Genomic DNA, 72,089 nt, shown 5'->3' with positions numbered 1-72,089 from the left:
AGCATTAAGTCCACATGCATCAATAATCACCCTCAATGTAAACAGATTGAACTGTCCAATAAAAAGACACAGAGTGGCAAAATGGATTAAAGAACAAGATCCAACAATTTGTTGCCTCCAGGAAACACACCTCATCCCCAAGGACAAACACAGGCTCAGAGGGAAGGGGTAGAAGACAATACGTCAAGCTAATAGCAAGCAAAAGAAAGCAGGTGTTGCAATACTTACATTAGACAAAACGGATTTCAAAATAAGGCAGGTAAAGAGAGACAAAGAGGGACAATATATAATGATCAAGGGGACACTTCATCAAGAAGAAATAATGCTTATAAATATCTGTGCACCCAACACAGGAGCACCAAAGTTCATAAAGAAACTATTAACAGACCTAAAGGAAGATGTTAAAAAGAACACAATAATAGTAGGGGACCTCAACACCCCACTCACATCAATGAACAGATCATCCAGACAGAAAATCAACAAGGAAATAGCAGAGCTAAATGAAAAACTAAAAAATTGGACTTAATAGACATATATAGAACACTTCATCCTAAAACAGCAGAATACACATTCTTCTCAAGTGCACATGGAACATTCTCAAGGATAGACCATATGTTGGGAAACAAGGCAAGCCTCTACAAATTTAAAAAAATTGACATAATAACAAGCATCCTCTCCAATCATAATGCTATAAGGCTAGAAATTAATTACAAGAAAAAAGCTGAGAAAGGCACAAGGTTGTGGAGACTAAACAATATGCTACTGAACAAGCAATGGATCATTGAAGAAATTAGAGAAGAAATCAAAAAATACCTGGAGACAAATGAAAATGATAACATGCCATACCAACTCATATGGGATACAGCAAAAGCTGTATTAAGAGGAAAATTCATCGCAATACAGACACATCTTAACAAACAAGAAAAATCCCAAACAAGCAATCTTAAACTACACCTAACTGAACTAGAGAAATAAGAACAAAGCCCAAAGTCAGCAGAAGGAGAGAAATAAGAAAAATCAGTGCAGAAATAAATGCTATTGAAACGAAAAATGTGGTAGAAAGGATCAATAAAACAAAGAGCTAGTTCTTTGAGAAGATAAATAAAATTGACAAACCCCTAGCCAAACTTACAAAGAAAAAAAGGGAGAAAGCTCAAATCGACAAAATCAGAAATGAAAGAGGAGAAATAACAACAGACTCTGCAAAAATACAACAGATTATAAGAGAATACTACGAAAAATTATATGCCAACAAAATGGATAACCTAGAGGAAATGGGTAAATTCTTGGACTCCTACAATCTCCCAAAGCTCACTCAAGAAGAAGCAGACAATTTGAACAGACCAATCACAAGGAAAGAGATTGAAACAGCAATCAAAAACATCCCAAAGAATAAAACCCCAGGACCAGATGGCTTTCCTGGGGAATTCTACCAAACTTTCAGAGAGGACTTAATACTTATCCTTTTCAAGCTATTCCAAAACATTAGGGAGGATGGAACACTTCCTAACATGTTCTACAAGGCCAACATCACGCTGATACTAAAGCCTGACAAGGACACCATGAAAAAGAGAACTACAGGCCAATATCACTGATGAACATAGATGCAAAAATTCTAAACAAAATTTTGGCAACCAGAATTCAGCAATTCATCAAAAGGATCATACATCATGATCAAGTGGGATTCATACCAGGGACACAGGGATGGTTCAACATCCACAAATCAATCAACGTGATACACCACATCAACAAACTGAGGAATGAAAACCACAAGATCATCTCAATAGATGCAGAGAAAGCATTTGACAAGATCCAACAGCCATTTATGATAAAAACTCTGAACAAAATGGGCATAGAAGGGAACTACCTTAACATAATAAAGGCCATATATGACAAACCCACAGCCAACATCATACTCAATGGGCGAAAACTGAACGCCATCCCCCTGAAAACAGGAATGAGACAAGGATGCCCTCTATCACCACTTTTATTTAACATAATACTGGAGGTCCTGGCCAGAGCAATTAGGCAAGAAAAAGGAATAAAAGGAATCCACATAGGGAGGAAAGAAGTGAAACTCTCGCTGTTTGCAGACGACATTATCTTATATATAGAAAACCCCAAAGAATCCATTGGAAAACTCTTAGAAGGAATCAACAACTACAGCAAAGTTTCAGGGTATAAAATCAGTTTGCATAAATGAGTAGCATTTCTATAGTCTAATAATGAGCTAACAGAAAAAGAACTCAAGAACACCATACCATTCACAGTCACAACAAAAAGAATAAAATACCTCAGGGTGAATTTAACTAAGGAAGTGAAGGATCTGTACAATGAAAATTACAAGGCTTTTCTGAGAGAATTGGATGACGAGATAAGGAGATGGAAAGACATTCTATGTACATGGATTGGAAGAATAAACATAGTTAAAATGTCCGTTCTACCGAAAGCAATCTACAGATTCAATGCTATCCCAATCAGAATCCCAATGACATTCTTTACAGAATTAGAACAAAGAATCCTAAAATTCATATGGGGCAACAAAAGACCCCGAATTGCTAAAGGAATCCTGAGAAAAAAGAACAAAACGGGAGGCATCACAATCCCTGACTTCAAAACATACTACAAAGCTACAGTAATCAAAACAGCATGGTACTGGTACAAAAACAGGTGCACAGATCAATGGAACAGAATGGAAAGCCCAGAAATAAAACCACACATCTATGGACAGCTTATCTTCGACAAAGGAGCTGAGGGCATACAATGGAGAAAAGAAAGTCTTTTCAACAAATGGTGCTGGGAAAACTGGAAAGCCATATGTAAAAGAATGAAAATTGACCATTCTTTCTCACCATTCACCAAAATAAACTCAAAATTGATCAAAGACCTAAAGGTGAGACCTGAAACCATAAGGCTTCTGGAAGAAAACGTAGGCAGTACACTCTTTGACATAAGTATTAAAAGGATCTTTTCGGGCACCATGTCTTCTCAGAGAAGGGAAACAATAGAAAGAATAAACAAATGGGACTTCATCAGACTAAAGAGCTTCTTTAGGGCAAATGAAAACAGGATTGAAACAAAAAAATAACCCACTAACCGGGAAAAAATATTTGCAGGTCATATGTCTGACAAAGGCATAATATCCATAATCTATAAAGAACTCACACAACTCAACAAGAAAAAATCAAACAACCCAATCAAAAAATGGGCTGGAGACATGAACAGACATTTCTCCAAAGAAGACATATGGATGGCCCTTAGGCACATGAAAAGATGTTCATCATCGCTGATCAGGGAAATGCAAATCAAAACTACACTAAGATATCACCTTACACCCATTAGAATGACAAAAATATCTAAATCTAATAGTAACAAATGTTGGCGAGGTTGTGGAGAAAGAGGAACCCTCATACACTGCTGGTGGGAATGCAAACTGGTGCAGCCGCTATGGAAAACAGTATGGAGAGTCCTAAAAAATTAAAAATAGAACTACCATATGACCCAGCTATCCCACTACTGGGTATCTATCCAAAGAGCTTGAAGTCAGCAATCCCAAAAGTCCTATGCACACCAATGTTTATTGTAGCATTATTTACAATAGCCAAGACATAGAAGCAACCTAAGTGCCCATCAACAGATGAATGGATAAAGAAAACGTGGTATATATATGCAATGGAATACTACTCAGCTGCAAAACAGAACAAAATCATTCCTTTTGCAATAACATGGATGGACGTTGAGGGAATTATGTTAAGTGAAATAAGCCAGTTAGAGAAGGATAATCTCTGTATGACTCCACTCATATGAGGAATTTAAAAATTTAGACAAAGAGAACAGATTAGTGGCTACCAGGGGAAAGGTGGGGTGGAGGGTGGGCACAAAGGGTGAAGTAGTGCACTTACAACACGAATGACAAACAATAATGTACAACTGAAATCACACAAGATTGTAACCTATCATTAACTCAATAAAACAAACAAACAAACAAAAATGTCCTAAATTTACATGGTCCAGTATGGAACTAGACATATGTCTGTTGAGCACATAAACTGTGGCTTATAAAATCAAGGAACTAAACTTTTAATTTATTTTATTTCAATTAATTTAAAGTTTACTTTAAAAATTGAAACATTGTAAAATATGTTTTATGTTAAATAGAAATTTATTGTTTTGGTAGGTGCACATTTCTCTTTAACCATTGCATCACAAAGGACATCATTACAGTATTATTGTATGTGAGTTAGACACTTGTGTCATATATAGTCTTCACATAAATATCACTGATCTAGTCAATGTTAATGGATTGATTTCAATGAATGAATTTCCTTATACACTGATGTAACATTGTAAAGTGTTCATTTAAATAATTTATGCAGAGTCTGAGTTATAATTATATTTATGTAAATCGTAATTGGCATTTAAATTAAAACACTAGTTTTAATTATAGTTAAATTATTTTTCCAATAATAGATTATCAAAATATATGAAGCAAAAATTGACAGAATTGAAGGGAGAAATAGACAGTTCTATCAAAATAGTTGGAGAGGCTGGCCCAGTGGCACAGCCGTTAATGCTCATGTTCCGCTTCAGCGGCCCAGGGTTTGCCGGTTTGGATCCGGGTGCGGACACGGCACAGCTGATCAAGCCATGCTGTGGTAGGCGTCCCACATATAAATTAGAGGAAGATGGGCATGGATGTTAGTTCAGGGCTAGTCTTCCTCAGCAGAAAGAGGAGGATTGGCAGATATTAGCTCAGGGCTGATCTTCCTCAAAAAAAAAAAAAGTTGGAGAGTCGAGACTTCAATACTCCACTATCAATAATAGATAGAAGACCCAGACAGAAGATAAATAAGGAAATAGTGGACTTGAACAACACAAAAAACCAACTAGACCTATCAGACATATACAGAACACTCCAACCAACAACAGAATAAACATTCTTCTCAAGTGTACATGGGACATTTTCCAGGATAAACCATATGTTAGGTCACAAATTAGGTCTCTATGTATTTGAAAAAGTAGATATCATACCAAGTATCTTCTTTAACCACAGCAAGATGAAGTTAGAAATCAATAATGGAAGAAAAATGGAAAAACTCACAAAATTGTGGATACTAAATAATATATTCTTAACCAATGGATCGAAAGAACTCACAAAGAAAATTAGAAAATACTTAGAGGTGAATGAAAACAAAAACACAGCATACTGAAACTTATGGGACACAGTGAAGGCAGTGCAAAGTGGAAATTTATAGCTATAAACAGTTACATTAAAAAACAAGAAAGGTCCCCAATCAACAACCTAATTTTACAACTTAAGGCACTAGAGAAAGAAGAAAAAACCAAACCCAAAGCTGGCAGTAGATATTACTGCTCGAATATTAGAGGAGAGGTAAACAAATAGAGACTAGAAAAATGATAGAAAAGATCAATGAAATTAAGAGTTGGTTCTTTGCAAAGATCAACAAAATTGACAAGCTTTTAGTGAGGTGGACTAAAAAGAAAAAAGATAACACTCCAATAAACAAAATCAAAAATTAAAGTGGGGATATTACAACCAATTCTATAGAGTAAAAACGATTATAAGAGAGTGCTATGAATAATTGTTTGCCAACAAATTGGATAATTTAGATGAAATGGACAAATTCCTAGAAACACAAAACTTACCAAAACTAAATCACAAATAAAAAACTGAATAGACTTATAACTAGTAAGGAGATAGAATAACTAGTAAAAAAAATCATCCAACAAAGAAAAGCTTTGGACTTGATGTCCTTACTGGTGAATTCTACCAAGTATTTAAAAAAAGAACTAATACCAGTTATTCTCAAACTTTGTAAAATATTGAAGAGGAGAGAACACTTCTTAACTCATTCTTTGAGGCCAACATTACCTGCTACAAAAGTCAGACAAAGACATTGCAAGAAAACTACAGACCAATAGACCCTGTCAACATTGATGCAAAAACCTAAACAAATGACTAAGCAAACCAAATTCTATAGCAGATTAAAAAGAATTATACACCATGACCAAGTGGGATTTATTCCTAGAATGCAATATTTCAACACAAAAAAATTGATCAGTGTAGTACACCGTATTAACCTAATGAAGCAAAACACACACATACACACACAAACACATGATCACCTCAATTCATGCAGAAAAAGAATTTGACAAAATTCAACACCCTTTCGTGATAAACACGCTCAAAACAAGCTAGGAATAGAAGGAAGCTACGTCAGTGTAATAGAAGCCATATATGGAAAATCCACTGCAAACATCTTACACAATGTAAAAGATTGAAAACTTTTCCTCTAAGATGAGGAACAAGGCAAGGATTCCCACTTGCATACTTCTATTCAACATAGTACTTGAAGTTCCAGCCAGAGCAATTAGGTAAGGAAAAGAAATGAAAGACCTCCAAATTAGAAACAGAGAAGTAAAATTACTTCTGTTCACAGATGATATGATAGCATATATACAAAATCCTAAAGAATACACAAAAAATTGTTAGAACTAATAAATGATAGATATTTTTGATTGTTTATATCTTTCAAAGAAGGGTTTCAGGTAGATATGATAAAAGTAGTTTCTATCACAATGTACTGAAGTCTATCTGATTGCTTTATTTCACGGCATATGCATATTGAGAATATTTTTCCTCGGTTTTCTGAAACAAATTGTAAGAAAACTATTACGGGTATAATTATTAAACTGTTTAGTAGTCAGGTGAAAATGCTAGAATGCTATAGAGCTTTTGAAAGAAATAGAAGAAAATAAATTAAGATCTGCTCTGTAACAATACTTATTCAGTGAGTCACAGAAGTGTTTTACAAAGATTTACTCTACCATGAATTACAATTTAAATCTTTCTTGAAACAAAAAGAATATTTTCCCATTATTCAATAATAGTGGTAAAAAAATGGTAATGTGAGTTATATTTTGTCACTGATTTCAGGCAACAAACAAGTGAGCTCAATTTGAAGCTCCAAGAAAAGGAAAATCTCCTTTATGAACTAACTAAACAGGTAAATGAATTTATCTTGATATTGAAACTTTTCAAGATACAAATCAATAATAATGATTTACATATCTTCTCATAAGAGTCAATATATAGAAGTTTTAATTTTAACTAACATTGTTCTGTAAATTGGCTGCAAAGTTATAAGAAAAATTTACTGATATTGATAATTTTAGAGTTTCTTTTTAATTTGTGCAATGTTTTTTGAAGTCAGTCTTAATATTATTGAGTTGACACTAGAGTTAGTACGTTTGCGTATCTCGGATAGATAAAGTTTGAAACTAATATGGGGTTGATTCAAAATTAAATCTATTCTTCTAAAAGAGATGAACTAGTTTTATCAATGTGGATACAAATACTAAAGTAAAATTATTTTTTGGAGTATGTTTCAGTTCCTGGAATAGTTTTAAAAGTGTTTAGAACAACTTGAATAGGTGAATATAATTTTTCAACTATAATTTGAAGAAATCTAAATATTAATGAAGCAGAACCAGTTGTAAACATCAATAAGAATTCCATAAATGAGAATGATACCATGAGTGGAAAGTAGAACAAGATTCCATCTTACTATGTCAATGCCTTTTTAGAAATGTTAGAAACAATAGAATTTTCTTCTTCCAAAGTCATACCATTAAAACAATCATATAGATTGTTTTAGAAAAAGCCATCAAAACTTTCCCCAAGGTGAGTTCATTTCAAGCATAAAGTAATTTTTTGTTCTTCTACGTAGTGTGAAAGAAAAAGAAAGGAGAAAGGAAATCTTTTTGAGAAAGAAAAAGCCTGAGATCTATCAAATAGTAAGCACTAAGTGAAAATAATGCTGTTGACGGTAAATTGATCAAAAAAAATTAATGCACAGCAAAGTTTCTCCTATCAGAGAACCTAGCACATACAACCCACTTGGTACCTACTTGTGGAATGAACTAATGTTCCAGTCAAATATTTGAAGTAGAAATAAATTCTCCTGATAATGTCTTGAACTTTCTCAGCCCTACAGATTGGATTTAATAGACACTTCTAGCTACAGAATTTAAAATATTCTGAAATTCAATGTTAAGACAGGGATGGCCAATTAGAAATGTTATGTAGGCTGAAGATTAACCCCAAGCTCTATGTTTATTGCTGTTAGATAGTTTGTCAAGTGGACAATTAGTGTGCCTAATTTCCTCAAATATAAAATGAGGAAAATAATGACTCATTTCCTAGGGTTGTTGTTGTAGGAATTAAATTAATAAATGGATAAAGAATAATATCAAAGTGCCCAGTACAGAGTAAGCATTCAGTAGATGACATGAGGCATCATTAAGCAAATTTAACCCATCGTTCAAGGTCTGGCACAAGTCTCACCTCCTCCATGAAATTGTCCCTCATTCATCATTGCCTTCTCATACAAATGTTGACATTTTTATTATGTTTCCCCTTCTAGATTTTAAGTTCCTCTAGAGTAGGTTTACATTTTATATTTTGGGGGTGGTGGGTTCAGCTCTAGGATCTACAACTTAATACCTGATTTCTTATTTGAGCCTCAGTTTCCTTTGTATGTAAAATGGGGATAATAACAAGTTAAATAATTTCTTGGGGGAAATTAAACATGAACAGAGGCAAAGCCCCTGAAACAGCACAGAAGCTCAATAAATGTGCAGCAGTTTCCACAAATAACCCTTCAGGCAGGGCTTCACAAGTTATGTTCTTCTACGGATGTGATAGACTTCTACAGTTTTTCCTGAAACCAGTCACATGTCTACTACTCTTTAATATATACATTAATAACCTGCCAAAATGCTGTTTTTCTTGAGCCTTCAATTTATACTTGACTGTTTGAATTTTTGCTGTCCTTGCTCCACAGTTTTTTGTTTTCCCCTGCCAATTTCCCAAATTAAATTGGATAGCATTCCCTCACCCACTGGAATATATAAAAGAATATTTGTGCAGAAATTCTGGCTTCAAACCTAAGGAATTGCCAAACTAATTAAAGTTTAGCATTTATGGCAGAGGAGCGGAGAAGGTAATAAACTACCTTTGTGGATGACTAAATGGTGAAAGAAAGCTGAGACATTTGATTAGGACAGAAGTTATTTACATTGAACAAATTCCAATGCCACACATATTTCTCTGATTGTACCAGAAGCAACTAAAGAGAAAAGGAGGCACTGTGTTAAAAGAAAAAAAAAAAGGAAGGAATTATTTTCCTAGCTGGTGGAAAATAAAAAATACAATGGAAATTCACAGGTACCATCAGGAGGCAAAAGTATGAGGAGGCAATCATATTAGGAGAACAGGGTGGTATTTAAGTAAAACGCGTTTATGCTGTCAATATTTATTTACTAGGACAATTGTTTCTTCCCAGTCCACCATTAACACTGGTGTAAATACACAAGAAATATAACTGGGACTCCTATAACTGATGTGAACGTTACAGATATCTGCCTTGTAAGATAAGTGGCTATACTAAATGGTATTTTTGAATATAGTGTTTCTTTGTCCATGTGCATTCAGAGACAGACTACTGGCAAAATGACTGGGCAGAAAAGAATGCTACATATACTTAAGCATTAAGTGTGATTTCATCAATTGATAGATTTTTTCCTTCTACACGTATGTATTGACTGATTATTACATCAAGCACTGTTCTGCAGCTAGGGGTACAGAGGAATAAAACAGCAAGGATTCTTCTCTTGTCTAAGAGACATAGGCAATCAATAAGAAAACAAATGAGTACGTATTATAGTTTCAAATCTCAATATACGTATCAAAACACAGACGGCATAGTAAAGTACTAGGAGTGTTTTGAGAAGGGATGTGCTATTTTAAATCGGGTGGATTAGATATTTGAGAAAGTTGTGTAGGAAATGAGAGAATGAGCCTTGAAAATATCAGGGAGGAGAACATTCCACCAAAGGAAGAGAAATTTCCGAGCTCCTAAGCTTGAAATGAGCTTGGTTTGCCTGAAGACCAGCAAGGAGGCCATGAAGTTTGAAACAGAGATGCTGGGAGATGAAGTCTAAGTGGCAGGCAGGGCCAGTCCGGGGAAGAGTGGTTTAATGTCATTCTAAATGTGAAGGGAAAACCTTATGACACATCCACAGTATATATGTATATATCCACAAATTCCCGAAAACAATTCCTATTACACAAGAGATATAAACTGTTTTTAAGCCATTAAAATCTGCATCGTACCAACAGTATTCTTGTATATCATCTCCTTTGATCCTGGGAACCACCGTGTCAAGTAGTTATTAATTCTGTTTTACAGTTGAAGAAACTACGATGCAAAGAGATTGGTCAACTTTCAAAATTCAGTGGGGGAGCTTCTGTTGGAAGCTGAATTTGTGTGACTCCAATCTCTGCCTTTTATTCGTTTGTCTATCGCACACTGCCCTCCAAAGTTACACTGTGTTCCCTGCATCTACCAGAACTTTTAAACCTATGAAATCCAGTTAAAATGGAAAAGTGCTTTTGTAAGGGAGTGAATATTATGACGCGTATTATGATGGCAGGGTTTCCATATCCATTATTAGTTTAATTCTCACTGCAATTCTGTAAGATGAGGACATAATTATTTCTGCGTCATTGACAGGGGAAACCAAGGATTGTAGACTGTGTATAATCTAACCAAGGTCACATAACCAGTAAAACGGACTCAGAAGAGGACTGTTGGTCTGCTTGACTTCCAGGCTAATGCTGTCTTCACAGGGATCAAGAAACCAATGGAATATACAGGAAACATACACTCTATCTATCAGTTACGCCTCTAGTGGTATTTGCTCCATGTGAAACACCTTGTGGCAACACAGAAAACGTTAAGTATCTTTCTAGAATAGGAAGTTTTCAGATCTGTGTTAGCCTCTAAACTTCATTGAAGTGAAAAGCCTTCTGTGCTCTCTGAGTTACCTGGTCTCTCAGAACTCCCTCAAAAGGCACAAAGACATTTTGTCTTACTCAGCAATAAAGGTATGGTAGGTTGGAAAGACACAATGAAAAAAGGAAGGACACATGGAAGCTCTTTTAAGAAACTCAACATCATAAATATTTGCCTGAAGTAGTAGTTTGACCCTTAGAGAAATCAAAGATTGGACAAAGCTCTTGCTAGATTGATAACCAGGAAAGAATGATCTTATTTTGTCCTCGGTAAATCAGAGGGAATGAATTATTTTTATAAGATAATCTCTGGTTCTGTGTGAAAAGTTTCATTACATCTGAATAAAGCTCAAATTCTGAGTGATTTCTAATATTCCATAAATTTTAGTGCGGAGTGCTCATTTTACATGTAAGTGTGGGTAGGATTTTATTGCCTCTATCAGCAGCATCAAAGATTACTTTCCTGCTTCAGAGTTTGTTCTTGTTTATCATATGCTTCATTCTGTCTCTGATATTTATCACTTGCATTTCCCAGAAAGGACAAAGAAACACTATTATCTGGCATCTTAACACTAAAAGCCCTGTTTTTTTCTTTTATTTCAAATTCTGCTGAAGCATTCTTCAGTTCTCTTGTTTTCCTTCCAAAAACGTTACAGCTAAAATAAAACATGAGACTTCATTGCAGAAGTCACTAAAGCAGTTTCTGCAGCAAATCAGAGAATTACAAAGACATAAATCCTGTTATTTTGAAAGCATGAAGGAAGGGAAGGTCACTGAGAAGTCTGAATATTTTGCTTAGCCACCAGGAATTAGACTCAAAGGATTGAGGCTAGAAATCTAAGACATGTGCTTTAGGACACAATCGCAAGTTTAATTTTGATGTCCTCGCTCCCCAAGAACAAGAACAATAAAAAACCTTGGAAAGATAGTCATGCATACAACGTATACAAGGAGCATTTACTTAGCAAAGAGGCAAGCTAATCAATTTACACAATTAAGTAAGTTACAATCATAGTCAGGTACTTCAGTTAAAGGGGTCAGAAATAAATGGTAAAAGGGTACACAGATCAAATTCCAAAAGAAGAAATTTCCAAACAAGTGCTGAATTTTTGGTGGCATATGTCAGTGATTTGTAGTACTTCAAAATGTTCTTGTAAAGTAGAAAGGAAAATAACCTCCAACAATTAGACTAAGGAAAAGTACAACTCTCTTTGTATTAATAGATTTATTAATTGTTCAAGATTAGTTGCCTAGTTAAAGAGACATGGTGACTGCAGAAGAAGAATAATCATGAAAAATAATATAATGTGGTAATATGAATGTAAGACTCAAGAAGGGCTGTTCAATGGTTAAAAGAAGTAGGAAGAGAGAAAAGAGGAAATATGGAAAAATCAAAATCTGAAAAGCCATGGGATCCTATGATACAACAATTTCCACTCTAGGTATATACATACACAAGAGAAATGAACATATCTGTCCACCAAAAGATGTATATCATATAGGAATGTTTATACACTGTTGCCTCAGATTAGGAACACCCCAAATGTCCATCAACAGGAGACTGGAAAAAATAAATTGTAGTGTATTTTTACAACGGGATATTATGTAGCAGTAAAAAGAAACAAACTACCGACTACCCACACACAAAACATCTTGGATACATTTCACAGATATTGTGTGGCATAAAAGAAGCTAGACATAAAAGGTACATATTTAGGGGGCCCGCCCAGTGGTGCAGTGGCTAAGTTTGCACGTTCCTCTTCTCAGTGGCCCGGCGTTCGCAGGTTCGGATCCTGGGTGCAGACATGGCACTGCTTGGCAAGCCATGCTGTGGTAGGCGTCCCACACGTAAAGCAGAGGAAGATGGGCACAGATGTTAGCTCAGGGCCAGCCTTCCTCAGAAAAAAGAGGAGGATTGGCAGTAGTTAGCTCAGGGCTAATCTTCCTCAAAAAAAAAAAAAAAAGAATACATATTTGGAAGAGTCAAAATTGACTAATGTTGGAAGAAGTCAGAATGGCAAAGTAACCTGTGGAGCATGGCTGGGTATTGACTTGGAAGTAGAGGCACAAGGAAATATTTGTGAGCGCTTACCATATTTATCTTAATCTAGATGGTGAATACATGAGTGTAGACAAATGCAAAAACCCCACAAGCTGTAGATTTGAGTTCATTTTTTGCATGTATTTATACTTCAATTTCAAAAAGTAGGAAAAATATCAGAATGACTATATTAAGAAGGAATGCCATAGAGGTCAAAAACTGCCCAAGGCAGAACATCTACAAACAAATGCAAGGAAACCCTGTGAGGAGAAAGGACACAGCTTTTAGCCTCATTAACTTTCCCTTTTAATGATCCTTGGGATCATTGGTTCTTAAAAGATGATAGAAGCATTTGATTATTCTTCTGCCAACACATTTCAGAGATGCAACTTCCTCCTCTGATCCTGCCTAGGTCATAGATTGGGTCTTTGTCTCAGACATCAGATCTAGAAAGGATATCACTATATAGTGTCCAGTGGGTATGCTATACCATGATCCAATGTGCAATCAAACATTTGTTCGCCCGTTCATTCACTATTGTTTAGCACTTTCTGCAAGTTAGGAGATAAGGGCACACTTGGTCTTATGGCATTAGAGGATAAAGAAGAGATTTAAACACGTAGAGCCTTATGCATGCTGAAAGCTATCAAATGCCATTGAAGTTTCAAGCTAGTGAGTGAACTGACCAGATTCACAGTTTAAAAAGACTAAACCAGCAAGACCGTGGGGAATACCTTAGATTGGGAGAAACCATGTGGCAGGAAGAGCACATAAGAGAAAATTACAGAAATTCAACCAATAAGTGATGAGGGCCTGGATTATAGTATTGACAGAGGAAATTTAGGAAATAGTTATGAGTCCACAAACTTGAAAAACTATATCAGGATCTAGTAGTACATGGTAGGAGATGCATGAAGTACAAAGCTAGGTTACCTTTTGGACTCTAGTTAATCAGCAACTGTCTTAGTGTTTCCCATAGATTAAATATTTCAACCTGCAAGCAAGTCTTTGAGGAAAGTACTGTTACCAGCCTCATATCATGAATGAGGGCAGTGAGGCACAGAAAACTTAAATAACGTACCACAAATTACACAGCTGGAAGTAGTAGAATGACATTTTTACCTAGACCCACGACCCCACCTTGTGCTCATAATCACTTAAAGAAAATAGAAGTTATCCAGGCAGAGAGGAATTGTGTTAGATCATGGAAGGGACAGAACAACACAAGTAAGGGCCTGTCAGAGACAGGGCATCCTTAAGAACTAAATGATAATTTGCTGTGCCTGGAAAACATGGTGGAAGGGTGAGGGCTACCGTAAAATAGAGCTGGCAGAGGAGACATAGACTGATCATGGAAAAGCCTTGAATGTCAACTCTAAAACTGTTGGCCTTTCCCACAAAGACTGAAAATAGCTGAACTATCAAAATGATAAAAGATCATCAAATAGACTTTAATTTCTAGAAAACTGCAGTTTAGTTTCTAAACTGCCAAATACGATATTGACAAGTTATATAATCTCTCTGAATTTCACTAACTTTGTTTTAAGTGGAGACAGTTGGCAGGATTAAACATAAAGGTCTTTGTAAATTCCAAAATTATCAAAACTTTATTTACATGTTTATATTCTGCCTTATTCTAGAAAGGAGCTGTGGTGTGAGATTGTTTATGATATACATACAGTACAAGAAGAAAAGTAAGTGAAAAAGGCAAAAACTTGTTATCATTGCTTATGTTAAGAAAAAACAGGAGCATTCCTTGATAGCAGGTACAAATTGTAGCTCTCCCTTGCTGCATATTTTACCTGTTCTTTAGTTCCAACTCCAGAAGGACTTTGCTTGGCATTCCCTTCCGGATATGATGCAAGAATGATTCACAGAGGAAAGTTTTTTCTTTGGACAAATAGCTGGAATTCACGACCAGCTAGAGATGTAATAAAAGCACATGCAGAAAGTATAAAGACAGGAGACTTGCAGAACAAAGGGTGGGAGGTAAGCAAACTGTACCAAAAAAACGCATTTTTGACATTGAATTTCCTCCAAGCAGATGAAAATAACTGAACCGTTGAAATCTGGCAAAGCCTATCTGATCCGACAGGGAGAATATGTTGCTCTTGTTCTCTCTGTACCTCCTTAACCAGAACATATTGAAGTTATGATGTGAGGCAGCCTTATAGTGAGGCTTCTCCAGCAAAGTTCCAGTGGAGCAGGCATGAGTAGTGAAGTTAAGAGCAAGCGAGGAGAGGATAACGCACCATTTGCACAATATTGGTAAGTAACTTGCATCACTCTAGGGCTTATTTACCATGTGAGCTTTATGATAATATAAATTTGATATAGCCTAGATCATGAAATTGCATTAGCAACTTATTTGTCATACAAAAGGTTTTTGTTTTGTCTTAATGAACTGAAACCTTCCATAACTTTTTTCAATTTTAAGTAGGCCCTGTTTATAACACAGGAGGTGAGCAAATGAACTGGGCCCTGGTACAGCCAATCATCTGTTTTCTGATCGATACTGACTACTGCAGCTGAATTGATTGTGCAGGAATTCTTTAGACAACCAAAATTAACAGACTGCGAGGCGTATTTTTTCGAATATATGCATAACTGCTACTTAATGTGTGAAATTGATCAATAGACCTGTATCTTCGATGAGTAGACCACTTAAAACCCTTATGTTGTGTTTTCCTCTCTTCTTCCCTCCCTCTCTCCCTCCCTCCTTTGCTCAGTCTCCTTAGTTTTTCCTTCTTTTCTCATTGCTTACATCCCCTCGTGCATGTATGCATGCACATTTAGTGCAGCTAAGCATTACAGTTGTTGGTCCACTCCCACTCTCTGAGACAGGGAGTTGGCAAACTATGCATCAACAAAACAGAAAAATTATTTGCTTAAAGTGCATAGGGACAGAGAATAGTGCTCCTTTAGCCAGTCTTGGGGTGGAGCAGAGTTTGTGTGATAGAGGGGGGAATGGTGGTAGTGGGGGTGCAATGTTACAGGAAGATGTATTCCATGTAGTTTCTTTAGCAATATCCAAATCATTGCTGGATTATTTTTCTTTATTTAATTTCATCATAATATTTTGCTCAATATAGACCTAGGCAATTTTGCAGTATTTCTTCTATGTAGATCCATAATATTATACCTTTAAGCAGAATCCTGGTAGTGGTGATATGTAAAATATAAATTTTTTAGTAATATATAACTATAAATTATATATTTCAGAGACTGTGAGGAAGAACTCTCTTTTGTAAAAGTGAAACCAAACAAAAATCAAGTTTGCGTCTCTCTCCTCATATTCCTTTTGATGCAGGCTTCAGCTGCCATTTTGAACAAGGTAGAGCCATAGAGGAGGAACTCTGTCTCAGCAGTCTGATTATTGAACCCTGGATGAATTCTACCTCTTATCTCTCCAGCTGGAGTCCTGGATATTGGCAGGTGGGGACATGGGAGAGATTTTGTTTGCAGTAGCTAATCTTACAGTTCATTAGCGCCTTAGCGACTAGTAATCTCACTTCATTAAATGTGTTTATTTGGTAGTGTCAGCTTTCCTTGTGAAATGTCCTTAAATAATAACCCCGGTTCCTTTAAGGCTAGCGCTTCACAAAAGTGAAGAATGGAGCTGTGCTGCAACAGGTGATGATACTATTAGGGCTTTAATCTAAAATGAGCAACCTAGGGTCATTTGGATATTTCAGATCAAGAGATTAAAGCTCTTATCTCATGCTGTGAAATGTAATGTAAAACTTACAGTCTAGTTTTTGAGAGCTCATTTCAGAAGAATTTTTATGACTTGCTAAAGCTAGGAAAAGGTCCCTTAATATTTTTTCTCTTAAATTTAGTAATAATCCAATGATGTCAATGGTTAGAGTAAGGTGAGAATAAACACATTAAGTGAAAATAAAAGCAATGATTGGGGATCTCTCCCAAGCATGATATAAAAATTTATGTAAAAAAATAGACATCACTCACATGTATGCAAGCACATACCTCCCAGAAGCTCAGAATATGTGAAATGATCAAATCTTAACACTAAAGTATAAGTTTAGAGCTCATTGTGATATGATTCCTATGCCCACTAGGGTATTCTTCATCTGATAGTGGAAATTCACTGTTTCATGATAATTATTAATTCTTTAGCTATCTGCTTAGTCAAATAAAAGATAATATAACAAATTCAAAAGTGCTTGCTTACCCCAGAGACTCAAAATGAAGTTCAATTCTTTGGATTTGTGTCAGGGCCTAGTAATAAACATTGCATAAGAAGATCTTTTTATTCATTTAGCGAACAATATTCCTAGTCGATCTCTACCCTTGATTTCAGTCACCTCCAGGGGAATCAATTTAACTGGTACTTTTCAAATAAAAGCATTTCAGGAGGCAATTTTCTCTTCTGTTTTCTGCTGCAGTAGTTTATGGAGGGAAAATCTATCAAGACATTTTAATAGAAATCAGGAACAACTAAACGATTTGTGTATTACAATATATTATATAAGAGAATATTTACTTGTATTCTGATTTTACCTTCTTACCTCTTATTTACTCAAACATTTTTCAGGGATGTCACCAATTCATTCTAGAGATATATGTGTATCTCTCTATAGATAGATAGATAGATAGATAGATAGATAGATAGATAGATGGATGTACACACACACACACAATTTCAGAAAACCTCTGGTAAGTACATCTATGTTTATAGCAGACTTTTGTCTTCTTTTGCATTCTCTCTTTTTTAATATCAATAATAAGGTAAGATAGGATAGTCACAGAATATCTCCCTATTACTATAACAAAAAAAAATTGTAAAGAAACTAGACCCACGATTACCCACAAATGTTAGGACACAATAGTTAAATAAAATAGAATTATCTAGAGTTAAATTGACACATTGAAAATAAGATGACTTATAGGTTGATGGACTTGTCTGTTTTGCTGGAAATATGTTATTTATTCATTCACTTAGCAGATATTTAATGTGGTTCCACTATTTTTGAAACATTGTTTATGATCTGGGAATCAGAGAAAGTGTTAAAGAAGACAAATAAAATCCCTGATCTCAGGGTGATACAAATTTATTGAGGGAAAACTTCTTGTGCATGATATGTAGTATCTAGTGACAGACCAATGCTCCTGTTGAGAGCAAACACAATAAAAAAACAAAACAAAATAAAACAAATTACTACATAGAATACAAAAATATCCATTTGAGGACAGCAGAAAGCTATAGATATGATGAGAACTGGGAACTGGATGGGCTAAGATTCCAGAAAAGGGAGAACCTCAAAAAGGTGATCTGATCATGTACAGCCACTTTTCTCCTTTGGGCATTTTCTAATTATGGGTATGGGCAGAAAGCTGAAAATGCATCCACTGAAGGTTGCTGCCAGTGTTCAGAACAAAATAGCAAAATTTTGGACAGAGACTCGGAAGAGTGAGCTTAAGAATATAGATAGCTGTCCTAATAATAATTGGCCATATTCTGGAGCAGCATAGGTTGTAAGGCTAAAACCCTAAGAAAGATTCTAAAAAGAAGAATGGAGCTTTAAACAGTGTCCTGAGACAAAGATTAGCGTTTCATACTTATCAAATATTAGAGGCTCTGAAGAAAACAGGCTCTCTGGTGAAAATCAGGAGGGCCAGGGGATAACATGGGGGATACTGAAGCTCACCACAAGAACAAGCTGGCCACTGTTCAACACTGTCTGTGGCTGGATTAATCTAACGTAAGCAATTGTCACTCTCTAAGTGTAGCAAAGGGAAGGCAAACTTCTCTCTGGGAGAAGACTGCCTTGCCATATATTTTTCATAAATGATTTCAGATTTAATCAGAAATTACTTCACATGTCACAACATAGGCAACATGCCTAAAATCTAAGAGAAACATCAGACAACAGAGGCAAACCCATACATGTTCCAGATATTGGATTTAATCATAAGGGATGGTATACTTATGGTTAAGATGTTTAAGAATACGGAAAAAACATGAAGATAAAGATGAAATATGGGGAATTTAACCAAATAATGGTAATCTTCAAAACAGTCAAATGGGAATTCTGGAATGGAAGTATGGTTCAATATTTTTAAATTAATCAATGTAATTTGGCATATCAACAGACTAAAAAGAACAAGCAAAGATCGCCTCAAAAGATGTAGAATAAGCATTTGGCATTATTCAACATCTATTGATAAAAATGTTCAGGAAAACCAAAATAAATCTGATCAAAGGAATCTATACAAACTTGCAATTAACATTATGTGTGAGAGTAACAAGGTAACAATGGCTCCTCTCAACACTCCTATAAAATATTGTGCTGGAAGGCTTATGCAATGCAATAAGCCATGAAAAAGAAACAGTATGCAGACAGATTAGGAAAACAACAATATTTTCCTCATTCTCATGATGCTATGTCTACATAAAAAATTCTGAAGAATCTACCCAAAAGGGTACACCATTAACAAGGAATTTTATTTTTATGTTTTTGGTCAGGAAGACTGGCTCTGAGCTTACATTTGTTGCCAATCTTCCTCTTTTTTGCTTGAGGAAGACTGTCACTGAGCTAACATCTGTGGCAATCTTCCTCTGTTTTTTATATGTGGGACACCACCACAGCATGGCTTGTTAAGTGGTGTGTAGGACCATACCTGGGATCTGAAGCCTAGAACCCTGGGCCACTGAAGAGGAGCACACAAACTTAACTACTACTCCACTGGGCCAGCCCCAACAAGGAATTTTTTTGTGATCACAGGATACAAATTAATTATTCAAAAATCAATTGTATATCTATTTTGGTAATCAACAATTGGAAACTGATTTTTTTTTTAAAACATCATTTACAATAGCTCCAAAAAACCCATGAAATATTTACATGAAATCTAACAAAATGCATGCAGGATTTGTATGATAAAATCTACAAAACACTAATGAAAGTAATCAAAGAAGAGCTAAGTAAATGGTGAGAGATGCGTTGTTCCTAAATTGGGAGACTTAAGATTATTAGGATGTTAATTCTTCCCAAATTAACCTAGAGATTTAATGCAATCTCAATCAAACACCAGCTAAAATGTCTGTCTTAAAAATGTATTTTATTCTAAGTCTTATATGGAAAGGCAATAGACTGAAATAGCCAGAACAATCCTGAAAAAGAAGATCAAATTTGAAAAGCTCACTAAACCTAATTTTAAGACTTAGTATAAAGTGACAATGATTAAGACAGTATTGTATTGCACTATATAAAAAATTAATCGTTCCAAATATAAGATGAAAAATTATTTTTAAAAAGTTTTTTTTTTCTGCTTTATCTCCCCAAATTCCCCCTGATACACAGTTGTATATCCCAATTGCAGGACCTACTAGTTGTGGCATATGGGACGCCACCTCAACATGGCCTGACGAGCAGTGCCATGTCCGCGCCCAGGACCCGAACCAGCGAAACCCTGGGCTGCCACAGTGGAGCACGCGAACTTAACCACTCAGCCACGAGGCCGGCCCCTAAAAAAGTTTTAAAGACAACCTAATAGAAAACCCTTACAATGTTAGATTAGGAGTATGCATATTTCTTAGATGCTATACTAAATCATGGTATACACCAAACAATGATAAATTTGAATTCATCAAAATTGAGAACTTCTGCTCTTTGAAAGATGCCATTAAGAAAATTAAAAGAATACACAGACTGTGAGAAAATATTTGCAAATTACATATCTGATAAAGGACTGTATCTAGAATGTATAAAGAAATCTCAAAACTCAGTAATAAGAAAATAAACAACCCACAAAAATAATGGGCATACAGTTTGAAAAGATGCATCATCAAATCCATATATGGATAGCAAACAAGCTCATGAAAATTTTCTTAACATCGTTAGGGAAATGCGAAGTAAACCCCCCGTGTGATACTAATACACACCTGTTAGAATGGCTGAAAAACAACAACAAAAGCAACACACATTGACCATATCAATTGCTGAACAAAGTTGCAAAACAAGTAGAACTCTTGTATATTTCTGGAATGAATGCAAAATGGTTAAAACTACTCTGGGAAATCATTTGATAATATCTAAATAAAGTTAAACCTATTCTTATCACATGACCCAGAAATCCCACTACTAATTATTTACTCAAGTGAAATGAAAATGTATGCTCACGAAAAAAGTATGTGAATTTCTATACAGACTTTATTCATTATTAACAGAAATGGGTAACAACCCACATATCCCTCAATGTTGGAAGAAGCAACCTGTGATACATCCACACCATGAATTGCTACTCAGTAGCAACATGCAACATCATTTCTTGATTTCACATGCGTTGTGCTACGTGAAGGAAGGTGGACTCAAAAAACTATATACTGTATAATGCCCTTTACATGGAATCTGTAAAAACAAAATTATTCAGACAGTAAAAAGATTAGTGTTTGCCAGAGATGTAGAGGGATCTTCGACTCTGATCAGACATAGAAAAATATTTTGATGTTATATAAATGTACTATATCTTGATTGTGGTGGTGTTTACATAACTATTTGATTTAGCAAAATTTGCAGAAGTGTGCATGAAAAATGATGGAACCCATTGTATGTAAATTATGTCTTAATTTATAAAACCAAAACAAATAAACCAGTGTAATTTACCATGTTTATTGACAAAATGGCTATCTTAATAAATACAATAAAAGCATTTGATAAAGTTCAACGATTATGAAAGATTAAAAAACAAAACCTCTCAACATACCATAATTAGAAAAGCCAACCTTGAAAAGCAGTAAACCTTGAAGAATTACATATAAGACAATCTGTATTTTAAACGACATCAATCAAACTAGTAAAAATACAGCAAAGTGAACAATTTAATATAATAGACTCCACAGACACTGTTCCCCACACATATGATAAACCAAAGTGCGGTGGAGAATGAATGGCCTTTTTATAAAACGATGCTGGGAAAACTGAATTTCTAACCCAACTGCACATCTTACATAAAAGTCTATTTCAGGTAGATTATAAATGTTAATGTGCAAGCAGAACAATAGAGCTTTTAGACTAAAACATAAGAAAATATTTTTATGACCTGAGGTTGTCACAGACTCCCTGTAATAAACATGAAATGCTAACAGAGGAAAAAAATGTAAAAGATCAATGAAACCTTATTAAAACTAAGAATATCTTCTCATCAAAAGACAAGATTAAAAAAAAAACTAAAAGTAAGCCATGGATTGAGAGAATATATTTTTATGACATAAGGTTGACACAGAACTTGCATTTAGAATATAAAAAGAAATCCTAAGAATCAATATTTAAAAGACAGACTGATAGATAAATGGGGGACAATTTAACAAGCACTTCATAAAATAGGATTCATAAATAGCCAAAGGACATGTTTAAAAAGAGGTTCTCAATATAAATAATCATCATGAAAATAGAAATTCAAAATAAAATGAGGTACCTCAAATTCCAGCCAGGATGAAACAATGAGACAGCTTTGCAGTCCCACTATAACTAACTAGAAACCTGGAAAAATATTTGAAACGACTATTTTCAACCATTCTGCAACACATAGCACAAGAATGTGATCCCTGAGAGGAGGAGAATATTGGGAGAGAAAACTAAGATCCCTTCAGCTTTCCGTTGGAAGGCAAATTCCAGACCACGACAAAAGGCAGGGGATAGCCAAAGACACAACATAAAGAAACCTAAAAGCAGCCGCCCAGTGGTCCAGCAGTGAAGTGTGCACGTTCCACTTCTCGGAGGGCGGGGGTTCGCGGGTTCAGTCCCGGGTGCGGACATGGCACCGCTTGGCACGCCATGCTGTGGTAGGCGTCCCACATAGAAAGTAGAGGAAGATGGGCGGGGATGTTAGCTCAGGGCCAGGCTTCCTCAGCAAAAAGAGGAGGACTGGCAGTAGTTAGCTCAGGGCTAATCTTCCTCAAAAAGAAATAAAAAGAAAAGAAAAGAAACCTAAAAGAGGATGAGACATCTGGGATTTGTGGACAGATTAATAGAAAAGAAGACACTATGCAGAGAAAGAACTCCAGAAATCTTTACAATGTTCCCTTGACTCTAGCAGAATACTACATGTTGCATGTTTAGGGTGAAATTGCATAAGGTTGAGCAGAAAGCTGAACTACTCCAAGACCTAACACAAGCTTGGAAGATACACAAATTACCCAAGTACAGAGACCTCATGGAACCCCTGGAACATTCAGTATAAATCATAGAAACGTCATAGCTTAGTAACAGGGCAAACTTAGCCTTGGAGCAGCATTTCTCAATCATGTCACTATTGACACACAAGCCCAAATAATTCCTTATTCTTGGGGGATGCGCAACATATTATAGGGTGTTTAGCATGATCCCTGTCCTCTTCCACTAGACACCAGTAACACTCCTCAGTTGTGACAAGCAGCACTGTCTCTAGACATTGCCAAATGTACCTTGTAGGGCACAATCACTCCTGGTTGAGAACCATTGCCCTAGAGTAAAGCTTATCCCAGACCTAAAAAATAAAACTTTATGCCTCAACAAGATCAAGTTCATCCACAAGAAACTTAACTGCCTTCCATTAAAACAAAATTAAAATTAAAGGGAGTTAGTAATGCACAACAAGGAACAATGGAACATTCATAGGGTCTAGCATTCTGTCAAATTACTAAAAATGTGAAGAAGTACAAAATTTTGACCAATAATCAGAGGATAAGAGGTCAATAGAAACAGAGCAAGAAACGACAGCTACCTTTAAGAAATCAAATGTTATGACTATTTCACATTTCACATTGTGGTAAACTACATATAACATAAAATGTACCATTCTAACAATTTTCAAGTGTTCAGTTCAGTGGCGTTAAGTACATTCACATCGTTGTACAACCAATACCTCTCCAGAACTGTTTCAACATCCCAGACTGAAACTCTGTGCCTGTAAACAATAACTTCTCATTCCATTATTGCCCCAGCACATGGCAACCACCATACTACTTTCTGTCTCTGTGGATTTGACGACTCTAGCTACCTCATATAAGTGGAATCATACTGTATTTGTAATTTTGTGCCTGGCTTATTAAAAAAGCTTATAATTGCATGAATCACAAACTGACAGAACTGAAAAAAGAAACAGACAAATCCTCAGTTATAGTTGGAAATTTCAAACTACTATCTTAGCAATTGATAGAGCAGAAGTAAAAAAAACAGTGGACTATCCAAGACCCACACAAAATTGTTATGACTTGATTGACATCTTAGTAACACACAACCTCAAACACTGCAGAAATATATTTTTCAACACATTCCTTTTTCAAAACACATGCAACATTCATCAATAAAGTCAGTATGCTAGTCCAAAGAAAATAATTCTCAATACAGAGTATTGATTATATATAGAATATACACTCTGTCTTTTAAAATAGTTATTTTGAACCGTAATGGAATTATATTAAATCAGCAACATAAAAAGATCTCCAAATAAATAGAAATTAAACACATTTCTAAATATTACATTACAAGATATATGAGAAAATATGTTAACACAATTAAAATTAAACCACCATATCATTATTTATGGGGCTCAGCTAAGGCAGTGATTAGAGACAAATTGATAGCTTTAAATGACTATATTGGAAAAGAAGAAAATCTAACATCAAATCTAATGTTCCATCTAAAATAGCTAGGAAAGGAAAACTTGCAGCAAACGAAATAGAAAATGGACAAAAAATAGAATGAGTCATTGAAACCAAAGATGACTTTTTTAAACAATGATGAAATTGATGAATTTCTATATACTTGATACGAGAGCCAGAAAGAGAGAGAAAGAGAGAAAGAAAAGAGTGAGACTAATGAATTAACAATGTCAAGAATAAAAGAGAAGACATCATTACACATCCAACAGATATTAAAAGGATAGGGGAATATTATGAATGACTTTTTCTAGCTAATTTGATAACTAAGACAAACGGAAAATTCTTCAGACACAAAATACCAAAACTGAATCAAGAAGAAATAGAAAATCTGAACAGCCCTATATGTATTAAATATAACCTTCTCACAAAGAAAACACCAGTCCCAGAGAATTTTCTGAAGAATTCTATCAAAGATTTAAGGAAAGAAATAGTATCAACCCCCATAGGCACATTCACAAAATAGTAGTGAGAGAATAGGTGACAGCAAACTGGACAAGGACATAATGATAAGACCCCTGACGAATTTTCTTCATGTACATATAGGAAATAATCCTTTTAAAAAATAACAAAGCAAATACTTTAATCTGTAAGAAGTTAATACATAATAGTCAAGTGAGGTTTATCACAGGAGGGCAATAAACGGAATTCACCTCGTCAACAAATAGAGGAGAAAAAATGTTTTCTGATAAATATAAAAAACGCGTTATATAAAATTCAGTGCCCATTTATGATAAAGAGTATGAATGGCTAAAAAATATCTACAAAATCCTATAGCTAACTTAATGGTTAAAAAAATGAATGTTTACTCCATGGGATTGGGGACAAGCAAACACTGTCTACTCTCACTATTTCGATCCACTATTATTCCGGAAGTCCTAGTGAAATAAGGCAAGGAAAAGAAGTAAAAGAAAAATGAATTGGAAAGAAAGAAAAACAACCATCTTTATTTGTAAGCAACATGGTCACGTGGACCCTCCTAATATATCTATATAAAAGCCACTGGAATTGACTATTTAATATAGCATTTGCTCAGAATACAAGGTCAATATCCAAAAATCAAATACATTTCTATATACTAGCAACAATGTACAGTGAAATAAAAGTGTGTAAAAATTCCTTTTATAATAGCATCAAAAATGTGAAATCAGGAAAACTTTAATAGCACATACACAAGACCTGAACCATAAAAGTATAAATTGAAAAATAAGTTTTAAAAGAATTAATTAAATAGACTAATATAACTTATAAGATTGAAAAATTCAATTTTTTGATTCCAATTTTCCCCAAATTTATTAATTTATTATACCAAATCTCAATTCAAATAACAGCAGTTCTTTTTTTATTGTTTTTAAACTGATTCTTAATGTTATATGAGATTGCAAAAGAATTATAATAGCAAAAATTTAAAACAAAATTGAAGGACTTGTAGTGTCTGAGCAATGCAGTAACCAGTGCAGTGTGGTAAGAGTAAAGAGATTTATATCAGTACAAAAGAAAAGGGACCCCAGAAATAGATTCCCTCATCCATATGTTCGTTTGAGTTTTGATCAAAGTGCCAAGGCAGCTGATTAGGGAAATGAATCACATTTCCACAACTGGTGCCCAAAACAGTTGGATATCTACATGAGAAGAAAATGAAACTTGATCGCTACCTTACACGATAAGCAAAAGGGGGAAAAAAAAAACAACAAATGAATCTAAAATGATCTAAAAGTAAGAGCTAAAACTATAAAATTTCTAGAGGAAAATGTAGAAACAGCCTCACAAATTGGAGGTAGGTAAATATTTCTTAAATAGACACAAAATACACATTTCATCAGAGCAAAAAATTAATAAATTAAAGTTCACCAAAATTAAAAAGTTGTGCTCTTTGAAAAATACTGTTAAAGTAATGAAAAGCCAGCGCACAGAGTGGAAGAAAAATATTCTCAATTCATTTGTTTGATCAAGGACATTTGTCCAGAATGTATAAAGAACAATTACAAATCAATATTTAGAAAACGGTCCAATAGAAAATACCTGGAGAGGTAAAATACAGCATGGTGACTACAGTTAATAATTGTTTTGTATATTTGAAAGTTGCTAAGAGAGTAGATCTTAAAAGTTCTCATCACAAGAAAAAATAGTGTAACTATGTGTGATGATGGATAAAAAACTAACTCATTTTCTATGTTCTCTGGTTTAAATGAGAAACACTGGATCTCAGGACATTAGGATGCATAAAGGAAAAGAGTTACAGATGTTATCATGGCAAAAAGTCATACCTGTAATAGTGAACTCATGGAATGCAAACTCTGTGCCAGGCACATTTCTAATGCTTCATGTATATTAACATACTACAATCTCACAAGGACCCTAATATCACTAAAACTTTTCACATGAGGAAAATGAAGCACAAAGAGCTTAAACTACCTATTTAAGGAAACAGAACTTAAGTCGAAGAGCCAGGATTTAAACCCAGGAAGTCTGGGCCGTTAACCACCATACTTTCGACTCGTGCACATACCCAAGTCCCAGAGGATTGATTTGCCTAATGTAATTGTCCGAGGTTACATTTGATCAAGACTATATTTCCCAAGCAATTCCTGTTTAAGTCTAGCCTAACAGTTCTATCTGTGTTGAATACATTTTCAAAACAAGATAAAGCTACTGCTGCTTCCGGGGTATCCTGAGAATACAACACCATTTCAACATTTCCCAAGCATCTGTCCAAGTTTTTTGACTGGACTCATTCTCGCTCTGTTAAATATGACTTGAAACGAGCCAACATTTGGTTGGAGTTTTGAATTACTTTTTACTTTTACAAAGATTTTATCTTCCCAATGTTAGTGTACAGGAAAGGGATTTTACTGTAATGGTAGTTTATTATTACATTTATTTAAATTTCAACTGGGTTTAAGTAACTGGAAATTTAATTTTCACTATAGATAGTATAATTGGTGAATGATATTACTTTATACTGACGTCTGTATGACGGAATGGCCAACTCCTATGGTTTGGATAGGAATGAACTGCTAAGTATATTTGTACAAAGAAGTCTAATGTTTAAAGCAAAAGGATTACTTTTAAAGATTCTAAGAATGTAAAAAAAGCCCCATAGAGATTGATTCAGGACAATTCTGCTTCGCCAAAACCAGAAACAGAAGTAAAATTATCATTATTCAATGGAAATTCTAGACCAGACCACAAACCAGATACATTTTTAGTCGTGCAAATAATATTGTAATGCATTTGGGAGTTATCATTTAAACAGCTAAGCTTTTATCCTCTGATTCACTCTTCACATCTGTTTTAACAATTTCAAATGTATGATAACGAAACAGCTTCAGGATTATGCTATTGTCACTTTAATTCAGGTTTATTTTAAGTATAGTTGTTTGTTCTAATTTAATGCATAATTTTTGCGATTAGAATTTGAGTAGGGTTAATTTTTATTCTCTACAGAGTTTTATTGCTTTGTTATGTCTAGACATGCCACACATCTTCCACAATAAACATTTGAGTTTGACTTCTTAATGCTATGGAGATGTCTACATCATTTACAATGTCTTAGTAATCCACCCATCATAATAATGTCAAGTAAAATTTATGATCCTGGTGCTACTTCTGGTGACAACATTATGAAAACAAGATTAACCACAAGAAATCCATTCATGGCAAAGGAGGTAAGACCATCTTCTGTCCAGAAAGTAGTCTGACATATTTGCATTTGTATTGAGAGCTTTTCTGCAATTGGTATCATATGCAAATTTCTTGTCTTAAAGCTATCCAAATATGAGAATGGTAATGTCTTGATCTCTATTTTTCCAGTAAGATTGTGTGTTTTAAAGGAGAGCTGAAGAACATGAAAGACAGTTTGTAATTAATAGCTGATTAAATATAACTCCTGAAGCTTTAAGGGAAATTCGAATTGAATATTGGCATTTGTTATATGAAAGTTGTGATAAACTTAGGTATTAAATTTTTAAATCATTCACAACGAAAGATCTCATATCAGTTGGAAGATTTTCAAGGTTGCTTGAAGGCTTTGTTTTTAATCTAGTGATATTTCTGTAACAGTATATTCTGCTTAGAAAGGTGTCACTTGTACTCATCCACACGAGGACTGAATTCCCTCTCAAGAGACAAGTGAAAAAGCTACCTACTGTGTTTATGTAAGAATAGGACTATCTCCTTCTATCCCTGTGACTCTGCTTTAAAAATTAAAAAGAAAAAATCACAGAGTTATTGAAGCAGTTTCCAGAGACTAGGTTTTTATTTGCCTGTAAATCTCACAATTGTATTTACAAAAGATAGTCCATTATTTTAAATATCAATATTTGCATTTTAACAGGATTATTTATTGGTTTGGCAATGGGAGGGGGTGATGGCATGAAATAGATTGGAAAGCTGACAGGAGAGGGAATACAACAGAGAATAGGAGGCTTCTGGGAGGCTTGAGTATGAAATACAATTTCTGGTTTCATAAGTTCCTCATTAAAAAAAAAAAAAAACCATAATGGCAAGAATGAAATGGCCTGGATTGATTTTTTTGGAAAAGAGTGCTCACTTGTAAAAGATAAGAAGTTTTTGAAATAAAATAATATTGAGAAACTTTTCTCATTTGAGCCAGTTTGCTACCTGATCCACACCCAGGTATTGGAAAGCATGGGTTGAACAGAAAAACACAAGGTTATGGACTACGTGATATTGGGTAAAATTTGCAATTAGAACAAGAACAGATGTTGAAGCAATGGTACAAAAGAACCTTAAAATTACCTTCATGTCTAGCACATCACACAAACAGCAGGTGTATTTTATTCTTAGTATTTGCATATTGGTTCTCCACAAGAAATTTCCTGAAAGTTTAAAAAACATGGACTATATTGAAGTGGAACATGTAAGCTGTTTAAATGAGCAATTTGTTTATTGTAAGGCCTTAATTGGCATCTGGGTATTGCACATAAGTATCAGCAAATAAGCATTCATCTTGCTGTACGTGAGATCTTGTGCCAGACGCTGTGGGAGATTCAAAGATAAGTGACATTTGGCCTCTCCTCTTGCTGAATCTGCACTCTGCTTTGGGCCAAGAGTCATTTGTGGTTAGTACCTTCAAGTCAATTCCGACTCCTACCGACTCTGTGTACAGCAGAGCAGAAGCCTGCCCAGTCTTTTTGCACCGTCGTCTCTTCTGCTGCTGCATCATACAATGGTCCACAGCTATTCATATGGTTTTCATAGCCAATTTTTTCAGAAGTGGGTGGCCAGGTATTCTTCCTAGTCTGTCTTAGTCTGAAAGCTCTACTGAAACCTGTCCACCATGGTTGACCCTGCTGATATTTGAAACACTGGTGGCATAGCTTTCAGTATCATAACAACACACAGCCACCACAGTATGACAACCAATGGATGACAGACGAATGGTTTGGTTGCTTGACCGGGAAATGAACCCCACCGCAGCAGTGGGAGTGCCAAATCTTAACCACTAGACCACCAGGGCTGGCTGCATGAGTCATACTAACACACAAGTAAGAAGTACCATATCTCCTACGGGATGTTAGAAAAAAGATCACTGTGACCTCTGCTGGTGAGGAAAGGCTTTGTGGAGGAAATCAGACTTGACCTATATCGTAAAAAATTGGGCAGTAAATAATAATAAGTCATATGCTATAAAATGTATTATTGGTTTGAAAGCACTTTACTTAGGCATTACCTCATTTATCGCTCACAACTGAGGAACAGAGAGCAAGCAAATTTGTCACGGTCAGGATGTAATTGCTGTTAGGAGAACAATGGAGTGCTCTCATTAGAAGGGAAAGCTGGGGTCAGATAGAAAAGGGCCTTAAATCTCAGAAGCTATAAGTTTGGACTGTGTGTTTTAAGCTATTGAAGGATTTTTGTCCTGTATGTGTGTATATGTACATAAAAGTATCTTTGTCTTTCCCAATAGATAGATAGATAGACAGATAGTAATTTGAAATTGGGGTTGTTTTTCCTTAGATTGATTGGCTGATTGAGTTCTGCAGGTTTCTCTTTAAAGCTCAGTATAATATAGAATACTCAGAGTGTATCCTTGCACAATTGCCTGATCTGGAAAAGCATCTAGGACTCTTCTCGTAACCGGCATTCTCAAGCTGGAAGCAGCACTTAACCCATATAATTTTACAGTTATTAGAAATTCTCTCCCCATAGGGATCACGTATGTATGAAGTGTTTAGCTGTGGAAAAGAAAATATCAAAAATCCTCTTGGGCAAATCAAGTGTGTGCAATAAGGAAATACTCAGGTAAAAGCGGTCTAGAGGATTGAGGTTGCTCCATGAAATGAGAAAATTGCACAGCCTTAATTCAAACTCTCTCCTTTAGAATTTATTTTACTCCAGGATATACAGTGAAAAATCTGCCATTGAAGCTAGCAGAGGCAGTGAGAAATTAATGAAATGACCTCCAGTTAGAATAAAATGAAGAAAAATAAGTGGCATCTGTTAAGAGCACAGATAATTACCTGAACTTTGCAACACTTGACAAGTATGTATGACCCATAATAACTATGTCTAGTGACGTAAGGGAAAGCTTTTGTCTTCCATGAGACACAATGAGTCTGTGCCTTTCTTAGTCTACAATTTTCATATTTTTTTTCCTATATGGTATCACATTACATTGAATAGATTATAAATACTATTTTGGGCTGACATGATACAATACCTTTCAGAGTCTATAAGACATCAACCCTAATCTTCGACCATGATGGAAATGCTAATTACATCATCTAAATAATGTCTATGTGATATCAATATCATTTATCATGCAAACATTTATGAAAGATTAAAGTACATGAAACTTAGTTATAGGAAAGTTTAGTCATAAAAACCCATGGCAAAAATAAAGTTGCTTTTACGTAATTGAAAACATCTGGATGATTTCCAAGTAAATTCACCAACAGGGGGTTAATCTTAATATGCCCATACTTTGTATTGGGGAAAGGAGAATCAAACTTTATTATGTATTGTGTTCCAGGCTACAGAAAATATTTTAGTTTTAGAAAGCACTTTAGAAAATTTATTTCATTTACTAGTCAACTTCTTTTTTGGAAATATATGTTCATATTACTGTTTTAAAGATGGGACATTTAAAATTCAGAGAGATTCAAAGACTTACTGAGGTTCATGCATCGAGTTAATACCAAGTCAGTGTTCTTTTCAGACTTCATGTTACTTTCTTGTCCTTACTTTATAATCCTCCTTTGTTTTACTACTCCGATCTACCACAGAAATAAAATATCACACGTATAATCAGATCCCCAGGACTCTCATGCTGTCCCCATGACCTTTCATTTCCAAAACTTATCTAGAGTAAAATTCTATTAGTTTTCATTTCAGTAAGTTATAAAAGCTGCCCACACCTAGTCACATGTGCCTGTATAGACAAATGGAGGCCTTAACAGTTGACCCAAGGACATAAACAGGTAGTGGAGAAATAAATATCTTCTGGTAGAATTTGAGATTGGGTGATATGCCTTCAAAGAGGTGATTCTGATTTGCGGAAAGATATTGCTTATGACTCCTCAAATTATACTGAGTAAAGAGCTTTGATTATTGAAGGATACTGGTGTGATTTTACTTACTATATGCAACCACAGAAATTGGAGGGCTCTTTTATGGAATGTGCAATACTAAAAGAAAAGACAATGGTTTATGTAGTGTTTTAAAATTTACTGAGGTTTTTCACTTACACTTTCAGAGTTGAAACTAAGTATAGTCAGGCAGGTATTCCTATTTTCTCCATTTTAGAGAAAACAAGCAAACAACCCACCCAACTCCAGATGGTGAAGGACCCAGCCCGGTGCCCGAGTGGAGAGCAACATAGCCAGGCCTTACTCCATTTTTGGTTCTTTCTAACTAAGGCACTACTTAACCCCACCAGTCCTTTCCCCACAACTGAAATGAAAATGCAGAAAACACTACTCTTGCTTCTGTCTTTGGAACCATCACTGCCATTCATGCTTTTTCATGGTTACAGGGAATTGTTCTGATTTAATTTCTATCTAAGATGCCAAGGAAACCACTGTAAAAAGCATTCAAGATGATGACATCAGGGTTATAGAGAGCAGTTATTATTGTCTTTGTCTTCTATTGAATGGCCAATGAGAGGGGGATTCAGTCCATGTGTGGTAATTTAGATGAGGTGTATATATAAAATTCCAGACTGAAAATCTTGGGAGATTCAAGAGTTAAATTTTGAACAAAATTGTAGTACCTTTTCCAGATTTCAGAATAGGGTAGTATACAAAATAAATGACCTTCCCGGGTCATTTCACTACCTTTGATAATAGGAGTGATGATAATTTATGATGTAGAATTTAGAATATTTTTTAAATCTTACTTTCTGTGCCCAGCACTTTGGGTCACTGTTTTAGTACCAATAATAATATGTTTCATTTTTAGAGGGAATTATTAACAGATAGATATTCTCATCTCTAATTTGAATGGCTAGAAAGGAACCACCTGTTTTATAAGGTATAATGAGGCTATTTTGTCCATATGAAACTATGACAGGTCAATGGCTCCTTTTCCTACCTATTTTAACTCATTTTAATCACTGCCATGACTGCAAAGTCATTAAAAGCAGCTAACAGCATTGCCCACGGTAAAATTTCTCCAATTCAATAGCAGGATGTGTAGGTTTGATTTGTGAAAAAGTAAAGATATTAGAGATTGAAATAAAAAAACCTTAACTTTCTTTTAAAAGAAAAAGCAACTGCACTGACTCTGGGAAAGGAAAAAGAAACTAAGAAAAATGAACTCTTGTGTATAGATTTGTTCTAAGACTCAGACTTTCCCATAATCCTTTTCTGTGGAAATTTCATGGAGAAGAGACTGCAAAATTATTGCCTTTAGAAAAGTTATGTGTGTTGAATAAAGCAATATGAGCAGTAAAGCAACAAAGCAAACCAGCATTTTCAGCTATAGGTAGCTATAATTCTAGAAGATTCTTAGTTATTTTGAGATTCAATTAGTTTTACATCATGACTTTAATAATTCTGACATTTTCTGACTATAAAAACAATATATAATAGCTTGAAAAATTACAAAATAAAAATAAGGATAACAAACAAAACAAATCCATTATCCTACTATTAGTATACATTCACCCCTTGGTATCTGAGGGGAATTGGTTCCAGGAGGCACTGTGGACACCAAAACCCACAGATACTCACATCCCTTAGTGGGCGGTCATATGCATGGATGTGGAACCCATGGGTACAGAGGGCCGACTGTATACACATTAATGGATTACATGGTCTATAAAGATTTTATTTTATTGCTTAACATTGTATTACTAAATGTCTTGATAGAGCATTTTTCAAAGTTTGAATCGTGTTTTCCTTTAACATAAATTAATGATTACTATATTTTTTGAGAACTTTTATTTACTTTACACTATTTTTTAAATAATAAAGCAATATGCAATCACTGCTAAAGTCATTCAAATATAGGAGAAAACAGCTCATGTTTTTTTCAAACCAGTAAATAAAACTATTAGCAGTGTGTATGCTTGTGTGTTTGTGTGTGTGTGTGTGTGTGTGTATATATGTGTGTTACAGGGTATTAAAATGAAATTTTTATCTAAGGTACCAAGACAGGAGTTAACATTCCAAAAAGAGGTAAGAGATCATGACGCCGGATTTACAAAGGAGATGTTCAAAAACCTGTTATATGTCTCTTAACCTCTCATCCACATCAAAAGGAAACAAAGGCCAGAGGTTGAAGATTAGACTAGGATTATTAGATTGTTAGGATTATTAAAGAAATTATTATGATTATTAAAGAAAGCTACTGCTGTGCCATGAGTCCTAAGACACTTGTTTTCTCTTTCCCTTTCTTCCCTTTTGACCTCAAGTCCAAAATAGAAGTTATTTAAGAGTTCCCTTGGCAATCTTAATGTGTCCCTTGTAGTCTTTCTGGCATTTGACTCCTATCTAGAAAATCTAATGCAGAAAGATAGGCGGGTTAAGTGCTATGGTGAAGCAAAAAGAGAGGTATTTGTTTCAGGCCTATGCTGCAAAGACTGTGTGAATGTATATCCTGGACTGAGAGTTGTCAGACTTAACACATAAATTTATAGATGTGAATCAAATCTGAATTTCAGATAAACAAGGATTATGTGTTTAATATACATAAGTCACATGTGATATTTAGAACATACTTAAAAATTATTTCTTGGTTTTCTGAAATTCAGATTTAGCAGATTATCGTGTATTATATCTATCATTCCTACTTGGACTAGGTAAGAGCCATTGGTGACAGAGACCCAAAGAGAGGTGGTCTTGGAGCCTAACCAAGAGGCCGCTGAGAAGGGTGAACACATTCAACAGAAACCCTTTGAAAGCACTGCGGGATGCCTGGGGACTGACCTAAGAGTAAACAGCTCATGAGAATTGACCTGCCTTCCCATGAACCAAGCATCTATAAGCCAAGGACACACAATAATAGGGACAGGAATGATTGCCTCTCTGGAAAATCCATGAAGATGCTTAGGGCAAAGTAAACTTCAAACATCTGAAACACCTGTCAAGATCAGAGAGAAAGTTAGGCTTCTTATGTGCAGATAAAATCTCTACCAAATGCTTGCAGTGCTCTCAAGTTCCAACTCATGAGGCCCAAGATATATTTCCCCTTGGTTCAGCAACCTGCAAAACTTTAGTATTCACAGTATGACTTTTGTTTGAGAAAGTATTGATCTCATGACTCCTGTTCTTAGAGGTCCTCCAGGCTGATGTCATCTATACTCCCATTTGTTTGGACATTATGGAAACACTGAATGGTTATTACACATGCAAGAAAGCACCAAAGCAACTTGGATGCTAATAACTGTATTAGTTTTCTATGGCTGCCTAGCAAATTACCACAGATTCAGCAGCTTAATGCAACACAGACTGATTATCTCAAGGTTTCTGTGCATCAGGAGTCTGGGTATGGGGTAGCTAGATCATCTGCTCAGGGTCTTACTAGGCTGCAATGAAGATATAAATCAGCAAAAATGTGAGACTTGGAGTCCTCTTCCTAGTTCCTTGCTTGTTGGAATTCATTTCCTCGCACTTGTATGATTGAGGTCCCTGTTTTCTTGCTAGCTGCCGATCAGAGACCACTCTCAGCTCCTAGGGAATCCAGGGATGGTTCACAACATGGATGTTTACTTCCTTCCAGACCAGCAGAAGTGTTTTTCTCTGACTTCCTCATCTGCAACCAGCCAGAGAAAGGTCTCTGCTTTTAAAGGGCTCACTTGAATACGCCAGGCTGCACCATGATAATCTTTCTCCTGCCCTATAACATAACATCATCATAAAGGTAATGGCTCATCATATTCACAGGTTCTGCTCTCCCACAAGAAGTTCATACAGACAGTATACACCAGGGCGCAGGAATCTTTGGGAACACCTAAGTATTCTGGCTTCCACAGTGACTAGGATAATTTAAGGGATGATTAAACAAAAATATAAAAACATTCTCAAATGAAAGTAGTATCAATTGTTAGAGATAATATTTTGTATTTATGGAGACTGTCAATAAGTTAAGTAGTAACTTTCAGTTTCTGGAAACATTGAGTATTGCTATTTAGTAATCAAGCTATCAGGCTTGTCTCTGTGAACTTAGATCACTTGATCTTCCTTAGTCTTAATTCCCTCAACTATCAACTTGGGATTTAATAATGCCTCTCCCACAGAGTTGTCCCCAGCATCAAATATAAGATTTCTTTAAAGGCTTTTGCAAACCATAAGGAATAAAGCAAATATGAGTCATTGTTATTATAATTATTTACAATTATTTCTTGTTGGAGCCCAAAACAGCTGTATATTTTGGCTTGTTTTAGTCAATCTATTTATGGAAGTAGATAGCTTTAATTTTTAATTTAAGGAAAGTTATGACATTTGGTTTTGGGTAGGCTTTTTTCTTTTCTTTTCTTCTTCCTTTTTTTTTAAAAAATTTAGAAGTTACAAAGATACTTCTGTGCTTCCAATGCCAGAGTTAGAACACAAATTTCCAGAAGCAGCATTTGTACATCAAAGGATGTGCTTCTTAAATAATTCAGCTAATTAAATTAAAGCTGCTTCAGAGCACCTTTTGGAGCCTGGAATTTTTTTGAGACCGTGTTAATGTATTATAATTGAGTCTCCGAAAGGACATCTCCAAAATACACAGGGAATGGGTGAAGTATAGAGTTAGAGTTTGTGTGCATATTAATTTTTATGACATTAGGAAAATAAATAAGGCAGACTAAACATAGGAATAAAGACCTTTTATAAACTATAAAGGAAAGTGCCATCTTTATTATTGAAAAACATTTGATTATGAACATGAAAAGCAAAAGCCAAACAAACCCTACAGCCTCTTTTATCTGCTGTGCTTGTGTTAGAGGTGGGACTGATATGCATGTAACACCTCTCCAAAGAAGAAAGAGGGAGGAGTAGGTGCAGAACACCACAGACCAAGTAATAATTAGTAAACTGGAGGAATCACTGAACCAGGATTCCCTGAGGATAAAATATAACATCAGGAAGGTCCATAAATCTAATTCAAGAAGGTTTATTCATTAGAATAGCAAAAGTACATAATTGTTAGATTTTACTAACTAATGGTACTCCCAAATATATTTTCTGAAATCTCACTTTTGAAAAAATCTATTTCCATTAATTACAATGGCAATATTTTAGTTTAGATGTGATGCCCCATCAACTTAGCAAAACCCTGGCCTACTATTTTCCCTAAGCTCTTTCTAGAAACCTAACCTGAAAAACTCCCTACAATTAAATTATTCCTTGGGCTTTCAAAATCTGTAATTGCAATGACTTCTCACAAGAGATAAATTAAAAATATAATTATTCATTGTCTTGTCAACCACATCAGTTCAACTGCATTGTCCTATAAAAGTAGGTGATAAGGAAAGTTAGATAAAATTTTTGACCTTGCAGACTAATTTATTTCTTTTAATTATGTAAATATTTTTCAACAAAGAACATTAAATTTTATACCTGGAACAAGTATAAAACTTGAAGCATTTATGTCTTTAGTCCCCATTGAATAATAACTTTGCCACTAAAAGGATTTAAAACTCACTAAAATACAACGAAGAGCTCAATGATACAAAAGGAGGAGTTTTCTATTAATTTGTTCTGTCAATTGGCCTAGTATTAATAAATAGAGAGAGAAAAAGAGAAAGAGACAGAGAGAGAGAGAGAGAGAGAGACTGAGGAAAGAGAGACTAAGTGGGCATGAAATGACAGTAGAGTCTGACAAAAAGCACACATTGAATTTATGTTGTCTTAATTTTAAAAGTCAAGCACTTCTGTAGTAATTTATAAATAAAAAGGACATTATAGAAGATAATGCCCAGAAGTGGGGCAAAATTAGAGGCAGAGAGAAGGGTCAGCAAGATAGGCAAATGTCTCAGAGAAAATATGGTATAATTAGTTTAAGAGGAATAGCATTTTTAATATTGTCCTGCTTACCAGGTTCTCCTACATTTTTGAAGGTCATGATCAATGTGATATTGTCATAATGGCTTTTACAATTACGAGCAGAACAATCTGTTGTTAATGTCTCATCAAACGTACCTCCATAGTCTTTTTACGCTAGTTGGTGTGCTCGATAAATGAGCTAGAAATTGTAGACATCAAGAGTAATTATCGTGATTCTTCATTCTAAAAAATCCACAAGCTAGTCAAGAATTGTTTGCCCAAGGATCCACATTTTAAGGAAATTTCCATAGTGGGTCACAAGATGCTGCTTTATGAGCAATTTGCTTATTTTGTTCAATGGATTGAATATGATTCAGAATTTATCAATCCATAGATAGACCATGATGAACACATAATCTGCTCATATATTAAAGCAGTCACTGTGTGTCAATAAATTTGTATACTATATGAAGCCGTTAGCATTTCCATATTTGACTTACCATTTATCATGCAAGCCATATATCCTCATTGTCCATCTGTGCTCATGATTTTCTCTAGAGAAAAATGGAATTAGTCCATTAAGTCAAGCTAAGTAAAGTTGTCCTGACTATAATAACTCACCTCTGTCTATAAAATCTTCTATACAAACCAAACTACAAACAATATAAAACCCTAAATTATGTTCTCGTGTTTCATTCCTGTCCACGAAATCTCTGCACAGGTCTAGGGAAAGGATTTAGCAATGCCAGGCAGTGGTGGAGGCTTTTACTCAAAGAGATTTCTTAATTAAATGGCTTCTAGGCTTTCCTCCAGCCCAGACATTCTTTTGATGCCCATGAGCCCAAGCTGGAAATCGTAAGCTATAAAGTAAGGAAAGGTAGTTTCAGACCACATTCTTTCTATCAGGTCTTTGTGCTCGAAACTTGCTGGGACTGATTTGATGAGGTAAGGGGTCAGGGTTGGGAAAATAAGTAACCAAGCAATCCTTCTTAACATATGGAGGCAGTCAACCTACAAAGTGGCAAAGGATATGGATACTTATTTATGTTGGGGAAATAACATTATTCAGACAGGTTTCGTTATTGAATTGGAAGATTGAAAGTTCCTTGGATCATGTCCCTCCCCTGACACCTATAAAAACAGGGACAAAAAAAGCCCCATCAGTAATGAATTGAGAAAAGGAGCACAACCTCCCACAATACACTTGAAGATGATGACCAGGAAAATAACAATGCATACAAACACAAAAGAAGAATCATTCCACAGAAGACTTCCTTAAGAGTTGACAAAACTCTGGCAATTCACTGTGTCTATTTTCTATATATTTGTCCTTATAATTGTATGTACATATATTATATCTAGAAAGATCTTAACAATATTCTAACAACAGTAATTTCTAGAATTAAAGTGATTTTTTACATTTACCATTTTCTGCATTCTTTGATGTCTTTATAATGGGCATGTAATCAATAAAGTGATTATTTTTCAAGAAATATTGAAGCAAACATACATAGATGACAGATGATAGTAGTTAACTTTTGTGGTAAAACTATGAATGGTTATTGTTTTCTTCATTATGAGGACAGAAAGGAAGCGAGAGAGAGACAGAAAGACAGAAGAAAAGAAAAGGAGGTGCAAGGAAGGAAGGAAGAAAGAAAGAGAGAAAATGAGAGAGAGAAAGGAAGAAAAGAAAGGGGCTGGCCTTGTGCCATAGTGGTTAAGCTCATGCACTCCACTTTGGTGGCCTGGGGTTTGCAGGTTCGGATCCCAGGCTTGGACCTAGCACCACTCATCAAGCCATGCTGTGGCGGCATCCCACATACAAAATAGAAGAAGATTGGCACAGATGATAGCTCAGCAACAATCTTCCTCAAGCAAAAAGAGGAAGATTGGCAACAGATGTTAACTCAGGGCCAATCTTGCTCACACACACAAAAGAAAGAAACAAAGAAAGAAAATGAAAAGAAAAATCCCTGAGACATAGAACTAAAAGATGTGAAATAAAAAGACAACCAATGTGTCTAGAGAGTAGGAAACAACAGAGCCAGGTCATTGTAAAGGTAAAAAATTTTTTTTTTGTTTTTTTTTTGGAGGAAGATTAGCCCTCAGCTAACTACTGCCAGTCCTCCTCTTTTTGCTGAGGAAACCTGGCTCTGAGCTAACATCCGTGCCCATCTTCCTCTAGTTTATACGTGGGACGCCTACCACAGCATGGCTGCCAAGCACTGCCATGTCCGCACCCGGGATCTGAACCAGCGAACCCTGGGCCACCGAGAAGCGGAACGTGCGAACTTAACCGCTGCGCCACCGGGCCGGAGCCGTAAGGTAAAAAATTTTGAGTTTTAAACTTTTAATTTAGATATAATGGAAAGCCATTGGAAGTAGGGAAGTTATATGATCAAATTTTTCTTTAGAAAGATTATTATGCACAACTAGAAGGACCCACAACTAAAATGTGTAACTATGTACTGGGGGGATTTGGGGAGAAAAAAGCAGGAAAAAAGCGAAAAAAGAAAAGAAAGATTATTATGGCTGATGTATGGATGATGAACTCTGATGGTGGGAAGTACCAGGTGCAAAAGTTAAGATATTAAAACCAGTTAGATATTATTTTGTGGGTAATATATGTCTATCAGTGGGAAATGATAAGATTTAAGATATCTTTTGAGGCACAGTCAAGGGGATATGGTATGAAAAGCAAAAATAAAGAATGAATAAGGAATGAATTACTATATTTTTGGTCTGAGGCAACTGATGATGTCATTTATTTTGCAAGGAAAATTTTGTGGTGAGTGCATTGGATGGGAAGAAGGTTTAGAACATGTTTTGGACTCAATAAATTTGGTAGTATTTAACTCCTAAGTAGAGATACCAAAAAGATATTTGAGTATGTGTCTGGATTGTAAGGAAGAGGTAAGGGTTAGAGATATAAATTTGAAATTCATCAACCTAGAGATTGGTCTTAGATCTAGATAAAATTTCCTAGATAGAGGGTATAAAATGAGAAAAGAATTCAGAACAAAGACCAAGATCACAGCAAAATTTAGAGACCTAGTCGAGGAAAAGGAACCTGAAGGAGGACAACGTGAGAATGTAGAGCCATGGAAGGCTAGAGGACACCATGTTTCGTGAAGTGGAAGTGGGGAGTGTTCAACAGCGTAAAGTTTTGCTGAGAGTTCAGTAAAATAAGGGACAAGTTTTTTTCACAACCTTTAATCCTAGTGACCTCGAATGCTCCCCATAGTGCAGTGGGATAAAAGCCCAGCTGGAGAAGGTTGAAAGAGAATGGGAGGAGACAAAATAGAGACAGCCTGCATTGATCACTCAAAGGGAGAGTTTTAATATGAATGGGAAGCAAATAATTACTGTGGATGATTGGAGGAAAATGTAGAGTCAAGATATTATGACGAGGGTAAACGTGACAGAGTTTTAAGTCAATGCGATTAACTCAGTAGGGAGGGAGAAAATGTTGATGCAGGAGATATAGGAGCCAATTTCATGAATAACATTGTTGGCAATTTGAAAGGACACCACAAACAGAGCAGCACAAATGAAGGATTCCATTTAGAGGGCAAAAGGGACATATCCACTGTAGCAAGAGGGGAGTCAAAATATATGGTACAGGTTTATAAAGCTGGCAAAATAGTGGCAGTTCTCATGTGATTTTTCCTAATGAAACATGTTGCAGTGCCATCAGCTCAAAGTTATGACAGAGGGTCGGGAAAGAATGAGAGAGATTCGAGAAGAAGGAAGTTGCCAAGAGTCCTCTTTGAGAATAAGAGAATGAACCTACCAGGCAAGTATTATAGGATTGTCTGTCAGTGTTTAATATCCATTTGAGGTTTGTGGTTATAAATTTGAAATGAATCCACTCATCAGAGTTTTTCTTTTTTTCACTCAGCAATGTTCTGATGCTGTACGTGGTTGCGACATGGGTTTGTCAACCAGAACTTCTTGGGAAAAAAGAGAAAAAAGGTTAAATAAATTTTCAAGCAAGCGTCTTTAAAATATGGACTCTGATCTGAGTAAGAATATGAAGACCTGAGGACAAGGCATGATGGATACCAAGTCTTAGGGTTAATGGATTGAAAGTCTCAATGAGTTTAGGCTCTGAGTGGGCAGTAAGTGAGCTGGAGGAAAAAGAGAAAATATTTAAAGAGTAGAGTGTTTGAAGCAGATTTCACAGGCATTGCAGGTCTAGTGATGATTTACGTTAGAATCTCCTTGAGAGTGTGATTGTAGTTGTGTGTAAAGAATATTACTGACGCAAAATAAAAATCAAGGGGTACAGAAGCCATGCCATAAGAAGCCACATACTAAGTGATAAAGTTATTTTTTATGAAAAAAAAGATGCTTTTTAAATTAATGATTGCTTACCTACTTTCTACCTCAATACAACTAAGGGATATAACACAACATCATCATTCATACTATACTGATTCTCAGAGAAGAGATGCATAGGGGCCACGGCCTCTCAGAAGGTTACTTTTACAATGTTGTAAGAAACGTAAGACATTTAACATTTGGGCAAGTCCTTCCTCTGAACCATTCCTAGGTAAACAGTACTAACTCCTGCTTTTGTTATAGGAAATTCCTTAGTGTTATTCTAAAATGCATGAAATGATATTCCTCTATTATGGAAATTTAAGATTGTGAGATCTCTCCATAGGTTAGAAAAATACAGGATTTACTGTCTTCCAAATAGGCTGTCATCAAGGTGAATATCACTCCAAGCATGGACAACGATGTTGGTGAAATTCCAAAATGATATCCAGAGTATTTCCATGGCTGATTTCACATTGAAAATACCATACAGAATATCGATTGCTATATATGTAAGCATTTGAGCCTAAGCTTATTTGTATAAAGTTTAGATTAGATTTGATGAGGGAGGAGAAAGGTGATTTGCTTTAAATAAATGAATAACTATGTTTTGATGCCAAACTATCATGCCATTTTATCCTCATGCTTTGAAATACCATTCTCATATATCATCCCAATTTTAGAGCTGAAGAAGCTGAGACTTTACATAGACAAATGATTGCTTGACATGACAGTGATTAAGTGATAGACCTAGAATTTGGACTCATGCTTTCCGACTCTCAAACTCACTGTGCTCACCATTATATGACAGATGCCTTGCTGGCCACAAAGACTATGGTTTCACTGTTTTAGGGTTTGGTTTGGACACTTGTAATACTAACTGAGAATACAGATAATAGAGTAGAAATCTCATTTTTTGTAACAGCAGAATTTTCAGATGTCTTAATAAGGCTACCGATGAGCTGGTAAGCAGGAAAAACACTGCAATAGTATAACTATGCCATAATATTAATCTAAACACAATAGAAATGCATTTCTGTTTTTCTTGGTTAGCTCATAAAGAACATGTCTAGATTGTTGTTTTCTTTATCCAGTCCTAGAAAGAGAAAACATCAGCATCCCCAGTGTACAGATGAAATATCAGACTCACAGATATACAGTTACTAGTCTTGGAGCCAAGTTCCAGCAAGCTCCTTCCTCTGACCACCACCCTCACAATTGCCACCACCACACATATACTGTGACATCTCTGAACTCTTCAGATGCCTCTGGTAGTGGATAATACATGCATTCTGACCACAACAAATGCCCAGATCTCTTCAATTTCCTCTGTATGGTTTCTTATTTCTGGTGATGTGCACTCCTTTATTCTGTAAACTCCCAAATGTCAGAGGCTGTGCCTTCTACTTCCTATAAAATTCTTGACACCTTACAGTGGATTGACCAACATATGCTCCTAACAGTCAGATAAGAAGATGAATATTAACACAAATGTTCTTTATCTTTGAACATATGGATCAAACTTTCTGCAGCCTCATTTTCACATTCCATCTGAGTGCACAAGTCATTAGAAACAACGCATTGACATAATGTGGAATGTCTGTTCATTTGTGTGGACAGACGGAGAGCCCCATCCAGACAACTGTGTAAACATTAAATGGTAACATAAAATAAACTCTTAACGTTATATATGAACACTGAAATCAGTATATTTTGTGAAGTGGTGAGTGAAAGGGAAGTTCAAAGATGTGAATATTTAGGTATTTAGGCAGAGGAATAAAGGTGTGGTACAGATGTGGGACGTTGCTGTATGTTTTAATTAGTCATTGACTAGTTGGGGGATAGAATGGGATTCTAGAAGCTGTTTGAGTGAAGGAGAATGGATTGTGTGGTGACCTGGTCATGGTATGGTTTGAGAGTAGGCTAACAAAGGAGGAAAGGGAATGATGGTTTAACAACAACCAAAAAAAGTGTATAAAATATAGAGTGGGAATCTGGGGGGGAAAGCGAGAGGTGCTTTAGTACCTTCTGGGGTCTACAACATAGAATGTAGACTGTGTGAGGTTCAGAAGTAAAAAGGAGAATGTTAGCAAAACTGGAAATACTGACACAGTTCTCTCACTCTGTCTCTGCAACAAGGACCATTTATTCATCCTGTAACCAACATTAGTTAGCACCTTGGCCAGATGAATGGAAAAAGTGAATTGTGGTACATGGAAACAAACATGTAAATGTATCTTTTCTCTGTTGTATTGGCCCCCATGGAAGATGTTCTCAACTTGTCTAGTACTGAAAGTTCCAGTATTGCATCTAGAAAATCCTTGACCCTGGACTTTGACATATGTAGAGACATGTATGGAGAAACTCATAATTAAATGTGGGTAAAATGTAAAACAGTTTTCACTAGTTGTAAGTGTCCATTGCAGTTTGAATAAAATTAACACTTTTTTCCTATGGCCTCCAAGACGCTGTATTATCTGGTCTCTGTTTACCTCTATAAACTCATCTTGTACCATTCACTTTCTTTTTTACTATGTTTTCTGTCAATGTGTAAAATATATCAAATGAGTTCACGAAAGTGAGAGGTTCTACTTAAAAACAAGAAAGGAAGTAGTCAAAGAAAAATAATGTGCCCATAGTCTGTGCATCCTTGACACTATTCAGTGCAGAGGCAGCGAGTACCTTGAAAAATGGCCACGGACATTTTAGTTCTCAAGCAAATGGTGCCTTTAGTGGGTGGAATAGTGACCTGAAATAATGTTTATGTCCCTGGAAATTGAATGTGATTTTGTTTGGAATAAAGGTCTTTGCAGATATAATTAAGAATCTTGAAATGAGATCCTCCTGAATTACCAAGGTAGGCCCTAAATCCAAGCATCCTTATAACACAGAAGAGGAGAAGACAGAAACAGAGGAGAAAGTGTTGTGAAGACAGAGGAAAAAATGGGAGTGATGTGGCCACAAGCCAAGGAACCCAGGGAATGCTAGCAGCCACCAGAAGCTGGAAGAAACAAGGATTGATTCTCCCTAAAGCTTCCAGAGGGAGTGTGGTCATGCCAATACCAGGATTTCAGACTTCTGTCCTCTAGAGCTGTGAGAGAACAAACTCCGGTTCTTGTAAGCCACCCAGTTTGTGGTCATTATTTTTATAGCAGCCCTAGGAAAATAATATGGTACCTGAAGATAGAGATAGATGTATCAGGCATTTAGGACTTTAGCCATCAAGATTATTTAATTAACTCTCTCTGCTCTAAAATTATGCTCAAAAAACATTTCATTGCATATTAAGTAGTTTTCTCAGAGGTCTATAAGACTCCACTATTGATGGCTTTCCCCTCCCCACTTTTTGATGGGGGAGGAAAGACAATCAGTTTAATAATCCATGAATTAAAAGTAGGTAGTTGCTTATGTGACAGGATTATTTTCTTGCTCCAAATTGCCCCCTTTTGCCTGTCCCCCAAATATATATTCCTAGGTATATTCTTTACCTTTCTTGCTCCAAATTGCCCCTTGCTCCAAATTACCCACTATGCCTGTCTGCCAAATACTCATTTATAGGTATATTCTTTTGAATTACAGAACAATTTTCCAAACTTTCCTACTAAAATATGAATAATTTACTCCAAAAAATTTTATTTTTAACATATATTCTAATCGTTGTTTCATTAAGAGGCAAGAAATGCAGAGCAGTTTAATTGATAGTGTGGAGATCAGAAAGAAGATGAGTAAATAAAAAATCATTGGCAACTCAAGTTCACACTCTAGAAAATGAACCACTTTGTAGCCCTTGAATACAAATGAGATCTCATTGATAGAAAACAGATTTTTCCTAATGGTCTATCATTAGAAACATTCCAGTCTTTCTTAAGAGATTTAAAAAAAATAGACTGATTCGGTGAAACAGAAGAGAAGTAGGTAATGCAACTATACTCTGGGTAGGAAAAGACAATGGAGAAATCCTATCTTTTTTGTGTAAGACCTACCTCATAATAGCAATAGACTGGAAATGTTGCTTTGTTAAAATGTCTTCCTGAGGAATTGGAGAAGACACACTTTTGCCAATAGCATTCTTCTCTCTTGGAATACAACCAAACCTTGGAGAGAGTAAACAGGCGGCATCAACTGGCTATATGATATACACAGTACCACAGGGCATTATATCTAAGAGGTTGAGATCCTGATGTTTGGAGTCAACTGGTTGTATTAACTCCTAGTTATATCTCTTTATAACTTATGTCATTATGAATTACTTTCTTTCACAAACATTTTCTTCATCTGTGAAACAGAGACATTCATAGCACTGCTGTATGGTTTAATTCATCAGTATCTGTATATCACATCACAGAATCAGGTACATATTGTATACATTTCATTAAACGGTGGGCTTTATTATCATCTTCATCATAATCACCATCACCCATTTTTCCTTACAAGATTTTGCAAATCAATATGGAAAGATATGAAGTTGACTGTCTTTAATGAAAGACCTTGGAGGTTAACTACATGAGATATGTACTTAGTGAGTGAAGTCCTAGAGATTTGCAGGTTTCAGGAGAGGAGGTTCCTTTCTCCAGGTTTCCCCAAAAAGATCAACTGCACAGCATTCAATGATCCTGAATGGTTGGCCTTAATGGCATACACTGATGTTGTACATGTTATATTGATTGGAAATGCCAGCTCAATAAAGCACTCTGACTACATTTTTTGCTCCTATGTCAATTTCTATACAGTCTCAAATTCAGAGCTCCGATTCTTGCTAACTTGTTCGCTTTTAATCTGTTCTATGACCCCATCTCTTTAGAGCCAGAATATAATACATGTTTTTTTTCAAGTGAACACATTTATCCCTTAGCTGAGAGGCCAATTAACTTAAAATGTATTATAATCAAAGTATTTACTGTTTCCTTTTTGATAAATTGGGAATGCGGCTTTTTCAAGCTAGTTTTGTACACAAGGTTGAATAGCTTTAGGCCCAATAATCATTAATATTGCATACTACTATACTTTACATCCACAATAAAAATTTTTCAACAACAACTTAAAATTGTACATGTCAGTGCTCTATCCAAAATTCTCTCCTTCAATTTCTGGTAATCAATCTATTTGGGCCTAGAAGTGTGACAGCTATACTGCTGCTAGTCTGAATTCCTGCAATATCTGTTCGTCCTGTTAGCTAGGTTGTTTTTTATTGTGAATGATCATTTCCTTTTTGTCCATTCTTTCTTTTCTAGAGGAGCAACCCTCCCTCTGCTTATGTCAATGTTATTTTACACCATTTTCAATGAGCAACTATCTAATTTTCCTAATGGTTCAGGGTCTGAACTTTTGTGTCAGTCAGACATGGATGGAGGTACATAATGTTTCCAGCTTCCTTTGCCCCTAGAAATCTGATTCCTGGGTTACATCTGTGGCAGCGAGATTATACTTATAGTTAATAAAAATTCCTCAAATATTCTAGAATCCATTTGTCTGGCAAGGATTGTTTTTAGTTTTTATATATATTTTAGTAGGTAACTAAAGAAGTTCCAGTAAAAGATTTAGCCAAATACTATTTTGAACCAGAAGACCTAATAGAGTTTCAGTACTGACTTTGAAATTAGATAAAAATGGATCTAATCAAAATAACCATTCTACTAATGGTGAAATTTCTTACAGAGACAAAAGAGAGAGAGAGAGAAAAAAAGCAGAGATTCGTTATATTTAGAAAAATTAAGAGGATAGGAAGAAATAGTAAAGGATATAGCATCAAGGCAAAAAAGATGACATATTCAAGAGCAAATATATTAATTAAAGCAATAAATATGAATGGATTAAATTCCACTATTAGAAGATAGATCGGACCAAAAACAAAGTCCAAGTGTATGGTATTTTCGAGAGGTGGTCTAAAACAGATGATACAGAGAAACTAAAATCATTTCATGATTATATGACCACAATATATCAGGAAAGCACGTAAATGAAGAAAACAATATTAATATTAAAAAGTAGACACAAGCAAAAAGTATAAATGAGACAGATAATTTCCACTCTTGACATTCAAATATAAACCCAAAAAACTGGATAGCTCTTTGCAATAAATACGAAAAAGTTAAATATTATCACCTATAGAATATTAAAACTATTTTTAAAAAGCCTAAAAGAAGAAAATTCAAAAAGGAAAAATATAATTAGGTAATTTTCAAAAGAGAAATATAAATTACCAATAAAATAAATAAATATTTAATTTTACTACCACTAAAATGCATTCTACTTAATTATGGAGCCTCTCAATGCTTATCAAGTAGTCTCTCCAAAGCTGACAGATGGTAGCGTAAATTTTATTACTTTTCTGGAAAGCAATTTTGCAGTATATATAAAAATCACAAATCATTTGGCTGTGATATTCTTAGAAAGATTTATATTTAAATTTGTTAAGTATGTAATTATTCAAAAGTCCATAAAGTTGGAAACAAGCAAAACATCTAACAATATAGGGTTTTAAAAATAAATGATAGTAATGATATCTGTTATTTATATAGTGTGTATCATGTTCCAGGCATTATTTAAATTGCTCTACATATATAAAACTATTTAATTAGAAGAACACCCCATGAAGTAGACATTGTTTTTATGCCTAGTTTTCATATGTGGAACCCAAGGCAGTGAAAGATTCAGGAATTTGCTCAAGCTCACATGTCAAGAGTGGTGAAGCGATGACTAAGGCTCAGGTAATCTACTCTGGAGCCCAGGTTCATAACCTCTATGATACAAAGTTTTTAAAATGAAAGCATCCATTATTATGGAATAATTTGCATCTCCATGGAAAGTATGCTCTTAAGAGATTTGCCTTATAGTATGAGAAAATGTCTAGATATAGGTAAAATTTTACTTTGTAAGATATACATAAAGCTAAGATAGGAATGATTTATAGAAAATGTGTTGCCAGAGAGAAAGGAATAGATTACTCACAATATTTTTATATCTTATGAGTTTCCCAACATTTTTAAAATAAAATTATTTTAATAAAAAAATAATTATGGCAATAAATGATCAGTATATTGTACCATAATCTATTATATCATATCTTTATCATCTAATAATACTGACATATTGAACAGCCAAGTAAACAGCACGAGAGGTTCCCAGAACAGTGCCTATAAAGTATATATTCATTTATTCTTATTCATGATCCTGTCTATTATCCAAAACCACTCTGAAAAAAATTGGTGGCAACAAATCAAGGTCTAAATATAAATAACAGTCTAGTTACAGCTGAAGAGAAAGAGAAACTAGAAAAAATCTTGCTGAACGTGTAGGTAACAAAGAAAACTTTCCCGGGACTTTTAGGCATACCACAAGATTAACCCACATAGGAAATAATATATCTCAGTTTTTCTACTTCAATACACTTTGTCAGATTTCACAGGTCCAAGATACTCTTCTAAGATGTTGAACCATCAATCTCCGTGTTCTCCTTCTCCCTTCTCCCCTCCATCTCTCATCTAGCTCCCTTTGTCTCTCTCTCCATTTTTCTTTTTGTTTGTCTTTTTGCTAAGGAAGATTCACCCTGGGCTAACATCCGTGCCAATCTTCCTCTACTTTATATGTGGGTTGCCAGCTCAGCATGACTGACAAGTGGTATAGGTCAGAGTCTGAGATCTGAACCTGTGGATCCGGGCTACCAAAGTGAAGCATGGGAACTTAACCACTGCGCTACGGGGCCGGCCCCTCTGTTTATTTTCTAATGCAGAAGTGCAGAAATTAGTTGAAGAGGAATAAAACCCATTTACCAGAGAGCCACAGGCCTCTCACATTTTTCTTGCCATCCTCAGGAGAAAAGGGTTTTGTACAACAAACACAAGAACCTAATTCTTGATTGGACTTTTTCAAAACCAATACAAAAATATCATATAAATGAATGGTAAGCAGAAACAAGCTCTACAGTAGATATAACAGAAGAACAGAGAAATAAACCTCATATTGAGCTAGGGAGGTTTGGTAAATATTTAGGATTTGAGATATGTCCCTGAGACATGAGTAGATTTCAAAATACACATTTTAAAAGGAATGTGTTAATGAGTATTTGAGGTGAGTAGGGGAATAATAGGGGTACATTCTTTTTCTCTAGAGATGAAATGCACTTATTATTTGGCCCTCTGCCCATATTTATGTTAAACCCTAATTCTATTTACCTAATTTAGAAAGGGTTCATTGCCAGTGTTACTGTTCAAAATGCAAAGTGGACTATGTCACTCTCTGCTTAAAACCTGAGATATTTCCTCCATTTTCTTCGAGTGAAGTTTAGATCCATGATGATGACATGCAAAGCCATTTATAACCCAGTCTTAGCTGTACTAACTACATCCCTTTTCCGACTCCATTCTAATTGCTCATCTCTCTTGCTAGAAAAAGTTCTCAACATTCCATAAACAAGGCAAACTCTTTTAAACTTCTGTTTTCGCACATGGTGTTCTATCTGCCTAGTCCCTTCACCTCACCTGGAACTAAGATTTCCTTGTTTTATTTTTTTTCTATTTATAATTTCAGCTCTAATTGTTGTGCATGAAAAATATTTATATTTGTGAGTTCCTCAAGGAAAGAGACCACAACTTTTCATAGTCATCTTCTTAGCATCCAAACCAGTGTCAGGCCCAAACAATTAATAAAGGATGACAGAATTAAAGATTAAAGGATGCATGCATTTGTTGACAGACAACACTGAAATGAAACAGGTACAGTTGTACAAAATCTACATTTCATTTCTAAATTGCTTAGAAGTGAATACATTATTTTTCCTAAATTTCTAGAAAAGAAAGTTAAAAAGAAAACAACTCTTCATAAAATCTGTCTCTTTCTGCAAAGATCTAAGGGCTATTATTGATAATCCGGCTGTGAATGAGTCACCAGCTTAATCAAGATGATGCACAACCTGAAACGATCTCAGAGGGAACCTGCAAACAGCCGGGAACCCCCTTGCTCACTCATCCATAGATAATCAGTTTGGATGATGGCTGAAATTAATCAGGTAAGATGATCTGTGGCTCTTTTTCACTGTTTTGTCTTTTTTCGGTGTTTTTGCTTTCAGAAAAATGTGCCTTCCCATCACATTCCTGCAGGATTTTGCGTACAGTAGTAACTCCCTACCTGTCTCTTGTATAGGCTCTGGGATTGTGCCTTCCTGTGCAGCCTGTCTTCAGAGCTCCTAATAAGGACATTCCTAGCACCCATTCTCTGACCACATCTCCTTTTATTAGAGTCTTGGAGTAATTTGCCATTTGCTAAGACATGGCAGAATAAATCCTTTCAGTTTATATGCATTTGTTTTTGGTCTTCATGTGTAAGTCTGAATTACTACAGATCCTTAGTCAATGAAACACTCTCATCACTAGCTGCATTAGGTCTCTCATTCCACTAATTAACTTTTTTCTTTTAAATTCATTCCTACTCTTGTTCTCTCTTATATGCAACCATTCTTATGTGTTTAGTGTGCTTGATTTTATTTATATGCAGTCTTATAAAATGCACATTATATAGTGGTGTATGTTTTCTTTTAATTCATTCTGTTTAATTTTATTTCACTCAGCACTATGACTTTCTGTGTTGCTGTGTGCACATTCAGTATATTCCTCCTATTGCTATGCAGTAGTCCACAATGAATATCTACTATCTTTTACTTTATCATTCCCTGAGTGACGGCTACCTAAACTGCCTCCATCTCTTGGCTATGTAAACAGCACCTTAACGAACATCCTGCTATGAGTATGTTCTTGTGTAAACGTTTCCCTGGGTTATATTCCCAGAAACGAGACTGGCGCATCAGAGGGTGTCTACACATACACTAATTTTGGCTAAGCACTGCCAGAATGGCTGCACCAGTCTACACTCAATATCAGTAGTATATGAGAGTATCTACACATCCACAAATACTTGGCAGATACACTTTCTAATGTTTGTCAGATTGTTAGGTGAGAGGGATGTCCTATTGTTTTAAGGTTTTTTTCTTGACAAAATTGAGCATCTATTAACATGCTTCCTTGTCTCTGAGCTTTTCATATCTATAAATTGCCTCTTCATGTTGCTCATTTTTCTAGTTGGATTCTTGTCATTTTATTTTTGATAACCTGGAAAATTTTAGGTTTTATCCATTACCATATTTTTAAAATTAGAAATTTCGAGTATCTTCTCTCTCTTTCTTTTTTTTTTTTTTCCAGTCAGGAAGATTTGCCCTGATCTAACATCCTTTGCCGATCCTCTTTTTTGATTGCTTGAGGAAGATTAGCCCTGAGCTAACATCTGCACCAATCTTCCTCTACTTTTGTGTGTGGGACACCTCCACAGCATGGCAGACAAGCAGAGTAGGTCTGCACGTAGGATCTGAACCCTTGAACCTGGGCCACTGAAGTGGAGCATGCAGAACTTTAACCACTCGGCCACAGGGCCGACCTAGCAAGTATCTTCTCTTAATCTTACATTTCTTTATTAAAATTACTCTTTTTTTATTTCACTAAGGTGAGAGGATTAATTTTGGTGTGATCTTTTTTTTACTGGTAATTTGTATCCTTGTAGTCTTATTTAAAAATATATTTCCCCTTATGGTCATCTATTAATTTTGTAGGTTTATCTTTGACATTTCTATGCTCACAGATAGTGTTCAGTTTTATTTTTTCCTTAGTGAAACTATTTCACCAATACCATCTGCTAAATAGTTTGTCCTTTACCAATTGTTTGCAGTGCCATTTTAATCACAGAGTATTAATTTCCCAAATTGGGAAATTATATATAAATATATCAGTATATATTCCATAAATATACATGGAACTGTTTTTGAAATAACTATTCTATTGCATGTATTTATTTAAGTCCTGTGTCAGGACTTAAATATTGCTTTTATTAATATGACTTTGAGCATCTGTTTTACCATAATTCTTTCCTTTTTGCTCATTTTCAAATTTAAATTAGCACTCTATGCTCCTTAATTCTTCAATACAAATTTTTAAATAAATTTGTCAAAATCTTCCCCAAAATTTATCAGAATCATTGATTTTGATTGTGAGGAACTGAATATACACACAAACAATGTCTAGATTATCTGTAAAGAGAGAATTTTAACACATAATCTGTAGTAACCAGGTTAGGAAACTACCCTATTATCTACAATAATCAGCCCAAGAAACCAGCCTACTATCTCAAGTTAGAGTTGTGGGAAGTCAGACCACTGTTTCTAGTAAACAATCAAGGAAGTCAAACATAACACCTGTAACAATTGGCTCAAAATAGCCACGACTTGATTAATAACTGACAGCTTTCCTAATTTTTGTCCCTGTTTCCAACTTAAGACCAACCAGAGAAAGCCAAATGTGCACCCCTAACTAATCACATAAGATACCTCACTTCTCTTTACCCTGCTTCTGGTTTCCTTAGACCACCAGCCTCCAAATAGAGCACACCTAAATCTTCTCCTTTTCTCCACTGGAAAGCTTTCCTACTCTTCTGCCTGTCTTTGAGTCTCTGCCAAGATGCAAGTGATGGTGGCTAACTCCCTTGGTATAGTAAGCTCTGAAAAAATAGCCTTTGCCTGTTCTCATTTGATAGATTCATTTATTTCCGCAATTTTGTTAAATGTATAGATTAATCTGGGAGAAACTGAAAGATTTATAATGAATCATTCCACCCAAAAACGTGGAATAAATTTCCATTTATTCAGAATATATTTTATTTGCATTATTTTAAAGTAATCTTCATAGATGTGTAATCTTTATCAAGTTAATAATTTATTTATATTTGTTTAACTCTGTTTTTCCTGCTTAAATCTACACTTCCTTAGAGGGAGGTTCTAGAATTTCCAACCTCAATTTTTGAGCATGTCTCTTCAATTTTGGCTGCTATCTATTTGATGTTGTATTTTGGGTTTTTTATGGTTTGAAAGGTTATATATTCTTCTGATATTTTCCATTTAGCAGTATACTGCCATCTCTATTTGTCTTTCATGATATTTTTTCTTTAATTCTATTTTTCCTGATATCAAAATAGTAAAATTTCCTTCTTCCTCTCTCCCTTTTATTCTTTCTCTTTCTTTCCCTCCTTTCTTTTTCCTCCTCCCTCCCTTTCTCCCTCCTTTCCTTCCTTCCTTCCTTTCCCTAATTGCCTGGTATAAATTTTTCCATCCCTTTATTTTTCCTTTTGTTTGTGTTTTTATAAATAAGATTTCTTAGATTTTATGTTAGCTACAATTGATATTCTCTGATGTTTATTAGTTAATGTGAAATGTATATTTACTGTAGTTGCTGATATATTAAAAATTCTTTGTCATCTGATTTCATGAGTTCAGTTTCTTGTACTTTATCTTTTGTATGTTCTCTTCTCCTTTCCTTCATTTGCTTACATTGTTTTTTCTTCTAACGTAAAAATTTTATTTTCTATTTTTTATATTAATTGTTTACTGAAGACCCATACTCATATTTATTAACCTATCTAGATTTCTTACATTCATCAATGACTATGTCCTCCCCTAATAAGACTGGCACTTTAACTTAATCTCTTATTGTCTTTTTCCCTACCTTCTTACTCCTTCCTACATAAAGACCTGGTTCTAGATGTTTTATGGTGAAATGTTTTCTTTTATTTTACCCTTAACTTTTTAGACAATAGTAAAGTTTCTTAGGTTATTTTATTGTCCTTACTTCCATATATCTTTCAGTCTTGTCCTAAATTTATTTCTCTTATTCAAATCTTCTGCTAGGAATGTTTTCAAAGTGGATTTGTTTGCAAAATTTCTGAGAATATTTTCCTTTATTATGCCCTCATATTTATTTATTTATTTATGTGCTTTCTATAAAAAATTGATTATCCTAGGCTTGACGTTGTTAATGGCTTCGCTTTTGTCTAACATTCATTTAGGATACATACACATTAATTAACTTCCTATTGGTGTGCTAAGTTTGCTTGAGGTGTTTTTTGTTTTGTTTTGTTTTTTTGGTGAGGAAGATTGGCCCTGAGCTAACATCTGTTGCAAATCTTCCTCTTCTTGCTGGAGGAAGATTGTCATCAAGCTAACAGCTGTGCCAATCTTCCTCTATTTTGTATATGAATCACCACCACAGCGTGGTTTGATGAGCAGTCTGTAGGTCCACACCCGGGATCTAAACCCATGTGAATTTAATCACTATGCCAGCAGGCTGGCCCCTGCCTGAGTTTTGAAGTGACCCTAGTGCTAGTCTGCCCAGCATCTGTGTTTCTTTGTTGCCGCTCTGGTAACAGACTCCCCTGTGGCCAAGGGGTTGGGTGTCCATAGTGGTTGTACTTGGTTGATTGGCATATGACCCAAGATGTACTAGTCAGGTACTTCTCCCCATGTTTATTCCATATTTTTTTCAGTTTTATTTATTATATGATATATGTAAGTTCAAGGTGTACCTTGTGATGATTTGCTATGTGTATATATCCAAAATGATTACCATAAGGTTAATTAACACCTTCGTCCTCCATAATTACCTTTTTTTGTGTGTGGTAGTAACAGTTAAGATCTACTCATAATGCTTTTCAAGTATATAATACAGGATTGTTAATTATAGTCACCATGTGGTACCTTAGAAGCCCAGAACTTATTCATCTTATAGCTGGGAGTTTATACTCTCTGACCAACATCTGTCCATTTCTCCCACCCTCCAGCCCCTGGTAACCACCATCCTACTCTCTATGAGTTCATGCCCTCATGTTTAAGTGACAGTTTGGGTGACTATGAAATTATATGCATGTGTTTTTTTCCTATCTAATAATCATAATTATGCAGATGCCTATCATCTTCTTGCATTTGAAGTTTCTCTTGATTAAGATAAAAGGTATACTGAGTAATTGGGGCTTGGAGGCAGGAAATGATCTTCCCCAAAATATGAAAGACAAGGAACAGCAGAATTTAAGAGTTCTTCCCCAAACTAAACTCCCATTCCTCATCCCAAGCAGCTGCTACCAGCAGTCCGTTCCCCCAAGATGAGTGTGCGAGACTTTACTCTTTCCAAAGACATACTTTTTTAAAACCTATTTGAATCTGTGCTCTCTTTCACTTCTTCTGTTTCACCAAGGTTGGTTTTAAAAACTTATCAGCAAGATATATTGTTTATAAGAGAACACAGGAGTCCACACTTAGAGGACTAAATGGCGATATGAGAAAAGCAGACACATCCAGATGGACAAGTGTATGGGAAAACAGATTATTATATTCTCCTTCTGTTCTTACTCTTCATTTTCCTCAATCTATTTCCTGAATACTTTAGAATTTTTGTGCAAAAACAACTGTTTTTAGCTGTGGCTAGATGATGCTATTCATTGTTTTTATATTCGTTTGTGCTATTAGTTGAACTAGCAATGAAAGGCCACTTAAAATTATTTTGCTTTCAGTAACCATGTTAAGTATTGCCAACCTGTAGCTTATAACAAAGTCTTCATAACTGTGGAGAAAATAAAGATTAGAAATAATATGCAAAGAGTAGTGTCAGCCACTACCAAGGATTTCACCCAAATCTTCTAACAGTTATGGAATCTACCTGATAAAGAATACCTGGCTTCCATTTATGGACTAAATGGTATTATTTTGCTTTCTCCCTGGGTAAACAGCTGATGCATGTGTAATAGTTGTTCAGAGAATATGCAAACAACAAATATGTTAGTTTTTCAGAGAACATGCATTTAAATTAGTCATCTTGTATTTAAAATTCCAATGGACACCATCACCCACAGAAATGACCTCTGAAATTGCCAACAACAATAACAAAAGGAGTTTGTAATAAAACTTTAAAAGAGCAAATACAGAACACAGCCAAGTAATGCTAATTAACTGGTCTTCAACACCTATAGTAGTGAGACTAAAATAATTTTTTTCTTTTTAGTTTCTAGGACCTGATTCTATAATAAGAAATATTAGAGGATATCAAAAAATAAAGCAAAAAGTGATATGTGCATGAATAAAACCATGCATTTATCGGTAAGATATTTCCTATTGTACAGCATGATGTGTATGCTATTTTTTGCATCTTTAATAATAATTCATAACTATATGCACTTGACACCTTACAAAGATCATTCTAATTCCATTTCTTCTTTAATTCTCACAAGAATGTGATGTGGGTGTTTTCATTGTGCTTGCTTGATAGAGGAGAAACTGATTCAGAGAGATTAGTTAATGTTCCAAAGCTAACAAGAGGTGGAGATGGGACTCTGTCCTCCCCTCTAGTTCCAACATTCAAACCCCGGTATATCATGGACATTCAAAATATTAATGACTAGTATGCATAATAAATCTGAGACTTGTTCTTTCTTATGGATCTTTTCCTATCAATCAATATATTATTATACATCTAATTTTAGTGTTGAATGCCTTTACAATAAATCCAAAGCATTTAAGTATTAAAATCCATGAAGAGTATATATTCATAACTGTCATGCAAGATGTTAGATTAGCCAGATCACATCATTCTTTATTTCCATGCCATTTACTAGTATGTAGTCTTGACAACACTCCTTAGCCTTCCTAAATATTTATATCCTCATCTGTAAAATGGGTACTAGTATTACGGATGTTAATAATATTTACGTAGAACAGAGCCAAGCACATAGTAAGCCCTTAATAATGGATTAGTTCATGCCTTTATTAGTAATAGTAGCTTCCTTCTCATAGTTATCATCAACATCTCAACATCACTCTGCTGGTTGAGTAATAGAGAGAATGCTAGATCTGGGCTTTCATAATTCAGCTGGGATCATTTACCAAGTGTTTAAAAAAAAAGTCTGAGTGTAATTTCATGACTAGATAGAATAACAAACTCATTAGAATCATGTTATTGAATAAAGTTGTATTTCATTTCTGACACATCAATTTTGAATGTATTATTTAAAAACTTCTGTAGGACTCTGCTGTTCTCACATCCACTTTTTGATGATAACAAGCAAAAATGTAGGCCTAATTTTTCAGAAATTTATTTTTAGACTTTTATATGTAATTTTTTAAGATAGTTTAGGTTTAAAATGTAAAAATAAATGAGTCACTTGTTTGCATTCCCCGTGGGTATTCATATGATACACAATGTTCTTTAGAGAAATTTACCTATAATTCACAGAATATATGATATCAAGAAGTGTTAGAACTGAAAATTGGGAGTTGCTTATTTAAAAGCCACATCACAGTTTGTCACGAATCATAACACATTTTGGCTGTAGCTTTTTTAGATGAATATAATATCTCACTTGTTTTAAAGTTTTTCTTCCCTAAAAATGTCCTGAGGCATCAATTCACAGTATGAACTAATGGCAATAATTTTGTTCTAAATCCCTGAGGAAAAAATATATCAGAATGTTGCCCAGGAGTCACTTTTTAAAAAAAATCTCCTACAGAGGAATTATTTGAAAAATGGTGCTTCTAATGACATAGATGCGGTCTTGTAATCTGAAGTTAAGTTTGTTGTTCTTTCAAAGGCAAAGCTTTATTTACGCCCTGAAAATGCAAAAGCATTTGGAAATCTCTTGATTGACTTGGGCATTTATTTGACTCTGCATCAAATAAATAACCAATCGAAAACAACCAGGCATTCCGGGCTGTCAATCTTCACCTCTGAGGTGAAATCTCATCAATAAAAGGCTGATGTTGGAAGCTGTGAGTGACATCTAACTAAGGGGTGCAAAGTGCATGGCTGTATTTTTGACACCATTCCTCCCACACAACTGTCAGCAAGTCTAAATGAAGCTGAAAGTCTATAGGTTTCAATGACGGATGAAGATATTTAAGCCACATCAGAGAAGCGCAGAAGCAATCAGCTTTGCAGTTTGTTCCGATGCCTATATATTTGTGTTCTCTCATTTGATTTGCTTAACCATCTTCCTATGCCACTGTAGATACTAAGGTATAAAATTCATATGCATTTTTCCTATGCAATATGCCACACAGTCCCCTAAGAAAGGGTTTCAAGTTGTTGCTATCATAAAATAAATATTCTCTGAGCCAAATCTGCATTTTTTGTAAACCAAACACAAAACATAACCACCTGAAATGTGTTGAGTTTTTAATGTTATTAGATAATATGATGTTTGTATTTTTCTGTAAATCATTTCAGATATAACTTATAGGACTTTATTTCCTTTTACATCCTCTCCCCTCCTACTTTTCCTTGGGCGTGCAGAAGTTAAAGATGTGGGGAAGTAATTGTCGGGTTAATGTTGTTGAGACTCAGCAAGGAACAGCCGTGTAAAATGCAAACGCATTCCTTTTTTTTTTTTCTCCCAAAAGCCCCAGTACATAGTTGTATATTCTGGTTTAAGTCCTTCTAATTCTTCTATACAAGCTGCTGCCACAGCATGGCCACTGACAGATGAGTGGTGTGCTTCTGCACCTGGGAACAAAACCCAGACTGCTGAAGTGGAACGTGACAAACTTTCACCACTAGGCCATCAGGGCTGGTTGATAAACTCATTCTTAATCATATCATCTGAGGAATACAGTGCTGGGCACATTACACTGGACTTAGAGCACATCTATCCACATACCACACTGAATCCTTTTTTTTTTTTTTTTTTTGCTGAGGAAAATTTGCCCTGAGCTAACATCCACTGCCTATCTTCCTCTTTTTGTATGTGAGCTGCCATCACAGCCTGGTCACTGACAGATGAGTGATGTAGGTGTGTGCCCAGGAACTGAACCTGGGCCGCTGAAACGGAGCATGCCAAACCTAAGCACTAGGCCACCAGGGTTGGCCCTGAACCCTTTTTTTTCTGAATGAAAATGCTCTAACTTCCATTTTGCTTTAGACGAGAAGTCAGCAAACATTTTTCAGAAAGGATCAAATAGCAAATATTTTCGATTTTTCGGGCCTTGCAGTCTCTGACACAACTACTCAACTCTGTTATTCTTGAGCAACAGCTGTCATGGCTGATATGTAAATGAATGAGGGTAGCTCTAACTTGATAAAGGTTTATTTATGGTCATTGGAACTTGAATCACGTAATTCTTATGTGTCATAAAATATTTTTACTTTTTTAAATAATAAAAATGTAAAAATCATTCTTAGCTCATGGGACAGACAAAAACTGGTAGATGCCTAGATTTGGCCCGTGGATCACAGTTTGCTGACCTCTATTTCAGATAGTTATAAAAACTCTCCAGTTATCACTCATGGCCTTCCCAGAATCAGTCATGCCCTCTATTACTTGTTGATCATGCAAAAATCATTATGAGAGGATGCTATAATGTTATTAATATTACTTAAAGACTGTGAAATTCATATGACGGATGAAATCATTAGCTTTCTGACTTAATTTCTACACGCATAATAGGGAAAAATAATGCCTAGAACTTTTCGGTGCTTTTGTGAAGTCTTAGGAAATGAGAAAGGCAAAAATGCCCTTCAGTTTTAGTCCTTTCAAAAGTCTCCTTTCAGTTGTCAGTAACAACATGCTCGGCCTCATCTGAAAGGGCCTGCATTATAAAAGTGATGAATGTTTTATTATGGAATAATCTCTGTTCACGATGAAGCATTTTCTGTCCCTCTAGGATGAAATAAACCAAGTAAAATTTGCACATATATTCGACTGTGTGATAACTGATATTCCTGTAGCTGTTGTAACTTGCCTATTGTATTTTTTATTCCTCACAGCAGATTTTCAGAGCCTAAAGATGAAGATTTGAGCAAACATTGTCTTTTTATATTTCACTTTCATTGAAATATACTTTGCAATAAGTATTTCTACCTACATAGACCACAGCAAGCCGATGGAAAGCAACTCTTGCCAAAAATTCATTTACGATCAGAAAATTGTAAAAAGAATCATCAATTTGCTTTCTGAGGATTAGGAAATTAAACACGATGGATAGCTTGTTTTTTTTTTTTTATGGTTGACATTATTATTTTCTACTGGAAAAGTATGGCTATAACAGAAAATCGATTCAATTCTTGGGTTAACCAAGCAGATGTTTGACCAAGTCATATTTATCCTGGTCAGTTACTACACATTGGAAAAAATCAAAATCCCAGATATTGTAGCAGCTTACCTCAGGAATTTTTTTTGTCAAATTCCTTGAAACCTCCCTTATAGCCGAACCATTTTCAGATCCTAAACCCAAATCATAAATCTGAATGCTAGAATATTTTTTAATTAGTCATTTGTTTTTATAGATATATTTGAAAATTTCACTTGTTGTTGTCAAAAAACCTAAATCATTGTTACTCATTTTGTATGGAAAATGTCCAGTAGATCTAAAAAAAGAAGCTCATTAAATCTAGTAGGATCAAGAATTGCAATAAATCAATTACTATTTTTATATCTGATATTTATCTCAAGTCATAAAAAAGTACATTTGTATTACAAATGAGGTTGAAACTTTATTTAATGAAGCTGGGTTATTGGTGTTTTCATTAAAAGGGACTTTTGTCAAGTGATTTTCTTATAAACAATGATCCCGTTTTCATCATGGACACTGATGTATAGAAACAAGGCAGCAATTAAGATGTTTTTATCCAACATAATCATTTCAATAAGTTGTTGAATTAGATGAGGGCGATGAGTAACTTTTTTTAATACTAATAAGAATTAAATTCTTAGGCTGAGTGTAGAGAATAGAAATAGGTCAGAGTTTCCTATAGCTTTCTCACAAATTTAATTGAAAAGTAAAATGAATAGATAAACTTGGCGATGATGCTCGTCATTAATGTACCCTCATAGGAAGTTAATGTGATAGCAAAGCAGCAGACCTATATCACAAGTGAGGCTCTCCCCTAAAATATAAGGCAACCATGGAGACTCTCAAAGACCCAAGATTGGGTACGGTCCTATAGACCTCGCCCAGTACTGTGCTATATGGGTATTACGTGTTAATATAATTGATGATTTATTGGGAAAGTTTGTGACTGATGAGAGTATGAAGGGTTCTTACGATTTGTAAGTCTGGCTGGTCCATCCATTACCCTTTTTTATTGGGCACACACCTAGACTCATTTTTCCAGGTTTCCTTTTATTTAGATGACCACAAGACTGAATTCTAGATAAGAGAATGTCTGTGGGTTTGGCATGCATCACTGCCAGTCCTAGGCCATAAAACCACTCATATCTTCCTAATCTCTCTCTCTCATCTCCTTTTGCCAACTGATGTTGATGTCTTGGGTGACCTTGTAGCCAGGTGCAGTGTTGGTGCAGTCTAAATACAGCAGAACCTCCATTTGGGGATCTTGCATGACTGCATGGAACACTCCCACCCCAACTGTACTTACAGTTTAAGCAAGAAAAAAATATATATATGTATACCCATATATATGCAGAGAGAGAGAGAAAGAGAGAGAGAGAGAGTCAAACTATCAGGATTGGACAGCCCCATGCAAAAGAATGAAACTGGATCACTATCTTATGTCTTACACAAAAATCAATTCAAAAATGGATTAAAGACTCGAATGTAAGACCTGAAACCATAAAATTCCTGGAAGAAAACATAGGCAGTAAGCTCCCTGACATTAGTCTTGGCGATGATTTTTTGGATCTGATTCCAAAAGTAAAGGCAACAAAATAAAAAAGAAACAAGTGGGATTACATCAAACCAAAAAGTCTTCTGCACAGCAAAGGAAACCGTCAACAAAATGAAAAGGCAGCCAAGATAAATATGTTCTACAGAATGGTAGAAACTATTTGCAAATCATATATCTGATCAGGTATTAATATCCAAAATGTATACAGAACTCACATAACTCGGTAAAAAAAAAAAACCAAACAATCTGATTAGAAAATAAGCAGAAGATCTGAATAGACATTTTTTCCAAAGAAGACACAGAAGTGGCCAAACAGGTATGAAAAAATGCTCAACATCATTAATCATCAGGGAAAGGCAAATCAAAACCACAGGGAGATATCACGTCACACCTGTTAGAATGACTATCATCAAAAAGACAATAGATAAAAAATGTTGGTGAGGATGTGGTGAAAAGGAAACCCTTCTGGACTGTAGCTGGAATGTAAATTGGTGCAGTGACTACGGAAAACAGTATGGAGTTTCCTCAAAAAATTAAAAATAGAGCTATTATATGATCCAGCAATTCCACCTCTGGATACATATCCACAGGAAACAAAATTACTATCTCAAAAAGATATCTGAACCTCCATGTTCATTGCAATATTATTTACAATAGCCAAGACATGGAAAAAACCTAAATGTCCATTGACAGATGAATGGATAAATAAAATGTGGTGTATATATATATTTATATATGTGTGTATATATATATATATATAAATAATGGAATATTATTCAGCCATAAAAAGGAAGGAAATCCTGCATTTGTGACAACATGAATGGAAATTTAGGGCATTATGCTCAGGGAAATATGTCAGACAGAGACAAATACTGTATTATCTCACTTATATGTGGAATCTAAAAAAATACCTCATAGATACAGAGAACAGATTGATGGTTGCCAGAGCGAGGAGTGGGGAGTGAGAGAATGGGTGAAAGTGGTTAAAAGATACAAAATTTTAGTTACAAGATACATGTGTTCTGGGGATATCATGTACAGCATAGTGACTATAGTTAACAATATTGTATTACGTATTTGAAAGTTGCTAAGAGAGTGGATCTTAAAAGTTCTCATCACAAGAAAAATAATTATAATTACGTGACATGATAGATGTTAACTAAACTTATTGTGGTAATCATTTTACTATATATATGTATATATCAAATGTTATGTTGCACATCTTAGATTAATACTATGTTGTATGTCGATTATATTCCAATAAAATTCGGGGGGAAAAGCAGGACAGATAAATCCATGGTTTGACATTAGTTAAAGCATAGGATCTTCCAAATACTTATAGAGGCAATATGTTCTTTAATTATTTTAGACTAGCAATGGTACAAATAATACATGCTCCTTTTTTTAAGAATCAATTCAGACCAGAGTAAAGAACGGTATTCTAAAAGTAAGTTTAATCCCACTATCTAAACTACCCATGATTAACAGTAGGTAAACATCATTTCCGACAGTTTTCCATACATGCGTACAAATATAAGGATAGCAAGCTGGTTTAAATAGCTAGACAGATAGACAGAGAGAAATTCCATTCTTCAGGGGAAAAAAAAAATCAGGATTTAGGTGTTGTTACAGCAGCTGGAAATGTTACCGTAATGAATATGCTTAGAGTCTGAGATTTGAGAACTGACCTGCCTTACACAGGTTGTGTGTCTTATAACAAGCTTCCAAGACTCTCACAGGCATAGTTTCTTCAACATTAAAAAAAAAATAGTAATACCTTCTGACAAGATTGCTCTGGAGATTAAATGAAAAACTATGTGTGAAAATACTAAACAACATCTAGTACCACGTGCTCAATTACTATTAATTTCCTTCCATTAAAGAAACAAATCTAATAATTCTCTCTATCATCTAGAATAAATTGTTTCTCTTTTTTTTTGCGTGAGGAAGATTAGCCCTGAGCTAACATCTGCTGCCAATCCTCCTCTCTTTGCTGAGGAAGACCAGCCCTGAGCTAATATACATGCCCATCCTTATCCACTTCATATGTGGGACGCCTGTCACAGCATAGTTTGACAAGCAGAGTGTAGGTCTGCACCCGGGATCTGAACCGGCGAACCCCAGGCTGCCAAAGTAGAATGTGCAAACTTAACCACTGTGCCACCAGGCCAACCCCTTTCCTATCTCTTTCTTAATTCTTTTTTTTTTGCTAACTTAAAATGTTATTTTAGCATTATTTTTTCATATTTCAACATCATCAACTAGATAAATCGCAAAATCAAACACTTATTGTCACCTAGAACTTCCAGAAACAATGAAAGCTCTTTGGTTAAAGTTAGTAGTATAACTATAGTTTGACTATTAATCATTCTCATCAAATATTAGCAGTTTTTAATCATTAACAGAAATGTTGAATTTAAATGAGTTATTACTTTTCAGAATCTTGTTGACATTGGACTTACACAAAGGGAATTCAGAATTCTGATAAAAGGATCTCAGTCTGTGTAGTCAGTGATGTAAATTAGATTGGGGAAATGGTTTTAAATGGATAAACTGATGGATAATTAATTCTATGCTTATAGATACCTAAAGATGTGAATTTCTTGTGGTGGGAGAAGAGGATAAGAATAGAGATTGCAAAAAGTGAGGGGAAAGATGAGGTGGTTTCTGCACAAGCTTTACTATATATGCCAGAGTATGAGTAACAATATTTCACACAACAGTCCTCAGATAAGTGTGAATTGCTTTATCAACCATTTCTTACAAAGCGTCTCTTTCAAAATAAAGTAATCGAGGCTACACTTTCAATTAGTTTATTTTGAACAACAAAGAACAATTGGGAAAAATACTTTAGTAATTTAACACCATTCAGTAATTGCAATGAATATGAAATCACAATCATTAATTTGAAGGAGACCACATATCAGTGAGGGTCCTGGCAGAAAATAGATGGTTCCATCAAAATGGGTAATTTCAGACGAGTTTAATAAAGAGATTATTAACAAAAATTTGGGAAGGATTTAGAAAAATCGCAATGACTTGCATATAGTAGATAATAAATTTTAGTTTCTTTCTGTAAGTGAAATTACAGCTCTTATGCTATCAGTTCCAAGTTTGCCCACCTAATCTTCACTAAAGAGAGTGATCACCCTATTTTCCTTCAGTTCAGTACGATTTTATTAGTTAAACCCCTAAACGGTAGCCTAGGGGAGAAAGAGATATGCAGAGAGTTACCTCATTGTTTTGTAAGTAATAGAAGCCCATTTGGGAATAGGAGAATATCCGGTCTGAGTAATGGCTTCTCAAAAGACGCAACACCTCTGCTGTACGTTAGAAGATGAAAGGGTGCTTTCTAAGAAATAAATGGGGAGAGGCCAATTTGACCAGAGGGAAGAGTATCTAAAGGCATAGAGGCATAAAGTAACACATCACAGGGGAATAAAAGTAGTTCAGTGTTTGTAGGAGTGCTCATGGGTAAGGCTGCAGAGTTAGGAAGGACACCAAATACAGAGTACCGGAGAAGTCACACGCAGCAAATGGGAATTTATCCTCCAGGTAGTGGGGGACCATTAAAGAGTTGCTTTTTTAAAAATTTTATTTTTCCTTTTTCTTCCCAAAGCCCCCCAGTACATAGTTGTGTATTTTTAGTTGTGGGTCCTTTCAGTCGTGGCATGTGGGATGCCGCCTCAGCATGGCCTGATGAGCAGTGCTGTGTCCGTGCCCAGGATTTGAACCAGCGAAATCCTGGGCCAGCGAAGCGGAGCTTGAGAACTTAACCACTCAGCCATGGGGCTGGCCCCCATTAATGAGTTTTAAACTCAGGAGTTACATGATGTAATTGCACTTCAGAAATCTCCCTCTAGCTGTATAAATCCATATTACAGAGGAGAGAAGAAAGATGTCATTGCAAAAGCTCAAGTTAGCTAGATTGATGTCAATAACATTAGTGACAAAATGAAAGAGATCAAATCTTGGCTTGTGTTTTCACATATCTTGCTTTTATTTTTTATTTAACAATTTCTCTTGGACTCTCCACAGCAGCACAGATAGTATCCACCTTACTGTTTTCGAAACATAATCTATTAAATGTATATTAATTTGTTATTGAACCAATGCCTTACTAAGGTGAATACAGGTCGCTTTTGGTCTTTTCCTACTACAAAGAGTGCCGCAGCAAATATTTATTCAGACATAAAATAACCAGTAATATACATTCCCAGAGATTAAATTGCTGTGTCAAAAGATATGTTTCTTTTTAATTTAATGCCCGTTTCCAAATTACTCTCCAAGGAGATCACACTAATTTATACTCACGCCAACCTCTGGACCTTCACTGACACAACATATTCTGTTACTTCTTTTGCTTCTTTTTAGATTTTTCTTTCTTTTTTTTTTTTTGAGGAAGATTAGCCCTGAGCTAACATCCACTGCCAATCCTCTTCTTTTTGCTGAGGAAGATTGGCCTGAGCTAACATCTGTGCCCATCTTCCTCAATTTTATATGTGGGATGACTGCCACAGCATGGTTTGGTAAGTGGTGCACTGGTCTATGCCCAGCATCCAAACCAGTGAACCCTGGGCCACCAAAATGGAGCAGAGAACTTAACTGCTATGCCACTGGGCCGGCCCCTAGGTTTTGCATTTTGAAAAGTGGAAAGTTGTATCACATTGTTATTCCAATTTTTATGTTTTACTTATGCATTATATTGAACAGTGTTTCCATGTGTTTATATATCATTTGTATTTTGGTGATTTGGAACTACATCTGTATGTCCTTTTACCATGTTTTAATTGGTTTCTTGGCCCTGTCCTCAGTATTTCATGAAAAGCTTTGATATATTTAAAATGGTAGTCTTCTTTTAAATGTTGCAAAGATTTTCCTGCTCTTTATATTAGAGCTCTCTGCAAAGTTAAAAAGAATATATCATATACAAACTTTTCCCTTATGATTTCGAGGTCCCGTGCTTTGTGTAAAAAGGAATTTCCCACTTCAATATAATTATTAACAAAATTTCCCAAGTATTCTTTTAGCTGTGCAGATAGCTTTAGTTAAAGACTCACAACAAACCTGTAAGGTTTGCATGAACATTCCAATTTTGCAGTCGAGAAACTGAGAGTGAAAGAAGTTGAGAACCTTGCTTTCGTCGCAGAGCTGTTAAGTTACTGAGCCCCAGTTTGAAACCAAATTCTGACTCAGAGCACTGGCGAGGTTAACTTGAGCCTATAGAAAACCGACAATGATTTCTAGAAGATTCTTTCCTTTCCCTTCTGAGAAGCCTGCTGGGGCCCTCTATTGGCAGGGGTTGTTTTTAAGAGGAGAAATGTAGTTTACTACAAAAAGGAGGCTATGAAAGCTCTGACCAAGTAACCAAAGGCGAATATCTGTCTATTGTTTTAACAGAAAATTGTTTTTGTTGACTTGAAAAGAGTCTAGGAATAACTAACGCGTTTATTATGCCAACCAACGTGTTTTCAACACTTGTGTGTGTCAGGCTATTTTCAAATGCTCGAAAGTGGTAAACTACTCAGAGTCCTTTATCTCAAGGAGCTTACATTGTGGCAATTCCTTTTCACTCTGTGGTGCTGGTTTTTTATTTTCTTTCCTTATTTTTTTTAAAGGGGCAACATGTCCCTTTCTTAGCGTTCTTTTGTGTGTGTTAGAACTTCCTGTATACAATCAAAAGAAGGATTTTGCAAATATTATCATTTTCTAATAACATAACATTCTCTGTCGTGGATGCTGTGATGTGTGGCCCAGATTCTCTGCCAAAACTGAGTTGTTTATTCTCTTAGCTTGGGGCGGGGGGTGGTTCTCAGCTGAGTCCCTCTTCAGGTCTTATCCTCAGCCAGACCCACCCCAACGCCCTCCCACACCTCACCCTAATCTCACTACTGCTTCTTGGGGCAGTACAAGGGCCTTGCTCCTTGGCCTCAAAATGGGGTAACTGTGGAAGTGTCGTGCCAGGTCGGAACTCCCTACGGGATTGGCTGTGGCCTCTTTTTCAACAGCTTTGCACTTCAACTTGCCCCTGCCCAGTCTTGCTCTCTTCATCCCTCAAAGTTTCCAGAGACCCTCCCAATAATTCCCCCTGCACACAAATCTGAGATGCACAGACCGTTTCTCTGTACCTGACCTATGACAGTTTCATTGCCAGTCCTACTGGAGAAGTGTTCCTATTTCAGCCAAATTCCTTTACCTCCTGTTTTCAGTCTTTGCCCGAAAAGCCTTATATCTGCCATTTTTAATGTCTGTTTTTGAAAACAAAGTCATATGTATTGACTTTTAGAAGTTTTATTGGAAGGAGGAAAGTCGCTTTTTCTTTAAAAAAATCATTTCATTTCATTTTTTTCACTGATGCTTTTGTGGAAAACCTAATTCAGACTGGCCATGACTCTTAAATCTTACAAACCAAACAATAAACCTTCTGATATTAGGCCTTCTTTTAAAATTTCAGTTGTAAATTTTGAGATTTTTGTCTAGATCTTAAAACTGATGATTAAAAGTAAAGAAAATAAAAAGAACAATAATCTAAAAACTTAAGTCACCAAAAAGTTGTTTAACCAAATTTTTTTTACCTGGAAGCAATTTGTCTCAAGGTCAATGATTAAAAGTGGAGTCAAACCTAACTAACGAAACTTACTACCTCTTTAATTCCATGATGCTCTTAAGATCTATCTTTATAACAATGTTGTTTTAAAAGCAAATAATTAAATCTCATGGGCTTTGGGTTTAGAAAATCTTATATAATTAATTTATTGGGCTCTTTTTCTCTAGGCTACCAGGAAGTTTGTTCCCAAGACCAAATTTATCAAAGTGTACAGTCTGAATTACTAATGTTTTCATTAATTTGATCACGATTGAGCCTTTCAATGTGTCAGGTAATCTTTTAAGCACTTGTGAAACAGTGGTGACTGAGATTGGTAAAGTCCCTTCATAGAATCATGTGGTCCAGATAACATGGTGTAAGATCTCTGTGTTAGAGCAGGCATTGTATTAAATTGTGAGATATCATCTTCTAACATTTTAAGGACTTTTTAAAAGGCTAGAACAGTTGGATAAGTGATATTACCAATTGGCAATTGTAAGGCACTCCACAACTCTTGAAATTAGAGATGGTAAAACCTCGTACGCATTTAATGAACCCCTTCTATGGGTCAGGCCCAGTTTTCAGCTTCCCTTTGATGATACTGTTCAATTCCTTTGCATGTATTATTATCGTCATGAAGCTTCTTTTTTACAAAACAGAGATTACGTCTTTGTCCTCCATGTTTACTTTTCTATATTGTTTTCATGGTAAAGAACCATAAAGAAATTGTTTCTGCTAATTCAATTGTTTCAGCATATTCTTTATGAAAGAAGGGATCTAGAAAATACATATCATCATTAATTCAACAAATATTAATTGAGCACCTACAATGTGTTAGACACTATCCTAGATACAATATCCAAGGTAATCAAAGTCACTGCCTTCATGGAGTTTTATTCTACTATGAAAGAAAGACAATAAATGAAATCATTTCACAGCAATATTGCCATGAAGAAATATCTCAGGGAGACATGCTAGAGAGAGCGTGGGTTTTCATGGAGGGTGTCATGATGGGTGGTTAAAGGTAACACTTTATATTGGGGATCAGGAAATCTTCCCAAAGGACTAAACAATGTGAAATATGGGGAGGAGGAACTGCTCCCTAGCTGTATCCTGTTAATAATCTCCAATATTAAACACAAATGCACACTCACACTTATGTATATTTTATAACCAACTCAGCATTTTTCATGTGCCTTATGAGACTTGGTTGCCCTCCTCTTGGTGCACATATATCTAGACTTCTGTTTAAGTTGCGTTTGTGTTTAATCCCTCATATCAAATATCTGCATTTGTAATCCAGTTCCTTTTCAATATCTTGAGCGGAACTCAACACAACAGCTTCTGATGTTAAAAGCAGCCCCGGAAGAGAAAAAGATGATACTTAGAAAAAAAATAAAATAAAAGGTCTATAGAATTTGTCAGAAGACATATCAGGTCTTAGCAGAGTTTGAGGTTCGAAGCAACAAACCTACCATATGCCAATAGAATATTCGTTCATATGTTTCAAGTACAAAGTTTTGGAACATTCTTGTTCTTTCATGCATCAAGTCATGAATGTCTACCTCTATTCTATTAGCTAAATGAACACGCATCTAATGGATAAAATGGGCAATGTCTCTAGCCATTTTTATTAAATGTCTAAAGCATAACGTTTCTTTCATTCCTTCCATACTTCAGGAGTTAAAACCAGAACGGAGAAGGTCAGATGGCACTGCCCTATTGTAAACATTATTGGTTTCCCTGCCCTTTTTGTTTTCTCATTCTGCCCTCCTCTCCAGCCCCATCCAAAATATCCAAAACAGACTGCCTGCCTGGAAAACTCTACTTGCATTTCAAGGCCTGGTTAATTGTTACTTTTCCAAAAAAAAAATGTCTCTACCTGCTTTAGCTCATGTTGAACTTTTCCTTTTCAAAAGTTCCACTGCACAGAGAATCACCATCTTATGCATTCTCTCAGCTGACATGAATTTTTGTGGAGAAAGATCCTTCCTTCAGTAGTCTACCTCATACTACAGAACTAAGTAAATACCTGTTACTTCAGGAATTGTTTGATCAGCAGAAGTAGTCTAAGCTAAATTGTGAAATAGATGATGCAGTACTTCAGGGTCCTATGATCCTACACTTCCCATTCTTCTTGCTGTCTCAAAATAATAGATTGGCCAAACCTCACCTAGCCCCACGTCAGGTACTCTCACACTTTGTCAAAAGGTCAAGATGTGTTAACCTTCAACATGATGTTACAGAGGCAATGATGCAAATATAGGAGTTCTAGGAAGCAAAAAAAAAAAGGATTTTTGGAGACAGAGAGATCTCTTCTTTTCCTTCAATTCAATACAGAGGTCATTGCTCTCAGTATCAATCCAGAGTTACACTTCGCTGCAATTGTTTATAATTCCTTCTTTTGATGTAAAATTGTGGATGCTTCTGGCAAAATTGTTAACTCTATGTCATCAAAATATTAAGGTAATCTAATAAACAAAAGAATAGACCAACAACATGAAAGTTGAATCAAAGAAATGAGCATTCTCTGCTCACATTCTGGTATAATGGACTGTCCTATCGGGTTTAGTCTTTCAAGGGATTTTGTTTACCCTTTTCATCCATCAATCTTCTTAGAGGAGCTTTTGATATCTTCCTTGCTTGATGTTCTGATGCCTGCTGCAACGTGAACTCCTTTTCTTTGAG

General features: G+C 35.4%; 1 long non-coding RNA gene across 6 annotated transcripts; it reads left to right on the top strand.

Annotated features, from left to right (window-relative positions):
- Positions 1 to 14,823: 14,823 nt before the first annotated feature.
- On the top strand, positions 14,824 to 47,031 carry LOC139079233 (uncharacterized). 6 transcript variants are annotated; one of them, XR_011532650.1, is made up of 6 exons: positions 14,824 to 15,188; positions 16,231 to 16,355; positions 35,694 to 35,910; positions 40,204 to 40,343; positions 41,707 to 41,814; positions 41,920 to 47,031. It is a non-coding gene; the product is annotated as an uncharacterized lncRNA (long non-coding RNA). The 6 variants fall into 6 exon arrangements; XR_011532651.1 differs by having other exon boundaries at positions 14,833 to 15,188; positions 35,770 to 35,910; XR_011532653.1 differs by lacking the exon at positions 40,204 to 40,343.
- Positions 47,032 to 72,089: the final 25,058 nt, after the last annotated feature.

Source organism: Equus przewalskii, chromosome 25 (genome assembly GCF_037783145.1).
Source record: "Equus przewalskii isolate Varuska chromosome 25, EquPr2, whole genome shotgun sequence".
Lineage (NCBI taxonomy): Eukaryota > Metazoa > Chordata > Mammalia > Perissodactyla > Equidae > Equus > Equus przewalskii.
The sequence above is the reverse complement of the archived record's forward strand: the minus strand, read 5'-3'. Positions and strand labels throughout refer to the sequence as shown.